Source organism: Oryza sativa, chromosome 9 (assembly GCF_034140825.1).
Source record: "Oryza sativa Japonica Group chromosome 9, ASM3414082v1".
In the NCBI taxonomy this organism is placed as follows: domain Eukaryota; kingdom Viridiplantae; phylum Streptophyta; class Magnoliopsida; order Poales; family Poaceae; genus Oryza; species Oryza sativa.
This window is the reverse complement of record NC_089043.1, coordinates 19,436,980-19,507,552: the sequence shown is the minus strand read 5'-3', so window position 1 is coordinate 19,507,552 and position 70,573 is coordinate 19,436,980. Positions and strand designations below refer to the sequence as shown.

General features: G+C 42.2%; 6 protein-coding genes and 3 long non-coding RNA genes across 11 annotated transcripts; 1 reads left to right on the top strand and 8 right to left on the bottom strand.

Annotated features, from left to right (window-relative positions):
* Positions 1–651: 651 nt before the first annotated feature.
* On the bottom strand, positions 652–3,238 carry LOC4347079 (uncharacterized). The gene is made up of 3 exons (XM_015755189.3): positions 2,888–3,238; positions 2,200–2,803; positions 652–919 (listed from the first exon to the last, which is right to left on the bottom strand). Exons 1-3 carry the CDS (start codon positions 3,156–3,158, stop codon positions 841–843), a joined length of 954 nt encoding a protein of 317 aa, XP_015610675.1. The 5' UTR covers positions 3,159–3,238; the 3' UTR covers positions 652–840.
* A 12,965-nt stretch (positions 3,239–16,203) lies between these two features.
* LOC4347078 (E3 ubiquitin-protein ligase RSL1) lies at positions 16,204–18,596 on the bottom strand. The gene is made up of 4 exons (XM_026020490.2): positions 18,149–18,596; positions 17,464–18,073; positions 16,913–17,042; positions 16,204–16,775 (listed from the first exon to the last, which is right to left on the bottom strand). Exons 1-3 carry the CDS (start codon positions 18,444–18,446, stop codon positions 16,964–16,966), a joined length of 987 nt encoding a protein of 328 aa, XP_025876275.1. The 5' UTR covers positions 18,447–18,596; the 3' UTR covers positions 16,204–16,775; positions 16,913–16,963.
* Positions 18,597–23,047: 4,451 nt separating this feature from the next.
* On the bottom strand, positions 23,048–27,299 carry LOC136351735 (uncharacterized). 2 transcript variants are annotated; one of them, XR_010734867.1, is made up of 2 exons: positions 27,179–27,299; positions 23,048–23,523 (listed from the first exon to the last, which is right to left on the bottom strand). It is a non-coding gene; the product is annotated as an uncharacterized lncRNA (long non-coding RNA). The 2 variants fall into 2 exon arrangements; XR_010734866.1 differs by having other exon boundaries at positions 23,048–23,511.
* A 4,153-nt stretch (positions 27,300–31,452) lies between these two features.
* On the bottom strand, positions 31,453–35,269 carry LOC4347077 (uncharacterized). Its single transcript, XM_066304023.1, has 5 exons — positions 34,343–35,269; positions 33,663–33,787; positions 32,744–33,039; positions 32,327–32,614; positions 31,453–32,047 (listed from the first exon to the last, which is right to left on the bottom strand). Exons 1-5 carry the CDS (start codon positions 35,164–35,166, stop codon positions 31,688–31,690), a joined length of 1,893 nt encoding a protein of 630 aa, XP_066160120.1. The 5' UTR covers positions 35,167–35,269; the 3' UTR covers positions 31,453–31,687.
* A 1,298-nt stretch (positions 35,270–36,567) lies between these two features.
* On the bottom strand, positions 36,568–38,858 carry LOC4347076 (E3 ubiquitin-protein ligase itt1). The gene is made up of 3 exons (XM_015755517.3): positions 38,542–38,858; positions 37,027–38,047; positions 36,568–36,913 (listed from the first exon to the last, which is right to left on the bottom strand). The coding sequence occupies exons 1-3, from the start codon at positions 38,630–38,632 to the stop codon at positions 36,829–36,831; spliced, it is 1,197 nt and encodes a 398-aa protein (XP_015611003.1). The 5' UTR covers positions 38,633–38,858; the 3' UTR covers positions 36,568–36,828.
* A 3,888-nt stretch (positions 38,859–42,746) lies between these two features.
* On the bottom strand, positions 42,747–44,395 carry LOC112936096 (protein ALP1-like). The gene is made up of 3 exons (XM_015755563.3): positions 43,673–44,395; positions 43,358–43,583; positions 42,747–43,282 (listed from the first exon to the last, which is right to left on the bottom strand). The coding sequence occupies exons 1-3, from the start codon at positions 44,186–44,188 to the stop codon at positions 42,834–42,836; spliced, it is 1,191 nt and encodes a 396-aa protein (XP_015611049.1). The 5' UTR covers positions 44,189–44,395; the 3' UTR covers positions 42,747–42,833.
* A 5,534-nt stretch (positions 44,396–49,929) lies between these two features.
* On the top strand, positions 49,930–53,288 carry LOC4347074 (cinnamoyl-CoA reductase 1). Of its 2 annotated transcripts, none has more exons than XM_015795766.3 (5): positions 49,930–50,425; positions 50,556–50,710; positions 50,821–51,003; positions 51,417–51,769; positions 52,928–53,288. In XM_015795766.3, exons 1-5 carry the CDS (start codon positions 50,239–50,241, stop codon positions 53,115–53,117), a joined length of 1,068 nt encoding a protein of 355 aa, XP_015651252.1. In that variant the 5' UTR covers positions 49,930–50,238; the 3' UTR covers positions 53,118–53,288. The 2 variants fall into 2 exon arrangements, with proteins under 2 accessions (XP_015651252.1, XP_015651251.1); XM_015795765.3 differs by having other exon boundaries at positions 50,815–51,003.
* LOC112936449 (uncharacterized) lies at positions 51,429–53,032 on the bottom strand. The gene is made up of 3 exons (XR_003238657.2): positions 52,883–53,032; positions 51,913–51,992; positions 51,429–51,815 (listed from the first exon to the last, which is right to left on the bottom strand). It is a non-coding gene; the product is annotated as an uncharacterized lncRNA (long non-coding RNA).
* Positions 53,289–57,472: 4,184 nt separating the features above from the next.
* On the bottom strand, positions 57,473–62,926 carry LOC4347073 (uncharacterized). Its single transcript, XR_001540094.3, has 4 exons — positions 58,936–62,926; positions 58,731–58,819; positions 57,900–58,623; positions 57,473–57,703 (listed from the first exon to the last, which is right to left on the bottom strand). It is a non-coding gene; the product is annotated as an uncharacterized lncRNA (long non-coding RNA).
* Positions 62,927–70,573: the final 7,647 nt, after the last annotated feature.

The following is a 70,573-nucleotide window of genomic DNA, read 5'->3' as shown; positions in this document are numbered from 1 at the left end:
CGGATCATTCCTTCCATGCAAGAACTGCTCTAGTCCATGAAGCAATCCAATCAAGGACGAATTAGATGCCTTCAAAAGGCTCCAAAGTTCTTCGTGCCGTTGTCCGTGAAATAATGCATTTTAAGTTGGCTCTCAGAGCTTAAATTATTACAATGTTAATCAGGAAAAAAAAAAGAGAAAAACCTACATCGCGAGAACATATTGCAACTGTGTAGGAATTTTAAGAAATAGAGACAGAGTTGTTTATCAGTTCGTACACATTGATAATTCCATTTTAGCCCTAGGCAATTGAAGGAAATTTAGCCAGTTAAATTTAAGAGAAAGCAACAATAAGTCAATAATATGTGACAGTGTAAAGCAAGCAAAATTTCCAGCCAAAATAGGATCTTCCTTTCCTTTTATTTCCCTTTAGTCCAAAAAAGGAGCGGCTCTTTAAATTGCCAATCAAGCCATACAAAGTATTGTTTGTATCATTTCAGGTTGCACATTAACAGTAAACATGAATCCCCAATGCAGCAACGCTTATCTGCTCAAAAAGACAAGTGAGAACCTCAACCATGCAACCATTACAGAATTGCTATTAGCTACATAGTGTGGATATTCCATCCAAAGTTCACGCAAAATTGATTAATAAAAAGATGACACTGAGACTTGGATCAGTGACCTGCTCTTCAGGTCATTAAGATCATTAACATTGTACAAAATGTATTTCCACTTCAAGGAGATGATACCATACTTATATTTATTACATGTTACCTATACCTATGTACAAAGTCTGTGTTTAGATAAGACCCTTCACTAACGATGGCAACTCTTACAGTGTTTAGATAAGACCCTTCACTAACGATGGCAACTCATACAGTAGTGACTATCTTTCTTCATTGGGGCAGCACAGTAGTAACAGAAATACTGTTTACACCTTCAAGACAAACATGAAAACGTGTTAGTGAAATGACGAAGACTGAAAATGCATAAATAACATTATACAGTACATCTTTAGAATTCAGTGTTTACGAGACAAATAAGGTAAAATATTTTTCCCTTAAGTTTTGTGACATATCTAAGAAACCAGAAATGGCAGGTAGACCAAATTTCCAGATTCATAGTGAAAAGAATGGTGCAGCAAACTGTGCAGCAGAAATCTACTGATAACCAAACCAAAACCACAAGCTTCTAGTTGGAACTATGAAAAAAACAAAATTTATGCACAACAAAAACAAAAACTGCTGGCTGTAGTCAACAGTTTCATGCCCATACAAGGGGGAAATTTAGGGCCGTTAGTTTGTTACTGAAATAAACTTTATCAAATTTAGGTAAGGTAACAAATTTTGGTAGGGTAACGAACCTAACAAACTCTTACCATCACAACCTTACATTGCCTAACTCTACCAAAATTTGGTGATTCTGGAATCTTCCATTCAGAAAACTAAGCCAAAATTTGATAAGGTCACAAACCAAACAATTCTACCATTTTAACCTTACCAAATTTTGGTAACACCAAAATTTGGCATTGTCAAAATTTGTAAGGTTGATTCAGCCAACAAACCAAACATGCGCTCAATCATTTCCCTATTTTGCTGTTGAATTGACAGCAGTTTTGAAGTGTCTGCATGGTTAAAACCTACAATGGCTGGGAGTATATCCCGGCATTGACCTATGAGAACAGCAATTATTAAGAAAAATCTTGAGCATAAGGTCAGTAACCAAAACTGCTACTAACCATACCAGTAAAATCCTGACCCAGTAGATAGCATTCACCAAAACACTACTAAACCTAAGCAAAGCTACAGACTTGCTATTTCCATTATAACACTCCAAAGGTACTATGTACTCTTCCAAATATGTAATGATGGTGCACTATGACTTACGTGAACTCTTTAAACATGTACTGCCAATTAGCTAACATCAACGTCACCAACAAAACTATCTAAAGATGGAGAAATGGAAGTTATTCACAAAATTTGATTTGACATGTGTAAAGTATAGCAAAGATTCTAATATATTCTGCAATCATTATGCTTGAGCCATTATTCTTTTTCTAACCACTATAATAGCGAAAAGATTGCCTCATCTCTTCAGTGTACATGAACAGAGGACACCAATTTGTAACTCTATTCAGCCTTTTTGTCCTGGTGTCATCCATTCTCTTAATTTTAGGAGGGACACAAACCAAAATATGGAGTTACATAAACAGATTACCTGCATTTTATCTGTAAACAACCATCAATCCTCGAGACAAACATCTTACAATTTGGGCACCTCTGCCATTTCTTCTTCCCAGCCAGCTTCTTGAACATCAGATCCTCCTCCCCCTTCTCATCATCGCCTAGCTTCCTGAACTCCTTACATTTGATCCCATCATGCCAAGGCACACGACACCTTGCACAAAACATCCGGTGGCAGTGGGGGCACTCCGTCTCCCTGATCTTCTTCTCCGCGCCGTCGTTGTCATTGATCAGCAACGCCGAGCAATCCTTGAACGGACAGTAGTACTTCTTCTCACCCAGTGCCAACTCGCACAGCGAGACGCTCCACCGATCAAACAACTCCGGCGGGATGATATCCCTGCAAGTGTCCATCTCGACGAAACCCTCCTCGCACCCGGGGTCAGGGCACCCGATCACGGCTACGTTCTCGGAGATCTTGGCGGCGACGTAGCGGCCAATGCAGCTGTTGCAGAACGCGTGGGCACAGAAGCTCACGGTGAACTGCTCCGAGACCTGTAGCTTCTCCATGCAGACGCTGCACTTGAATCGGCCGCGCTTCCGCCGCTTCTTCCTCGTGGATTCGATAGGGCCATCTTCTGCATTGCGACAGATCGGAACAAATTAGGCAAGGAGCAACCACAAATCGGCGCGCATCAAGGAGAATTGCAAATGGCGGGTACCTTCCGATGATAGCTTGCGCTTGCCCTTGCGGTCGGGAAGGGAGGAGGGTTCGTCGGAGGTGGAGGCGGCGCCGGAGGGGCGGGAGGAGGAGGCGGAGGAATGGGCGGCGTCCGCGTCGCTGGAGGGGTCGAGCGAGAGGAGGATGGCCTGCTGGATCTGGATCTCCTCGGCGCTGTAGGATTCGGCAAGGAGGACGCGTGTTTCGTCCTCCTCGTCGTCGGAGGATACGTAGATCAAGTGTGCGCCACCCGCGGCGGCGGAGGTCTCCATGGCCGGCGACGAGTGGTGCTCGGCGGCGGCGGCGGTTGGCTGGGCGTTGCTTCAGGATGGGGACGGCGTTGTTTGAGGATGGGGATGAGATCTGGGGACACGTGGATGGGTGAGATTCCGTGGTGCAAGTGGGAGAGTGAATGAGCTGGAGTATCTGTAAAACAAGGTCAAAATTTCAGTTTTGGCAGATTGAATTGTTTGGAAAGTTTTAAAATGGCCTAGACTGTGGGTGTGTTTAGTTCACGTCAAAATTGTAAGTTTGATTGAAATTTGAATGATGTGATGGAAAAGTTGGAAGTTTGTATGTATAGGAAAGCTTTGATGTGATGAAAAAGTTGTAAGTTTGAAGAAAAATTTGGAACTAAACTCGGCATGTGTGTTTACTTTCTTTCATCCAAATTACTGTGAGACGTGTATAAATAATAATGTTTATACATGTTTTCTACATGCGCATATAAACGATCTCATGTCATGAAATATATATAGATGATCTTATTTTTCATATGAGAATAATATGATACCCTAATTAATTCGAGAATATTTACACGTGCCTCCGTGGATTAGGGTCCATCGTCTATGTTTTCCTAAATTTCATATCATGCCTACTATGTTTTCGAGATTTATATAGTACCTCTTATATCTTTGTAAGTTCCTATTTGATCTCTTATTTCTCCGGCATTGCGGAAGAGTCGCGTATGATTAGACTTTCCATTCAAGGCAAAATATGCATAGTTATAAAAAAATGTGATATTGACTAATGCGTTCGTGTGCCATGGATGTACACAAGTTTGTGTGCTAGCATTTCCATTTTTTAAGACCATCTACAAAGTTATTGTAACCAAATAGAGAAGCAATATAAAATACTAATGCAAAAAACCTAATTCGCAAACGGACACGCACCTATAATTCACGCGAACGGATTCCAATCATGTCGTGATGTGACACCGAGCATACGGATTAGCGTCTAGGGTTGTGTTGGGAGGGAGGGAAATGCTGGGAGAGGCATGGGATTAGGATTCTAGGCTTAGAGGGATGGCTGGGGAAGGGACGGACCGGTGGTGTGTGACGACACGGGTGGGTGATTTAGCGTGCTAACGCTGAAGCCATAGAGACATGAGAGGATGGGGATGGTGGAGGAAAAGGTTGCCAATCAGTTAGGTTGGGTGGGGTAGAGGGTGGCGCCGCTGGCCACCGGAGGTGGGAGAGATGGTAGGGGCCAAGGAGGAGGCATAGCTTTTGTTGTGAGAATGAGCTCGTCGGGTGGAGAGCGAAAGGAGCTCGTTCGAGAGAGGGCAGATAGAACTCGTTGAAGGGAGGCTGTCATGCTTACATTCACTCGATTAGGTCAATGAAAAAAGAGGAACTCAATTTAGTCAACAAGAGAGGAACCAACAATGCGCTCAATTTGGCTGACAAGGGAAGAGGGAAAAAAAAAGAAAACATAGGTAAGGGCGGCTACGAAGGCACGTGGGCTTATCAAATTGCATTCACGATGGCTTAGTCATGTGATTATTCGCGCATTACGGCCCCCGTACTAATGTACAATATAAGATAGTTATGGGTAGACCTAGCATGCATTCCTTCAGCATTATCAATGCCTTTTTTTTAGAGGAATAACATCAAACAGTGTGATGTTTCATATTAATATAACAGGAAAAATTACAAAATTACAGACTTGAGAGGCTACAAACAAGAAAAGAAAACGGTAAAAAAAAACCCACCACACACTGAAAACGCTAACACCCACCCACGAAGTAGCACCGCACCGACCAACGCAATGCGAGGCCGAGCGCCATTATGGACCACCAACGAGAAGGGTCGTAAAGTGGGCGAGAGAGTAGAAGATCCACTCGTCCCTCATATAGAAAAGCCGCCATCCAGAGGCATCTTAAGGTGTTGAAGGCAGAAACAAAGTCTCTTTGGCAACATCTCCATGGACGACGTGATGCCAATGTGCCGCCATCACCTGTACAGGGAAAATGGACACGGTTTTCACCAGGTGTTCACCACTAGGGGAACAGCGAGGCGTCTAGGCAACACCCTCGAGAGGGATCACACACTCAAAAATGTCATCGTTGGCTACATAGCAAGCTACCCCGCGAAGCTTTCACCTGCCGCCTAGCCACCCCCGTTGCCCACCAACATCAAGCCCGCCACGAGTGTGTAGACTGGTGCCTATCCACTAACCTCCGCATGCAAGCATGGCAACCAAGTAGCTCTTCGCACGTTACCATCATGGATATGGGCCCGCCATTATCTCCACGAGACCATATCACCGCAAGGGCGAGCACCCTGCCCTCCCCTACACTGGTGGAGAAACCATCTTTCGTCGGTCGGCATAATTCCACAATAGTCTCGGATGCAATAAAAACCGGGGCTAAAGATGATCTTTAGTCCCGGTTAAAAAGGGTAACGGGCATATTTGATCTTTAGTCCCGGTTCAAATGCTGTCAGGGCCTGTCAGGCCCCCCGGAATCTTTAGTCCCGGTTGGTAAACTTTAGTCCCGGTTTGTAATACCAACCGGGACTAAAGATCTCGGGGATCTTACCAACCGGGACTAAAGTCCCACCCCTATATATATGTCTTCTTCCTCCTCCAGCTGCCCGAGCAAGCTTCAAAATTTCTTCAAAAAAGAGGGGAGGTTATGCCAAAATTTCTAGTGAATTTATTTTGGTGATTACATACAAATCGGAGGTGCCTAAAAGGTTTACAACTTCATCCTCCAATGTTTTTTTTGTCATATTACATTTGTAGCTATGTTTTGCACACTTTTTTGTCTCTAAAATTTAGTTGTAAGTTGATGAGGGAGAAAATTTGTGTGGGGAAGAAAGAATATATAGAAATTTAGTTGATTTGCTAAAGAAGGTTTTATAAAATAGTTGAGAAGGAAAACTATAGTGAAAGTTAATCTTGAATACTAGAAAACAAACTAAAATGAAAATTAAAAGAAGTAAAACACATTAAAATTAGTTTAAAACTTTAGAAATAGTAAATAAGAATTATTTGGTGTAATATTTTATGATTTTTGTATGAATAAAGATATGTCATTATTGTATGACTGTTGAAACAGTTTGTAATTATCTTATAATTATTGTATGACTATCATTTTGACTCATGTAGATGGATCAGCAATGGATGTACGCTGACCAGTGGTCCAAAGAGTTTATTGACGCCGTGCACTATTTTTTGAGAGTGGCCGAAGCTAACAGGCAAAGGGGTTTTATTTGTTGTCCATGCAATAAGTGTAAGAATCAGAAGGAGTATTCTGTATCTAAGACTATTCATTTCCACTTGTTTGAGTCGGGGTTCATGCCAAGCTATAATTGTTAGACATCCCACGGGGAGCAAGGTGTTGAAATGAAAGAAGATGAAGTGGAAGACGACAATATTCCGGACTTTGCTCAGTACGTTGGATTTGAAGGAAATCAAACGGGCGAGGAGGAAAGGGATGCTGATGGTAACGATGTTGCGGATGATCTTGGTCAGATGTTGCAGGACGCCAAGGAGGACTGCGAAAGTGAAAAGGGAGCCCATAAATTGGACAAGATGTTAGAGGACCACAGAACTTCGTTGTACCCAGGTTGCGAGCAGGGGCACAAAAAGTTGGATACCACTATGGAGTTCTTGCAATGGAAAGCAAAAAATGGGGTTAGTGACAAGGCATTTGGTGATTTATTGAAACTCGTCAAGAACATTCTTCCGGAGGGAAACAAATTGCCCGAGACAACGTACGAGGCTAAGAAGATAGTCTGCCCGCTAGGACTAGAAGTTCAGAAGATTCACGCATGTCCGAATGATTGTATCCTATATCGCGGTGAGGAGTATGAGAACCTAGAAGCATGCCCTGTTTGCAAAGCACTACGATACAAGATTAGACGAGACGATCCAGGAGAAGTTGACGGGCAGCTAACAAAGAAGAGAATTCCTGCTAAGGTGATGTGCTATTTCCCTATAATACCACGGATAAGGCGTTTGTTCAGGAACAAGGGGAATGCTAGAATGATGCGATGGCACGCTGAAGAGCGTCAACAGGACGGGATGCTGAGACACCCCGCCGATGGTTCGCAGTGGCGAAACATAGACAGAAAATTTAAAGAATTTGGAAAGGACACACGAAACATACGGTTTGGTTTGAGTACGGATGGCATGAATCCTTTTGGAGAGATGAGCAGCGGCCATAGCACTTGGCCCGTTATGATGTGTATCTACAACCTCCCCCCTGGCTATGCATGAAGAGGAAGTACATAATGATGCCGATTATTATTCAAGGCCCCAAGCAACCTGGTAATGACATCGATGTGTACCTAAGACCACTGGTCGAAGATCTTAAGCTGTTGTGGAAGAAGAAAGGTGTCCCCGTGTGGGACGAGGACAAACAGGAGGAGTTTAACATACGAGCGCTGCTGTTCGTAACCATCAACGATTGGCCTGCACTTAGCAACCTATTCGGACAGTCCAACAAGGGGTACAAGGCTTGCACTCACTGTATGGATGAAACAGAAAGTACGTATCTTAAGCACTGTAGGAAGGTTGTATACATGGGTCATCGTCGATTCCTTGCAGCAAACCACCCGGTACGGAAGAAAGGCAAGCACTTCGAACATAAGGCTGACCACCGTACGAAGCCTAAACATCGCAACGGGAAAACAGTGTTTGCTATGGTTAAAGATCTAAAAGTAGTGTTCGGAAAGGGGCTTGGAAGCCAGCCTATAGAGAGCGAAGATGGTCACGCGGCGATGTGGAAAAAGAACTCTATATTTTGGGAGTTACCCTATTGGGAATTCTTGGATGTACGCCACGCAATCGACGTGATGCACCTCACTAAGAACCTTTGCGTAAACCTTCTTGGCTTCCTAGGTGTATACGGAAAGTCGAAAGATACACTGGACGCACGTAATGATCTGAAGCATATGGAACAACGCGGCGACCTTCACCCGGAACCAAAGGAGAAAGGAAGCCATTACTTGAGTCCAGCCAGCTACACTCTTAGCAAGGCAGAGAAGGAAAGTATGTTTGAATGCTTGGAGAGCATAAAGGTACCGTCTGGATACTCCACGAATATCAAGCGAATAATAAGGACGAAGGAGAAGAAGTTCACAAACCTAAAGTCTCATGACTGTCACGTGTTGATGACACAACTGCTACCAGTTGTAATAAGGGGTATCCTTCCAGACAATGTCCGGGCAACAATAACAAAGCTATATGCATTCATGAACGCAATTTCGCAGAAGGTCATCGATCCGGATAGATTAGAAGTCCTTCAGAATGATGTGGTGCAATGTCTCGTCAGTTTTGAGTTGATATTTCCACCTTCATTTTTCAATATAATGACGCATCTACTTTGTCACCTTGTGAAAGAGATCAGTATTCTCGGGCCTGTGTACCTACACAACATGTTTCCTTTCGAGAGGTACATGGGCGTTCTGAAGAAGTATGTTCGTAACCGTGCTCGTCCAGAGGCAAGCATCGCTAAGGGTTATGGAACAGAGGAGGTCATCGAATTTTGCGTAGAATTTATCGAAGATCTTCGCCCAATCGGGGTACCTGAATCACGCCATGAAGGGAGACTACGGGGAAAGGGAACTCTCGGAAGGAAAGCAATAATGACGGTAGACAACAATTTATTCCGTAAAGCCCATTCCACGGTTCTGCAACAATCTTCATTGGTAGCTCCTTACATCGAGGAGCACTTGGCTCTAGTTCGCGCCAGGAACATCGGTAAGTCCGATGCATGGATTACACGGCATCACATTGATACTTTCCCCGCGTGGATACGACAACATCTCATGGGTAACGAGTCGATCAACCAACAACTTGCCTTCCTAGCGAGGGGACCGTCTGGGTCGATCGCGACATTCCAGGGATATGAGATCAATGGGTACACATTCTACACGAGAGCCCAAGACATGATGAGCACGAACCAAAACAGCGCTGTTCGTGTCGATGTCATGAGACACGATGGAACAACTGGCACATATTACGGTGCCATCGAGGACATATGGGAACTTGACTATGGTCCTCTCAAGGTCCCTCTGTTCCGGTGCCAATGGGTTAGGTTGACTAGTGGAGGCGTAATGATTGATGACAGTGGGATGACAACGGTTGACCTTAACAAGGTTGGATACTCGGACGAATCTTTTGTCCTTGCCAATGATGTAACGCAAGTCTTTTTCGTGAAGGACATGTCTAGCAAAGGAAAGATGGACAGAGGGCCTGACGAGCCTAAGCGTCATGTGGTTCTCCCAGGCAAAAGAAAAATCGTCGGAGTTGAGGACAAGACTGACGAGGATTACGATCAGTTGGATGGGCAACCCCCTTTCACGGTGACGATTGACCCTAGCATCCTCCTATCAAATGAAGACACCCCTTACTCACGTAGCGATCACAAGGAGGGAACAATAGTAAGGAGAAAGTATGTGCGGTCAACCGTCACCGCCGATGTATTGCCGTAATTATTGTGTACACGATGTAAACTATTTTGGAAGTATTGATTATCCATATAAATCAATTGATGTATAGCATATGTTAATTACGCACGATTATTAGAGGTTTTAACAAGTTTAAATCATGTATATGCTAGTTATATGCGATACTTACAATTTTTAAAAGTTTTAAATCACGCAGGTGGCAATTTCATATGTTAATTAGAGTTTTTAACATTTAATTTACTATCATTCATATGCTAATTATAATTGACTAGAGAATTTTTAAAAGTTTCAAATCATGCATGTGGCATTTACATATGTTAATTAGAGTTTTTCACAATTTAATTTACTATCATTCATATGCTAATTATATATGACTATTCGAATTTTTAAAATTTTTAAATCATGCATGTGGCATTTACATATGTAAATTAGAGTTTTTCACAATTTAATTTAATATAATTCCTATGCTAAGTATATATGATGATTACAATTTTTATTAATTTTAAATCATGCCGTATGTATATACATATGTTAATTAGAGTTTTTACCAATTTAATAATATCATTCATATGCTAAGTATATATGATTATTAGAATTTTTATTAATTTTAAATCATATACTTGCTTATTACGTTTTATCCACTTAATTTATTACAGACAACAATAATTTTTCGAAGTATTTGTCATTAATCTTTGTACTTTATATAATTGTAATGCATTATCTTCTATTTTAGAAACACATGTAATGGAAAATAATATTCAGTGCGCTTATCAGTAGTCCCGGTTCTTAACCCTAACCGGGTTTAAAAAGAATTTGGATATAGCGGGAAATTATCTTTAGTCCCGGTTGATGAGAACAACCGGGAGTAAAGATATCTTTACTCCCGGTTGTTGAGAACAACCGGGACTAAAGACTAAAGAAGTCCTGGTTGTTATCAACAACCGGGTCCCGGTTGTTCTCATTAACCGGGACTAAAGATCTAGGGCTATATATATTCCCGATGCGCGCCCTCGTCTTCTCCACCAACAGTTAGAAGTTTTTGCCCGATCGATCTTTCTCGGCTTCTCCTTCGCTGCCACTGCCTAGGGCATCCCCGCGCCGACGCCGCCGCCGTATCTCGCCGTCGTCTCGCACTCGTCGTCGTCGCCGCCGCCTCCTCCGCCGCCGCATCTCTGGGGTGAGAGCCGCCGCGCGCCACCTCCCTCTCGATCTCTCTCTCCGATCTCGATCTCTCTCTCTCTCCCTCTCGGTTGTCGCCGGCCGCCGAGTTTCAAACGCCGACGCCGACCTCGTCACGACACGACGCTGCGCCACGAGACGCCACGACGCCGCACGCCGATGCCGCGCGCGGCGCCACGCCACCGCCGCGCTGCCCCGCCGCCGCTCCGCTGCCGCCACACCGAGAACGTGAACGAGCGAACAAACGTGAATGAGAACGAGCGAACGAACGTGAACGAGAACAAGGTGAATGAACGTGAACGAGAACGAGAACGAGCGAACGAACGTGAACGAGCCAACGAACGTGAATGAGAACGAGAGAACGAACGTGAACGAGAACAAGGGGAATGAACGTGAACGAGAACGTTGTCGGACGAACGTGAACGAGCCAACGAATGTGAACGTGAAATGCAATTATAGGCAGGTTAATGAACGTGAACGAACAAACGTAGGTGAATGAAACGTGACCTTAACGAGAACGTGAACGTGAACGATATCGTGAACGAAACGTGAACGTCAAATGCAATATATGTTACTTCGCGTTTATCCTAATACATCTTTTTGTATATTGCAGAAAAGACGTTGTCGGAGTCGTCCCTCAAGCCGGAGTGGTAGAGCTAGCCCTCGAAGGAATTCGCCCAGGCAAGTGACGTAATTATATATATATATATGATTGTTATATTTGTAATGCAATTAAGATTATTAGATTTGTAATTAGACTTAATTAGCATATAAGATTGTGTAGTGTTCTAATATACGACAGTTACACTTAGAATACATGACTATTTGAGTTTTAGTATAAGATTATTGGAGTTTTAATATAAGATTATTATATTTGTAATTAGACTTAGTATATAATTATTGACTAGCTAGGGTCCTATAATATACGTCACCTAGACATAGCATATATATCACTATTTGAGTTTTAGTATAAGATTATTAGATTTGTAATTAGACTTAGCATGTAAGATTGTGTAGGGTTCTAATATACGACAGTTACACTTAGCATACATGGCTATTTTTGTCTTAGCATATAAGATTATTTGAGTTTTAATATAAGATTATTATATTTGTCATTAGACTTAGTATATAATTATTGACTAGCTAGGGTCCTATAATATACGTCACCTAGACTTAGCATATATCATCACTATTTGAGTTTTAGTATAAGATTATTAGATTTGTAATTAGACTTAGCATGTAAGATTGTGTAGGGTTCTAATATATGATAGTTACACTTAGCATACATGACTGTTCGTTTAGTCTTAGCATATAAGATTATTTGAGTTTTAATATAAGATTATTATATTTGTAATTAGACTTAGTATATAATTATTGACTAGCTAGGGTCCTATAATATACTTCACCTAGTCTTAGCATATATCATCACTATTTAAGTTTAGTATAAGATTATTAGATTTGTAATTAGACTTAGCTTCTAAGGTTGTGTAGGGTTCTAATATACGACAGTTACACTTAGCATACATGACTGTTCGTTTAGTCTTAGCATATAAGATTATTTGAGTTTTAATATAAGATTGTTAAAACATAAATGTCTCATGACTTAGCTGATGTTTCCTGTATGAACAGATGGCTGATCGCGATGAGGAACAGATATTATACGATACAATCGCAGAGGGAAGCAGCCAGTATTGGAACGAAGAAGAGGGGAACGAGGATCCAAACCAGTATTTGAACGAGGAAGGGAACGTGGAGAGGGATGCGGAGGGGAACCAGGAGGGGCACGTGGAAAGGGATGTGGAGGGGAACCAGGAGGAGGAGGCTAGTGGAAGTCAACCCTCCGTTGGACAGAAGAGGGCACGTGGGCAACGAGGTGCCGCGAAGAAGCTTGAGGGTTGGCACACCATAACGGAAGTGGAAGAAGATGGACGACCTAGTGCCCCGGCAGAAGCCGCCAAGAACTATGTACGTCACAGCGGTTGGGTTGTGCGGGATAACGTGCCTGTCAGTACGGTGTACTGGCGAAGAATAAGGGCACGCGGAGATCATGAGAGCTTTGTCCTAGATTCGGAGAAAGAGATGTTGTGGACCACAATGCTCGAGACATTCACCCTTCCCGCGGGTACAGAGGACAAAGTGAAAAGGTGGACTCTGAAGAAAATGGCAGAACAGTTTCAGAGCTTCAAGGGAGAGCTGTACAAGAAATATATCCTGAAGGAGCAGACACCGAACTTCGACACATTTCCAAAGCTAAGGGATCACTGGGACGAGTTCGTTGCATATAAGACAGGTGAACAAGGGCAGGCGATGATGGAAAGAAACAAAGAAAATGCCGCCAAGAAGAAGTACCATCACCACTTGGGGTCAGGTGGCTATAGCGTCGCGATGCCGAAGTGGGAGGAGATGGAGGCTAGCTTGCTTGAGAGGGGTATCGAACCGGCCACCGCTAGTTGGCCGGAATAATCGAAGTTCTGGTACTATGCTCACGGTGGAACGCTCAACCCAGCTGATGGCTCACTAGTCTTCGGCGATCAGATACGAGAGGCTGCGCGTCGACTAACAGACGCAGTGGAAGCCTCTTCTCAGGGCACGTTCCGACCGGATAGAGAGAGGGACGAGCTGTCACTCGCCCTGCAGACTCTAGAGCATCCAGGATGAACACGAGGGAAAGGGGTGATTCCTTGGAAGATTGGGTTCAAGGAGGACATCCACACGTACAGGAGTCGGATGAGGAGCAAGAGAGATACCGAGGTGAAGATTGCAGATCTTGAGTTCAGGGTATCGAGCTACGAGCGCAGCATGCAAGAGGAGGTGGCAAGGAAGGTTGATGAACGCATGGCCGCACATCGGTCCAATGATCCCCAGCCGACCATTCCTCCTGCAATGGTGAGCCCGTTAGGAAACCGTAGCAGCTGCGCCTCAACGGGGCAGGTAGGATCACAGAGCATGGACGCCATGCAAACCCAGTACGAATCCACCTGCCCCGTTGATGACATCACTCAGCGGACACCATGTGAGCTGCATATTCCTTTCAAGAACTTATCAATAAAGGTAAGCTCGTAGTTTATATATTTTAGATTTGCCCATTCCGCTAGTTGCTGCTTATATATGTTGATTACTAATAAATAACCTCTCACCACATGAAGGTGGCGTCGGGTATGGCCATCCCAACGGACCCTTCAGGTACTTACCACTGCAGGCCGATTCCAGCAGGATACTCCAAGGTCGAAGTTGAGTTGGTCGAAGGCACGTACGAGGACCTCGAGCTGGATTACCCTGGGGGAGACGGTGAGACGCATCTATGAGACACAAGCCATGCAATTATTCTATGGCGCAGGTGGTACATCATCCTCTCTGGGCGACAAGCGGCGTCTCGTGCACCATCTCCTCCGGCTCCGCCATCTCCTCCTCAGGATCCTGCACCGTCTCCTCCTCATGCTCCAGCACCGTCTCCACCTCAGGCTCCTGCACCGACTCCTCCTCGGGCTCCTACACCGACTCCTCCGCAAGCTCCTCTTCCGGCACCTTCAAAGTCAAGGGCCCCCCAAGCTCCACCGCCTGTCCACACAAGGGCTACGAAGAAGGCGAAAGTTGACGCCGCCAAGAACAAGGACCCGGGGTACGATTGCACGCAAGAGGAGCTTGACGCTTACGTGGCATCAGAAGTCAAGAGACAATTCAAGCCTCGAAGTCCAGAAAAGAAGATTCCTATAGACCCGAGTGTCATGAACTTCTTCAGGGGTATGTCTGCACCTGCCAAGGAGGCCATTAAGCTATCGGACTATGAGCGAACGCTGAAGAAAGCATCTTCTAGAAAGTCCAAACTAGTCCCTCAGCTTGGAGAGCAACCAAACCAGGAGATCGAGCCGTTGGTGACCGGTAAAGAAATGATGATAGAAGAATTTATTACTGACACCGGTCTAACTACGGATCAATTGCTAGGAGTCGCACCAATCGAAAAGGCGGAAGTGAAATACATGTACGAACTCGGTAAACCGCTTGTCAAGCCTGAGCTGCTGCAGTCCCTACCCACACAAATGTACAAGTTCCATCAGCTGTACATGGAGATGAGCGCCACCGGTAGAGATGATCGGAGCGAGGATCAAGGACACGGACTTCTTGCAAGGAGATGACATTCTCTGGATCAATTTCAAGGGAATCTACGAACTATACCAGCTAGACGCCCTCGACGTCTCTATTAGAGTTGCTGGATTTTGTAAGTATATCGTTCAGTTAGATTTCTTACTACGTCTCCTTTAATTAATTAGGTCCTTGTATATAAGTAGACTATAGAAAATAATATACTCCCGTTTATCGTTGTAGAATGGAGATTCAAAGGGACCGACGGCGGGGGGTTTTCGATACTGGATTCATTGACCCTCGGAAAGTAAACGTCGCAATGCTCGACCAATATCCGCAAGCCACAGAGGACAATCTCGTCCATCTCCTGAAGATGCAGCATTACAAGACATTCATACTGTTGCCGTACAACACAGAGTTAGTTTAATTTTACTGTCTTCCTATACCAAATTTCATTCCCGTACAAACTTGCTAAGTGTTTCATATGTAATGCATCCCACGCACATTGCAGATTCCACTGGGTGCTTTTACTCTTCGACCTGTCGGCCTGCACCGTCAACGTATATGACTCAATGGATAAAAAAGAGTCTACGTTTGACAAGGTTTTCGAACTTATAGACAGGTACCGTCATAAGTTCCTCTGTTAATTAAGAAAATCTTGTTATGTTAATTGCTACTACGAATCATAGCTTTAAACTCCATGTAGGGCTTGGTATCGGTTCCGTCATTTGGTCCGCGGCAAATGGAGAGAAAGACTTAGGCGGAAGTTCAAATTTCCTGTGAGTACACATGCTCTACATTTATATTTCTCCGATTCAAATACATACAAGTGTATATTAATTAGATCTATCGTTGTTTGTCATTTATTTGTAGTGCGCAAAACAAAAGAAGGGAACTAACTTGTGCGGCTATTACGTGTGCGAGTATTGCCACTGCCTTGCAGACCAAATCATCACCACAAGAGAGCTCAATGTACGTACAAATAAATTCAAAATTTTATTACGTATCGATTTCTTGTTTAATTACTAATCAATTTCATACATTCATATAGTTTATTCGCATGAGGGATAACCTGACCACGCACAAGGAATTTATCGCGGCGGTTCAAGAACAACTCATGGGATTCATCAACGAACAAATCCTTGATCCCAAGGGTGAATTCTACTACGACGGAAACACAATTCATAGGTCCTTAGCTTCTGAGCTAGCGACCACTACTACGTCGAAATCATAGCTAGCTAGGACATATAATGGATTGTAATTAATACATGACTACATATGTTTCTATATGCATGTGTACACATTTTCTATAATGTATATATATATATATATATATATATATATATATATATATATATGCATTTGCATAACATATATATGTATAAATACATATATATTATTATGCATGTACATATGTATTGAAACATATATAAATATAATATAATATATATATGCATATATGTACTGAAACATGGTTTATATATATATAAACCATGCAGCAATAGGGCCATGAAAAAAAAAAAAAGATCAGCTCGATCTTTAGTCCCGGTTGGGAGATCGATCTTTAGTCCCGGATTGGTAGTCCCGGTTTGGAAACCGGGACTAAAAGGGGGTTACGAACAGGGACTACAAAGGGTTTCTCCACCAGTGCTAGGTTGTACCTTGCTGCCATGATGCCATCGACCACCAAGTTGCCATGCTCCTCTGCAAGGGCCATCGCCACTCCACCAAGCCACCATACACCTCTCCATCGTCAGCCGGACACAATGCATGAGAGGGAGGGCAGCCACCACCGCAGCAAACAATCCCTCCGGTCCCGGTAGCACCTGCCAAACAAGTCACCGCCATCTCATCACCGATGGCCATGTATGAGAGGAGGGGAGAGTGCTGCCACCATCGCCGCCAGACCCGGCATAGATTCGGAGTCACCTATATATTTATAGAGAACTTCACATTCTAGTTTGATCCGGCACATAGATTTAGCACGACATCAGCATGAAAGCTTATATGTATTTTATTTTGTAAACAAGTTCTTAGATCTTTTCTATGCCTATAGTATTCCACACCTGATTTTACGACCTTGGACTGATGCGTACGTGCTCGTCAAATTCATGAATTCAACGGTTGCATTTCTTGCAGTAATGCACTAATTTGGTCATGGGAGCTGCGCAGTTGTAGCAGAAGAAAAATCCACACCTGCAAATCCAAATCAAACAGCGAAAATTAAGAACTTCACACAATCAAATTCATGTAAAGAAAAGCATCTTCACGGAGATTTAAACAAGAAATGGAACGGCAAGCATTTCATAAAGGAAGCAAGATTACTACTACTAATTTATAAGTCGGTTTTTAATTCCGTTCACTTTTGAAAATACAAAAGGAGTCGTATAAGAAATCTCTTTAAAAAATCACTTACCAATTTGAGACGAAAGAATTTCTATCTACAGCTCATGATTTTCTTAAAAAAATATATATTCAAGCGAATTTCCCCGGTGAATTCCACCTTAACTAAACAATATAACAATAATAAGATTATAAAAATATATAGCCGTCACCAGTTGTAACGCACGGACATTTTTTCTAGTATATATATAATATAATATTTATATTATTTTACCTGCACCTCATGAACGTGCATCCCGCTGATTTCTCCACGTACATCCTACACTGAGGACACCTCTGCCATTTCTTCTTCCCAGCCAGCTTCTTCAACATCAGATCCTCCTTACCCTTCTCGTCGTTGCCCAGCTTCCTGAACTCCTTGCAGTCGATCCCATCATGCCAAGGCACGCGGCAGCTCGCGCAGAACATCCGGTGGCAGTGGGGGCACTCCGTCTCCGCGATCTCCTCCGCGTCGCCGCCGTCGCCGTTGTCGTTGATCAGCATCGCCGAGCAATCCTTGAACGGGCAGTAGCACTTCGTCGTCTCCCCCATCGAGGACTCCCACAGCGAGACGCTCCACCGGCCGAACAGCTCCGGCGGGACGATGTCCCTGCACTGGCCGATCTCGACGGACCCCTCCTCGCACCCGGGGTCGGGGCACCCGATCGCGGCCACGTTGTCGGAGACCTTGGCGGCGACGTAGCCCCCGATGCAGCTCTTGCAGAAGGCGTGGGAGCAGACGTTGACGAGGAACTCCTCCGAGGCCTGGACCTTGTCCATGCAGATGATGCACGTGAAGCCGCGCTTCCGCCACCGCCTCGTCGTCGTCGATTCGCTCGGGCCATCTGCGTTGCAACCGACAGATTCTTAGCAAACTCAAATCAGCACCCACATCGCATCTACACAGGGATTAGGCATACCTTCCGATAATAGCTTGCTCTTGCCCTTACGGTCGGGGAGGGAGGAGGGTTCACCGAAGGTGGAGGCGGCGGCGGAGGGGCGAGAGGAGGAGGCGGAGGACTGGGCGGTGTCGGCGTCGGCGGCGGCGGCACGGGAGTAGTCGAGCGAGAGGAGGATGACCTCCTGTATTTGGATCTCCTCGGGACTGTAAGGATCGGCGGAGAGGATGCGGATTTCTTCGTCCTCATCGTCGGAGGAGATGTAGATCACGTCGGCACCACCCGCAGCGGCGGCGGCGTCGGCGGCGGAGTTCTCCATGGCGGCGTTCTGTCTGGTTCCAGGATGGAGATGCCGCCGTTTTAGGGATGGGGAGAGATTGATTTTGGGGACACGTGTATGGGTAGGATTCGGTGGTAGTGGGAGAGGTAACGGGCTGGATTCCGTCTGTCAACAAGTTTACTTTTCAATTATCTTTGCAGATTGAATTGTTTGGAAGGTTTCAGTTTTGAAATATGAGCGCGTGTCTCGCCTTTGCTGTGATAAAACGTATCCGTAGTTTAATTCCCTTTCCAAATTTAGTTAGTACTCTCTCCGTATTTTAATTTTAACTAGGAAGGTAGCCCGCGCATCAGCAGCGCGAGTATCTTATTTAGTGGTGTTTAAAATTTTGTTATGAATGTTTATGTATATATGATTTTTTTTAAAAAAAATTCTCTTCTAAATATGTGTATATCAATAATTTGTTTGGGAATGTTTTAAGTTAGTTTCGATCATTGGACGAACAAACGTGTGCTAAAAGGGTCATGTTTCTGGACATTTGTCTATACGCATGTTGGACCAACGGGGATGTCAAGTCCTTTAAGGGGGTGTCTGTGACATTTGTCTATACACATGTTGGACCGACGGGGACGTCAGGTCCTTTGAGGGGTGTCTGTGACATCCTAGTTCGATTAGGATATGGCCTATGTTTTATTGAAAGAATGTGATATGTGTTGTCTATAAGCGTTGTGTGCACTTCAGTAGTACCGTCTTGCTAGTTAAGCAAGAGTGCAACCAACTTGTAAGGCACTGCCCTTCTAACCATATCATTTTCGTGTTGACTATTTTACATGAAGCGAAAATGAAAGTGTAAGTGTGGGTGATATTTGTAAGTGGGCGTGCCGGTTGAATGGGCTGGGATGTGTTGTTCTGGAGAACGGGTTGTTACAAATTGTAAACTAAAATTACTTGAATCATGTCATCTTAAATTTATAACAAAAATGTCGCAACAATGGATCCGGTTCATATGAAGCTATCATTTATACTACATGTGTTTCTTTTTAAAAAAATTTTAGCATCTTAATTTAAACTTTTAAGTAATACTTTTTCTTTTATACTAAAGATGTATTAATAGATTTTAGGATATATTAAGTTAAGAAATTTCATATTAAAAAAAATGGTAATATGACTTCTTTATCTAATTAAAGACATAATTACATACTTCATTTTGCTTGTACTACCTCCATCCATAAATTGAAGGATTCAATTTTTATCCTAAGATATAAAGGATTTTAATACTACTCGTCCCATCCAACCATCCATTATTCAACTTTTATCCAACAGTACTCTAATTATCTTCTAACTCTGCACATAACTCATATTTAATGAGTCTTATTTAGAGAGGGGAATCTTAGTATATTTTTTTCATTCTTCCTTAATTCCTATAAAATTTTAGGATTCAATATAGGATGGACATAGTAATTAAAAAGAGCTTCATTCATATACGGATTTACAGATTTATTTGTACGTTTGTAGATTGATTTAGCTTTACATATTTGTATAGGTAAATAGACCTCGTATATATGTTGAGAGATGTAATTAAGTTAGTAGAAGTCGTTAGATGTCTAATACTATATAATAAAGTAATGAGTCCACCATTTTTATTAAAAGATTAAGGTGGATTTTTTTAGGGATAATTTTTAGGATTTTCTTTTATCCAGTGGTTAATTTAATTGCCATAAGGGAAAAAAAGGAGGTGAGAGCCGGTGGGTTCGTCTCATCTGTGAGGAGGGAAGTGGATATGTGCATTGTACATACGGATTTTAACGGCCTGGTCGATCGATAAGTTTTATTTTTAACATATAGATCTAACATTTTAAAATAAGGTCCACTGGTTTGGGTAAGATGATTTCTTTTTCTCAAAAATTTTTATATTAAGATATATTAGAGCGTCATATAGTGATTTAGGAATGTTTATAGGAAGCTACATGGTAGCTTAAGAGAATTTGTAGGACATATAATAGACTTTTAATATATAATAATAGATAATTCATGTCCTATTAATTAATATATCAATCAATAATTAAATAATTTATGTGTGCAGTGTCCTGATAATCTTTTTATGGGTTCACCACTGAAAACAAAGGGTATATATCCAAGTGATGTCTTGATAATTTTATTTTTGAGTTCGCCCCTGAAAATTAAGGGTATATACATCCAAGTTACGTATTATAATTTCTATATAAAAATATATGTACCAAGAGATTATTTAGCTATCTAATTAATTTTTATACATTTGGTTGTTAGCCAGAAAATTGGAAAGATGGAAGGGGAGGGTTAGACGGGGAGAGAGGGAGTACGTACATACATGTGCGCATTTTTTTTTCGTTTTAAAACGTATTATGTGAACTTGTGTTCAGAGAGGGGGAACGTACAGATTTTTTTTGGAAGATAAAATTTAATGGTGAAAATTAATAATCTAATAATTTAAAATATTGGGTCTACCGATTTAAAGGAAAGTGTCACGTGACGGTATAGAAGCATTTGTACGAGTGCCATGTGGTGGCTTAGGGGTATTTGTATGAAGTTTAATGGACTTTTAGTGAAAAAACACTTTGTTCCGATCACATATAAATTCTCCATTTATCGTAACAACTCATTATCACTATTATAAAAGTTGATTACCTATTAATAGATGAAATTGCATATGTGCAAATAAAATAAGGCTAATATATCATTAATGCACTACTTAGCTAAGTCTTCATGTCTCACTTATTTCCAAATCCACATATAAATATTATAAAGTATCACTTTCTACCGACTAATAGGATAACAACCTTTAAGTTAAACATGAATGCCTCACTAATGGGTGATCTATTACCTTGAAAGTTGGGTACCTTATCGATGTAGCTGTGTCCTCTCAAGATCAGCATGAAGCACAATTTTAATGTATAATTTACTATAACATCCTCATAGAGTACTATAACATACTTGGGCCACCTCAACTTAGCCATTTGTATGCTACGTGATCCACCAATTTAAATAAAAATTGGCAGTGAGATTATATAGTGCCACATGATGACCTAAGAGCATTTGTAGGAGCACCTCATAGCAACTTAGAATTTTTTTAGGTAGTTTAGTAGACTATTAGTATATAATATTTTTTTTCTTGCTGCGGACAGTACTACTGAAACTTTATTTTCTTTTCAATCCTACTGTTTTTTTAACAGTTACTATGTATACATCTAATCTAATGGTCTAAACAGGTGCACCAATTTAAATGAAAATCGAGAGTGAGACTATATAGTACCACGTGGCGGCCTAGGAGCATTTGTAAGAGCTCCATATGGCGACTTAGAAGTGTTTGTAGAATCACAAATTACATATATAATTTTAAAATAATTTTAAAAGATGAACATTTATAGATGGTTGATTTGATATTTGATACTTATATTATAGATCTAGTTTAACACTACATGCAATATATTTCATCTTTATATTGTAGATAGTTCTATTTTAAAGGCCATCGATTTTTTCAGATGGTACTAAGTAGTTATGTTTTACTTTGGCTCTATCTTTATAGTAAGTACGTGCATTTTTTTTCTTCTGGCAAATATTATGTACATGAGAAAGTGTTGACGTAAAACACGAGGCCTGGGAGATCTGCTTAACTCCAGTGCAGGTCCAAAGCTCGCCTTCGGGTGTGTTAGCATGCCAGTTGATTTGATCCTGCAATCAACAAGAAATAGAAACAAAGAGATCGCGGTTAAATCTATAAATGATAGCCGATCGGCTAAGTGCCGATGACATATCATTTATCTTTGAGCCGATGTCATATATGAATCGATCGGCGACTATAAATAGATAATAAAGAACTAAACCTACTCGATCGGCTGTAGAAATTACCAATATATAGTTCTTATATCGATATATATTTAAATCAAGTGATTGGGATAGATCGGTCGTCATGCCGAGACAGTATAAATCACTTGGATCGAAATATATATTAATAACAAGACTATATATGTTTATAGCATAGCCGATCATATAGATCTAGCATGTATCGTCTAATACTCCGATACTACTCTATATGAGGATATTAAAACAAGTATAATATATCAAACAAAAGCTTAATATACTTAAATGTAATAAGATCTTGACATAAAGGGCAGATTTAACATGTCACTGAAGCATATAGAGCGAATATGGTTAAATCAGATAAGATCGGTTGAAACTCCGATACTACCCTAATCGGCAACCAGAAGGCAGGCTAGAGATTGATATTCTAAGCACGACTTAATAGATCAAACTCAACTGATGCAACATTAAGTATGAAGAGAAGAACAATATCTAGACAATCAAGCCGCTGGAAGTTTCATAGAGTGGTAGATATCTTATATAATCTAAATCAACATCAAAATCTAACCTAATCGGCTGCTCTCTACTAACAGATGTTAGCCGATTGTAGGTTAGATAGTGATATTGCCAGAGAATATGCACGATACATGATAACTCGATGAATTACGTAAACAAGATTAGAGTATCATAAAGATGGAAGCACTAATCCCGAGAACACAAGCCATCATAACAAGTTTTACCTCTTGTTGAAGATCGAAACCGATGCAGCTCAACCCGAAAGCAAGAACTTGTCGAAATAAAACTAAAGCAAAAAGGTGGCGATGCGCCGAAATTGTATTGAACGTGTGTGTTTAATTACATAGGGCTCGGGGTCTATTCATACCCGAGAATTACAAGATATGTCCATACCAGACATGACTATTATCTCTAACAAAATCTAAGATACCACAAGTCTTTACGGCAGACTTTTGCCCAAGCATATCTCTAAGAAAATTACATAAAATGTCTTAATTAATAGATACAATTGCCTTCCCAGAACTCTATCCATGCATGGCAATCATCTTGAAGCACCTCAACCCAACCCGATGTCGTACACCAAGTCGTATTGTTGGAATCGGCTGCATCACCTAACCAAGTCTGACTCCAACTCAGCCGATCCAATCGTAGTCGATCCGGACTTCAGCCGATTCTTACTCTGTTTCCGCGACAATCTTCATCTTCGATTGTAGACCCCCGATTTTGGAAATCGGAAATCTTCTGTGTTTATCTGTACCAATCCCTAGATCAATAGTTGGTACACACATACATAGTTGGATCACAACATATCACGAATGAATTCAGGTTAAAAGAGTTAAATACTTACATTAGGGCCAGGTAGGCCAACAACTACCAGAGAACAGCAGCGGAAGACAAAATAATATAAGGGCCCGGTTAACATGCCACAGGCAGTCGACTGGGGGACGAGACCTAGAACAAGACCGCACTCTGATCATCTTGTTGGATACGCAAGCGTACCGACAAGGGCTTCTCTTCAACACTCTCCTAAAAGATATATAAACAGCAAGGGTGAGTACCAATCGTACTCAGCAAGCCACCACAGCAACGATGCATATGATAGAGGGTATTTCAAGGAATGGCTTTAGATTCCTTTGCGCAAAGCAAGTTTTCCAAATCTTTTCACAAGCCTAAGACCTAGCATAGACTGATCAAGTTTAAATACCAGTGTTCACATTAAACAACGACGGTTCTGTCCACCATCCATTGTGATCCCAAGGATAGCTTCTCGCCATTGAGTCGTCATGGTTTTCTGAGGACGTCCACCTTCCCTCCTCTCAGGAAGTGGCTCCAACAGCATAAAAATCATCATGCAATATCCCATCCCACACAAGTTAAGAATTTAGAGTCTAGCCAAGTGTAATACACGTCCCGGTGCTCAATAACTGCTAGCACGGCTATTCAAATAGATTTGGTTTACTCACACTGCAGTGGATATACACTTTATCCGCACTCCGCGACTGCCCAACACATGAGCCTCGTCCCAACACATGGGACGCGTCACGGCAAAGCTTTTTGATAACCTCGCATTGGCAGTACCCGCTCCATGAACTTAAATCCTCATGCACTCTAGGCGTCCATGTTTCTAGCAGTGAGAGGAGTTCTGGCGCTCCAGGGAAAGAGAAGTCTCACATACATATTAAATTATGGTTCAAGTTAAGTTCTCTCTCACACACACTCATGGCAGTCCTACCAATGGCGACACCGATGTAGGGCACGCCTCTCGGCCCTACCTCAACGGCTGTCCCACCATAGCGCACCTGCCTCACTCAGGGGTGAACCATCTATGCAGGGATACTGCCTCCGCTCGGCTATCTAATCCGCTAGGTCTATACCCATACGAGAAGTGCGGTTGTACGGGGGTCGTTTCATGCTTAAATCATGGCTCGGTCCTTAATTGACCGGGGACGGTACTAGCCTTTTCCAGATACCACCCAAATCCTCCGTCCGCCCCAGTCGAAAACAGTTGTTTTCACTTTATTTTTCTTTCACAAATCATGTCATCAATTTCATGGCAATGTGGCGCTCATGTCTCCACATGCCGCATCTCAATTACCTTCCCCAAAGGTAATTGCCCAAGCATATAGCATTTGATAAATATGAGTATGCATGATTCTAGAATAGCATTTCTAAGCAATTGTCATAATTGACTAGGGACTCATACGTAATCATGGTTACGAAGGAATAAGGGGTAAACAATAATCAAGGCATGGCATAATCACAAGTAGGATGTTCATCATTGCATGCAATTTTATTTGTAAACAAAACAATTTCGCAATTGGGATCAACATGTTCAAAGAATAGTGATGAATTGCCTGCTCAGAATCGTCCTTATTATTGATATAATCTTGATCAACCTTCACCTCCTGGAAGCTGCATACGTTGCCTCACGACTAACCGATACACAAATTCTATAATACGCGAGAAAAACCAATATTCAACAACAAGCAAATATGCACAACCAAAATACAAATGTCGGGGTCGAACCTAGGGTTGCTCATACTATTCGTGTCTGCTAATGGATTCCAATCACGTTAGGGGCTAAGGTTTCTTAATCTTTCTATTGTCAATGTGGTTTATTTAGGAGTTAACCAATAGTGTATAAATAAGATATACATCGGGCTAATATGTGGTTTAGTCTAGCTAATGGCTATGGAAGGATTATGGCTACACATGCATTTATCTAAATAGGTCGGTTATATATTAGAGGTTCTGTTGTTAGATGGATTTAGGGTCAATCAAATAATGAATCATTTGTATTATTATTTAATTGATGGAGGCTTTACTTTAATTATGAACATATTTTACTTGTCACAATAAATAAAAAAAAGGTTAATAATTATCCATGCTTTGTATGTTAGAGTTGTTTAGGTTAATCATATTATGGTTACAGATTACCCCATCACATAATTTTACAATGAATAATCCTAATTTACAATTGAACTATAGTTATACGAGGCCAAGATTTATAATTAGTATTTATCCACTCTACATGTTTGTCATATATCCTCCTTAATTTTAATATATGCAATCAAGCGATTTAATACTACAACGTATAGTTATAATGGACTGTACAGTATATGTGAGTGCACAATATCTTAATATTGAATCATTTATTTGAATAGCTGCTATTTACTTTAAGCTATATAGTACATGTGATTTTAAGTGGATTTATGAGTGAGTTACTGCCTATACAACTTAAGGGTCGATTTCCAACCTAAACATATACTACTGTATAGGAAATGTCGTTAATTAATTTCACATTGGTTATTTAATCATACAAGCTCTGCTATTATTTCTCATAAACAAGTTAAAGACTCATCAACGTGTGTTTATATTTTATTCACAAAATATGAGGCTAAACATTATTTATATAGTTTGGACGTTATGGGTATAATTATATATGGACATATACTAATAAATGGCACTAGCATTTCCTATGCTTTAATTAATTTGAAACAATGATTATAATTAATTTATGTGGTTGCTACAGTGACAAAACATATTAAAGATAATTATGCTACTGTACAATATCCATTTTTATTTATTGGCACACTATTTAGGTTAACTATTATCTAATCATTTGATATTAATTAATTTATAATTATAAATATATTTTATTAAATAGTGAATTATATACCATTGGAAAGCTTATGAATTTAGATGAATTTAGGTTCAAGTTTCACTCAAATCCGAGTTAAAATGAATAAGTTATGCTAGTGTAAAGATTCAAATTTGAATTAATCCGAGAAATTGTAAAAAGGTACTGTTCCTAATTAATTATTTTTTATTCCTAAACTTTATCCAAAACTCCAAGTGACTGACATGTGGGGTTTAGGATTGTATTTGCTTTCCTACCGGATTATTTTTCTAAAGCAAATCCTATGAACCATTGACAGGTGGGCCCGGCTGCTCTCTCTCTCGTTCTTTCTTTTCCCGTCGTCTTCTTCCTCGCGCCGGCCATCGAGCGGAGCAGAGGCGCGGCGCGTGCGGCCCAGCCCAGGCGAGGGCATCCCGGCGGCGACCAGAGGAGGCTCGGAGGAACTCCAGCGACCACCCGCAGGCGGCCATGGCGCATGGCGGCGTGTGGACAGGCGGCTAAACTCGGCCACGCCATGGCCGAGCTCGGGCAACATGGGGCTAGGGCGATAGCAATAATTTCTGACCGAATTGATGGGTGTGGGAGCATCTACGGGGTATGGGGATTCCGTTTTACTATCTAGGTGGGAAGGAGAGCGCTTGAGGTGATCTACCCACAGCGAGCTCCATGAGTAGAGCTTCGGAGCTCGGGCTTGGCATGGTTATGGCCCTAATTGATGAAATTGACGGGGAAAATAAATACTAGGGAACTGTAAGATGTCACAGGAGCGAGGAATTACCGAGAGACGGCAGAATGACGAAGATCGGCTGCGGTGGTGGAGCGGAGAAGAAGGTGCAGCACGCCCACAAGGTGTTCGACGAAATGTTTTTGAGGGAGTAGAAAAGGCTCAGAGGGGAGGACGAGCTCGGGGCTCTTGGGGGCCTTTTATAGGTGAGGCGGAGAGGATAAGCTCGCCAGCTGGGCTAGGGCTTAGGCACGGCGGGGCTAAGGCGAGGTCGAGATGGCGACGGGACGCTAGCGCGGCGCGATGGCGTTGGCGGCACGACAGCCGCGGCGACGTGATGTTCGCGCGGCGCACGCGCGCGACTCGGTGTGGGGGCGCGGGGCTCGGAGCGGCGACGCGACGGGCGATGGCAACGGCGCGGCGCGACGCGGCGAGGGTGACGGTGACGGGCGGCAGCGATGCGCGCGGCGCGGCAGGGGCGCGGGGCGCGAGGCGGCATGGCACGGGGCGCGACGCGGGGGCGACGGCGACAGCGCGCGCGGAGGGGAGGGGCTTGAGGCGACGCGACGCAATGATGGCGACGACGATGTGGGCGGCGACGTGACGGCAATGGGACAGCACGCGGCAGCACGGGGCTCGGGGGCGCGGCGGCACGCGCGGTGGTGATGGCGACGGTGCACGATGCAGCAGCGGCGACAGGACGGCGACGGCGACGTCGGCGCGGGGCTCGGGGTGGCTAGGGGCGCGCGGCAGAAGAGGGGCAGGGCTATGGAACCACATCGAGCACCTAGGCCATAATGAACAGTGACTTTTTCCTATTTATCCAATTTTGGGGCCTATTTCCTATTAAAACTTGTCCCATAAATCACACAAATGGAGTTTACCCAATATATGTTTTAATTTAGATGAAATTTTACCAAATTTTAATATTACCCATATTTTATATTTTTTTATATATTTTTTTCTATTGCATTATTTAAATGAGGTCTAATTATAAAATTAACCTAGAAAATTTTGGAGGCTTTGAGGGTTCTAAAATTAATTAAAATATCCTAATGTGGCCTTTATTATTACAATAGCACATTGAATGAACTTATTTGTATAACAATGCATTTTACGTGGGTCTATTCATTCTATAAATATAAATTGAGACTCAGTACAATATTAATCTAATTGTTTAATTAAACACTCACATATTCTTACTTATATATAAAGCTTAATTTATTTATATGACCATTATTTTATATGAGTGATTTTCATGTTATGAGGAACTCGGTGAAATGTTCTAAGTATCAATCTATATATTCTGGTGAATTACTTATTTATAAACACGATCATTATAGTGGTGATCATCATTTCATGTGTTCTTATATTTCATGTGAGATTGGATTCAAATGAATTAGATTTGATTTTACTATTTCTTTTAGCTAATCATGGCATCAAGCCATCAGCATGGTGCAAATATTTAATATTTGATCTGTGATTTAATAGAAATTAATATTTGACTTATACTTGATTTGGCTCGCTTTCTTGTGCACTAATATTTGTAGGGTTAATAATAAATAACATATTCTCGTAAATTATATCTATTGCTTAAATGTAGATATTTTCTTTACTTTCTTTGTGATTATTTACGGTTTGGCAAGCAATAGCAATCATAACAACCAGCATGATGCAAAAGTTTTAAAAAGTTCGAAATTTTAGTGATTTTTATTGTTGGGAATTTTCATGATGTTACATCGATCCCGCTTCAATCTAATCTTCATCTCTGATACTGATATTACTAAATTTGGTCGTTAACAAAAATCTGTTACATATTTAATAGTATAAAATAACAGGTCCACTAATTTGAAAATCAATAACACATATAGATAAAATAATGAATCCATAAGTGAAAATCAACATTAAAATTAGTTCAACTGCATGTGTATATTTGTGGGCCAATATATTTCAACTTTATATTGTAGATATTTGCTTTTTGATAGTACTAATCATATATGTTTTATTTTGGTTGTCGTATGTACGTACGTACGTTCTATTCCTTCGGCAAACAGTACGGAGAAAGGTAATATATATATATAGATCTAATATGTTGGTATAAAATAGCGGGTCCACTAATTTAAACGAAAATCGACGTCATGTATAAATCTAATTTAACGGTATAAAATAACGGGTCCACCAATTTAAATGAAAATCGACGGTGAGATTAGACTATGCCACATGGCGACCTAGGAGCGTTTGTAGGAGTGCCATGTGGCAGCTTGGGAGTGTTTATAGAAAGATTAATGGACTTTTAGTATATAATATATATGTATGACGCCGTTGACTTTTCAACCAACGTTTGACCATTTGTTTTATTCAAAATTTTTGTACACGTATGAAAATATTTATGTCATACTTAAAGAACATTTAATGATGGATCAAGTCATAATAAAATAAATGATAATTATATAAATTTTTTGAATAAGACGAATGGTCAAACGTTGGACAAAAAGTCAAGGGCGTCATACATTAAAATATGGAGGTAGTATTGGAATACGATCATTCTGCATCAAAAGAAAGAAGAATATGATCATTTATTTATGCTCGTTCTATATCAAGCTCTCTATGACTCAATCAAAAAGAGAGCGGAACTAGCAAAATACACGTGCTTCACTATAGTGTATTAAAACTAAAAATATTTGTTTTTAACCAAAATTATTTTCACACTACTTTAGTACTTTTGCTCGCTAGAAAAAGTCTCAAATAATAGAGAGAAATATAGTTCCGAAGAAAAGGAGAGAAAAAAAAAGACAAAAGCCGGTTTGATTTCCACCTTTACACGGTGCGAGTCAACATGGACTCTAAAGATATGGGTAGATCTACCGGGTGGCTCAGCAGCACGGTTGACCAGCGAATCAGCGAGCAACCTCAGACTAATCAACGACCGTAGCACGGTAGGTAGCAGCCGCGTCTGACCGTCCGCTTACCTTCCAAGACAGCGGTGACCATGACTCTACACTATTATTATTTCAATGTTTATTATTTTTAATTATGGCCTTCGTCCGTCTTGTGACGAACGAAAAGTTACAAATCTTTTAATTGGTTAAGATTAAGATATAAATTAAACTTCTTTTCTTCGGCTGAGGGACCTAGAACAGACTTTTTCCCGGCCTGGCTGGTTCTTTTCTTCGGCCGAGGACCTAGAACAGACTTTTCCCCGGCCTGGCCGGTCGGCCCGCGTCCTCTTATGCGCACGTGCAGGCGCTCCCCCCTCCCCGGGCCACAATCTGGGCCTAGGCTGGGGAAGCCGCCCTGCACGCGCCTCCACTTGGGCCGGTTTCGTTCCATCCAATACCAGCCGTCCGATATTAGGTTTTCGATCAGATAGCCGGGCGTCGATGTCGGAGGGACAAAAGCCCATCCCTCCCGGCCGTTGGCGAAAACCCTAGCCTCTCGCCGGAGCCGGAACGGACGGCGAAAAGCAGCGGCGCCGGCGCATGCCCCCCATTGTCTACCATTGTTGGGCCCGATGTGTGACGGGGGAGATTGTTGGGTTTAGTCCCACATCGGTAATTGATGATGGGGGAGCACGACTTAAAAGGTGGGGGCGGTCCTCACCCACCAGTGGCTCCGGTTGGGACTGTGGTGGAGCAGGCCCAATATGACCTGGGTGGCCCACGGTTGGTGGGCCGGGCTGCGCACTCTAACAAGTGGTATCAGAGCTGAAGGTTTCAGTATTGGATCAAGAAGACATGTGGAGGACGAAACATGAGGTGGGGATCGCAGGTTTCAGTATTGGATCAAGAAGACATGTGGAGGACGAAACATGAGGTGGGGATCGCACATCGACAGGAGATCAATGGCGACGATCTCGCTCGCGATCAGATCGGCGATGGCGGAACGTGACCGCGGGCGTGGCCGAAGGCGACCGGAGAGATCGAAGGGGTAACACCATGGATGGCGTGCCAGACGCACGCAGCGATCGCGGATCCGCGGTGACAAGGAGGCTAGTGACGGAAGGGCGAAGTCGACGAGCGTGGCGTGGCGCGGCGGACGTGCAGGGCCGATGACGACGGGGCTGTGGACGGTGAACACGAGGGCTGTGACTGTGGTGCGTGCGAGGGCACGGACAACATGTATGGACGTGCTACACGCGTACAGTATGCACGGAAGTGAGCAAGTCATACAAGCCATGCACACGCACGGGCATATATGCAGTTCGATTAATTTCAGGTTTGCCTATAGAATTAACTAATTGCATGATGATGAATGGTGGGCGTGAGATGCATGCACATGTGACAGAAAGGAGTCATGCAGAAGGCCTGTTGGCTGGTTTGAGCAGGAGGTGCAGCGGATTGAGGAGGCACTATGAAGGAGAAAACGCCGGGTCACAGAGTCCGACTCTAACTCAACCCCCTAACATCTATTACAACTCCAAGTCCAACTGTAATTAAATAGGACTAGCATATTCGACACCTATTCTAACAAACTCTACCTTGACGAATATACGCCACCTAGAAGTAGTAGAATCACCATGCCGATCCACCTGTCCTCCAGACTTGGGTTGTCATCTTTGCAGCTTCACCGCAAGCCGCCCGACGAGTATGCGCCAGACCCGCCGCCACCGAAAACAATTGCTATCCTAGCAACCGCTCCCTCTTGGACTCCACCTGCAACAGTGCACCCTCGTAGCTTGTAAAGATGCGACTCCACCTTCTCTCCCGTCATCACAGTCGTCTTGTCCTTCATGATCTCCATGGTCTTCCTATTCCGATTACCGCGGAATATTAACCCTTCTTCATGCAAGGTTTCAAGCGAAATCAGATTCCTCTTTAGCCCTGGTACATGCCTGACTCCCTGAAGAACATGTTCACCTCCATCTTCTAGCTTGATATTGACTTCACGTACTCCCACGGCCGGATAACTTGTGTCATCGCCTAACTAGACAAAACCAAACTCACCAGACTTGTATGAAGAGAACCACTCCTTCCTTGGCGTCACATGAAACGAGCTAGCTGAATCCAATATCCACGCTTCTGCATCCTTAGACTATGCACTTGACATCGTGAGAAGATCACAACCATCGCTTTCCAAGTCATTTGAAGAAGTCACTGTATTAGCCTTTGCTTTTCCCTTCAGCGTTGGATACTCCCTGCTTATATGCCCCCACTCATCACATCTGAAGCACTACACCATCTTCTTCTTTTTGTTCTTCTTTACCTTATGCCCAACATGATCTTCTTTTACTAGCAAACCCTCCGCTTGAGATGTTTCACCCTCTTTGTTCTTTCTCATCTGATCACGAGCCAGCAACGCAGAAGTGATATCTTTAGTTTTGATGGTCTTCTTGCCGTACGTCAAAGTAGTCACCACATGCTCATACGATTCAGGTAACGAACACAAAAGAACTATGGCCTTGTCTTCATCGTCAACTTCCACATCCATCTTCATAAAATCTGTGACTAGTTGATTGAAAACGTTCACATGTGCTGTCAGATCTGCCCCTTCCTGCATCTTTAGCCCATACAACTTCTACTTCAGATACAGTTTACTGGTCAGAGTCTTGGACATAAATTGAGCTTCCAACATTTCCCAAATTATCTTTGGTGAGGTCTCCTCCATCGCATGGTACATGACCTGATCTGAAAGACATAGCCTTATTGTCGCAGCCGCCTGCAACTGCATCTCCTTCCAATCGTCATCCTCCATCTTGGCCGGTTTTTCACCCTTCAAAGCCTTTGAAACTCCTTGTTGAGCTAACAAATCTTTGACCTTGGTTTGCCACAAGCCAAAATTTCCGGAGCCGTCAAACTTCACCAAATCAAATTTCATACCTGTCGGCGCCATCTTTCCAACCCGCGACCTAACTGGTCTGTCGCCACCAGAATACTCGCCCTTCTCGATATAGTCTGTATTCGTCTTCACAAACTCGTCTTGTGATCCGATCTCAGACATCAACTAATGAACCCACACTCACTTCAAAGATTGATCCTTATGGTTATGTGCTGTTGGCCCAACCAGAAAAAAAAACCAAATCACTTTTTCTTTTTTTTTCTGGCCCACCACCTGAGCCCAACCAATCTGGACCAAACTAGACCACCATTGCCAATGTGTGACGGGAGAGATTGTTGGGCCCGATGTGTGACGGGGGAGATTGTTGGGTTTAGTCCCACATCGGTAATTGATGATGGGGAACACGACTTAAAAGGTGGGGGAGGTCCTCATCCATCAGACTAGTCTTTTGGGTTGTGTAGACCCAAAATCTAAAGTTGTGGCTCCAGTTGGGATTGTGGTGGAGCAGACCCAATATGACCTGGGTGGCCCACGGTTGGTGGGTCAGGTTGCGCACTCTAACAACCATTCCACAAATCCTAGATCACCGGTGGCCAGATCCACGTGAAATGCTTGGGCGGACTTTACCGGCACCGGCCATGCCAACTCCTCCAATGCCCCCCCCCCCCCCACCACAAACTCCAAGCCCACCTCTGCCTCCCCAGTGACTCTGAGAAGCTCGCCGATGAGGATCTGAGCCGCCGCCACTGCCACACCATCTTACTCCGCGGGTAGCTTGAGCTCGAGCTCCAACAACCTCGGCATCTTCCCCAAGCCTTCAGCGGTACCAACCTCTTGGCATCCAAGTCGACGTTGGCGCTCATGTCCGGTGGTCCCTCCCCTGCGGCCCTGCAGACGGCAGCACGTCAATGCGTGAAGGAACAACGGCGGTGGCGGAGGGGGAAAAGGAGGAAGAGTAGTCATCGTCATCGACCCCCCCCCCCAACCCCCCCACGCCACCCCACCCCTATGCACGTCGGAACCGGCCTCCTGAAGCTTGCCGATGGGGAGGAGAAGAAAAGCAAAGGAGGAGGAAATAAAAGGGTATGTGACGGAAACTGGGGAAAAAAAGATAGAAAACGTAATGGTGAAAGCATGGTTCCATATATCACTCATATATGCGTTCATCAAATTGAACGAAAAAAAAAACCTAGCCAACGATATCAGCGCTTGCATCTCTTGCAGTAATGGAGCTCCTTTGACATTGGGGATGCGCAAGCGTAGCAGAAGCAATATCCACATCTACAAACACAAATCAAACCACTAGAACTAAGACCTTCACAAGATCAAAATATCAAAATCATGACTAGAAACCGAAATTTTCCATAGAGAAATATCGAGAAATGGAACGGAAAGCACTTCACAAATAAAGGAAGCAAAGATTATGACGCATTTTTCTCATACCTGCACTTCATGAACATGCATCCCTCGGATTTCTCCACGTACATCCTGCACTGGGGGCACCGCTGCCACCGCTCCCTGCCGGCGAGCCGCCGCACCATCACGTCCTCCCGGCCGCGCTCGTCCTCCCCGAGCTCCTGGAACTCCTCGCACCCGACGCCGTCGTGCCACGGCACCATACACCGCGCGCAGAACAGCCGGTGGCAGCTCGGGCACTCGGCCTCCGCCACGCCGCCGCCCTCGCCGTCGGCGTCGGCGAGGAGCGGCTCTGAGCAGTCCCGGAACGGGCAGTGCAGCCTCCTCGCGACGATCGCCGCCTCGCACAGCAGGAGGCCCCACCTGTCGAGCACCTCCGAGGGGACGACGCCGCGGCAGCTCTCCGGCTCGACGCCGCCGCCGCAGCCGGGGTCAGGGCACCTGACGTCGGCGGTGTTCTCGCCGATCTTGGCCGCGACGTACTGGCCGATGCAGCACACGCAGAAGGCGTGGAGGCATGGGCTGACGCTGAACTTGAGAGCGCCGGGCACCGTCTCCATGCAGATGGAACAGTAGAACTCGCCGGCGCCGCCGCCGCCGGTAGTCGTCGTCATCGTCAACGGCGACGGCGAAGAGGACTCGCCATGATCGGCAACGGAAAAGGGTTTCTTGGATTCTTGCCCCTGATCTTGGCCGATCAGAATCAGATTGCCGATGGAGTCGTCGTCGTCGGTGTCCTGGATGATCATTTCTTGGAAGGCAGAGAAGAGGATGGCTTCCTGCAATTGCAATTCCTCCGCCAACGCGTCGTCAATGTTCATGGCGTCAACGTCAACGCGTTTATTCTCCATTCCTTATCAATTGTTCTAAGATGGAAGAACTACTAATCGAGTTGCAGCTACAAGCCAAGCCAGAGTGTGTATCTGATCATGGCATGATCATGCTTATAAAGGAAAGGAGATCGGAAGAAGAGTTAATTTCCTAGAAAAATGAAGGCATCTACAAGTTGTTTTCTAGGTGGAAATGGATTCGCATGTTTGCTAGTCTTATTTTTCTTTTTTGTTCTTTTTAGTTATCTTGTCGAACTAGTACAAGTTACTCCTATTGCTTTTTGCAGCTAGCGAGCTATCAACGAAATTTCCACGTTATGGCACGATCGGTCGGTTACTTTAATTTTTCCTAGTCAGAAGAACAGTCAGCTGTGAGCATGGTTTTAATTCTCCCGCTCCGCTATAGCTGTTTGAGAAGGGTTCTAGCTATTTGCTCTCATGTACAATTTAATCGCTATAGCTCCATTTAGCCCGCTATTTAAAACATTGGCTGTGAGCATGTGAGCTCAGTCCAACCGTTCAAGTAGGCGGAGATGAATTCTAATTACTGGCATAGATGTCTACCCATACATGTCAACTCAATACTATGAATTTGTTAAAAAAATGAGAAGATAATTTAATATGAAATATATCACTCCACAAATATACAAGTCAAAATTAACTTCTATAAATTTGTAATAAAAATAACAAATTTAACTGTGAATATATTGTATAATGATAGAGTTTAATATATTGTATAATGATAGAGTTTAGTTTGTTATTTTTGTTATAACTTGTATAAGTCGAATTTAAATTTCTATATTGATGAAGTGACATATCACATATTAATTTATCTTGTTAATTTTTTCATAACTATTTAGTTGAAACATGCAACAAATGTGTGGATGTTGACATAAGTGATTAAAAGTTTAAAAGTGTTTTCCCCAAGTAGCACCATATTTAATTTTAGCATAACATAGAATAGGATTCTAATCACTCAGGGATTCTTCTACAAGCTTCCCCTTATCAAATGGAACGCAAATATGTGTTCTAATTAAATCTGTGTTCTCAGCTTCATCCAGTCAGCTTTGAGCTTTCTGCTTATGTAGTTATGTTTGTCCACAACCTTTCAATACATTTTTCACAAGGTAGAGAATCCTCTACCATGCTTTCTCCTCATATATTATAGTATTGATTAATCCTCGATTTGATTACCTTTGAACCATTCACATCGTAGGACCACATCACAACTTAAACTGTAAACATATGTTTGGTGTCCATGTCATATGCAAGAAGCTACAAACTGATTGCAGGTTACCAGGTGCTAACTTACCAGGCAAGACCGTACTTGTGTTGACCGAAAGATACATAAAACTAGAAGATAGACAAGACCGTACTTGTGTTTCCCCATGGAATTTCCTTTTGGTCATATGCACGGTGTGCTTTGCTTGCCCAAGAAACCCGTCAGCTTCTTCATTTCTTGACATAATAGACATTGCAACGAGCTGATATTTATATTGGAGTAATACTACTGATATTGATTGACAAATGACATCAGAGTGGTAATATACGAGCTAATTAATGCTAAGTACGGCACGGGCTAATAAGTAGAAACTAGGTTAATGATAGTAATTGACCATTTTTAACAGTACGAAACTTAAGTAACTTCTTCGACTCAATCAGAGTTCTGCAGCTTCAGATCATTCACCACGTTCGCTTGCACTTCTTGCAATGGTGGTTGTCCCTCGACATTGGCGATGCACAGAGGTAGCAGAAGCAGTGGCCACACCTGCAGATCAGTTGGCAAAAGTCATTTTGCGCTGTTGCGCTCAGTGATCGATCGATCGAACAGTTCAGCTGATTAGCAAGAATTGCAGTAGGCAGAAAGGTAGCTGTATGTACCTGCAGATGATGAACACGCAGCCTTCGACTCTCTCCACGTACATCTTGCACTTGGGGCACCTCTGCCACTTGCTGTCCTTCGCCACCTTCCTCAGCAGCAGGTCGTCCCGGCCGCGCTCGTCCTTGCCGAGCTTCTGGAACTCGGCGCAGGTGGCACCGCCGTGCCACGGCACCTTGCACTGGGCGCAGAACATCCGGCTGCAGTGCGGGCACTCGGCGTCCGTGATCGCCTCCTCGCCGTCGCCTGGGTCGTCCACCAGCAGCGCCGAGCAGTCGCTGAAGGGGCAGTAGAACTTGAGCGACGACAGCGCCGAGTCGCAGAGCGCGTCGCCCCACCTCTGAAACAGCTGCGGCGGGATCACGTCACGGCACGCCTCCGGGTGCAGCGCGCCGCCGCCGCTGTCCTTACACCCCGGGTCGGGGCAGCCGATGGACAGCACGTTCTCCTCCACCTTGGCGGCGATGTACTGGCGCACGCAGCTGGCGCAGAAGGCGTGCGTGCACCCGGGGATGGCGAACCGCTCTATGGCGTCCACCGTCTCCATGCAGATGGTGCAGTAGAACTCACTGCTGGCACTGCTGCTAGCCGTGGCTGCCGCGCCACGGGAGCATTCGCCGTGCTCCTCAAGCACGACATATGTCGCCAGCTCCTTCCCTTTGCCGCCACCCGTCTCTTCATTCGAGACACTGATGATGTCCGGCGAGGATTGGCAAGATGCCAGTGGGCACTTGGGCAGCTCGTCGGCGTGAGAATCAGAGGCGAGTTGGCCAAAGCAGGTGATGCACATGACATGGTCGCAGTTGTCAGGCTTCCATGAGGCATCCACCGACGGGGTCGCCTGCCCGCACACCGCGCAGTTCGGTCCAGCTGAGTGAGCTGAGAACCGGATGACCTCTTCCAGCTGCAGATCTTCAGCGAACATCAGATCATCAGCTACCCTGGAAACCTCATCCATCTTTGCCACCATAGAGCTGTTCCCGGCCATGACCTGACTCATCAAGGCAGGCTTGGCAACGGCCTCTGATGCAAAGAAACACAAGAGGAGAGTAAGCCATGTCTCACTTCAAATCATGTTTACAAGACCAAATCAGCCATCGTTAATCGTTACCCATGATCTCTGTCTAATCCATATGAATATTGAATAAGCGTCAAAATTACAAGAAAACAAGGCGGAACCAAGTTCTTGTCGCTGCTACTCCACTACGGAATCAACTGGCACTGATAGCTAACACAACTCCTTGCAAGCATTTCATCGAACATGGTGCGTACAGCGGTGCAGGCGCCGAGATCAACGTCGCACGTTTCGTACAGTCCCTAGCACCTACCGTTCTACCCACATTGGTCGCATTGCAACGAGGATGTTTCGCTGGGAGGGAGAGCTGTTTAAGGGATGCGAATTTAGAGATTAAAACAATCATCAGTACTACAACACTGATCAACTGGGTACCTAGGGTTTGAACTCTGAACAGTAGTTCGTTCGTGCCGGGGATCGAGCGAAGCAGCGGCACACGTACCTTGAGGGAGCTCGTCCGCGATAGCCAAGGCTAGCCCTCCTCCGCGCGCGCTCCCATCCGCAGTCGCCGGCCGCGACATGGGCGATCCCATCGTGCGCGCGCGCAAGCTGGGAGAGCCTCGTGGGGGGAAGAAGTAGTCGGAGGGGGAGACGGAGAGGAGGAGGAGGAGGAGAACGAGGCGTCGTCGTCGGCGTCGTCGTCCCGGTCGCCGAAGCGTCGTGGGGCTTAGTAGGCCATCGGGATACCTGCTGCCGGTTTCGTCGGAGTTGATGCGCCGGTGGTGGCTTTTGGTAGATTTTTGGGTTACGCTACGCGTCGAAGGAAACGGGGAAAGGACGCCGCAATTTCGAGGGGAATGCAAGGTGGCCCGTGCCACATGACGGGCAGCGAAATTGGGCTGGTCCGTCATCAGGTTAGACATGGGCCAAAAGTTTCGTACTTATTTCGGCGAGGGGATAAGTCCATCTTAGCCCTCATCAAATAATCCAAAAGAGAGAACAACAAAATAGGAGTGGTTTTCGCGTACATTGATGCTAACGTGGCAGTCCAGTGAACCAAAAAGTAAAAAAAAATTGGGTAAAATCATTGAACCCACATGTTAATTAATGTGCCGCTTGTTTACGGTTCTCCCTTCTCTTTATCTTCACTCACTCACTCATCAAGATCGAACTAGCCACCTGTCGATTGCTGCTGATAGCTCGATCTTGGTGAGTAAGGTCAACACCACTACCTCCAATTCGCGAGCATTGTGCCCCACCTCCTCCATCAGCTCGTTGCCAGTGCCTCAAGCCGCCATCACGATATCACTCTCTAGAGTTGCACAATATAAATGCGTCACCTTGAGCTCCAAATTCACGTCCTTCCATCATCATCGGTTATGCTGTCCAGAGCGTCAAGTTCGTTGCATATGACGAGGTATGTCTCCGTGCAATATCTCCTCCTAGAGCTCCACCTTCGCCACCATCTTATCGAGCTTTGCCTCTATTGTCATCTCCTCAAGCCCCACCGCCTACTCCACCACCATGTGCTCGGCAAAGGAAAAATATGCCACCCTAAGCGAGCTTGAGCTCGACCTCAAGCTCTACCTCAACGCGGCTGCCACCTCCTCCTTGAGTTCCATCTCCACCGACATTTGCCTCAAGCTCGAGATCGAGGAGCTCGCAAAAATCTCTCTCACACACTTCTGGTGATGGCCGCACCACTAAGATCGAGTAGAATTCCCCATCTTCCCTTGCTCACCTCATCTCTTGTCACCATCTCTCCCTTCCCAAATCCCTTCACTCACACCACAAGCATCCTTCTACTCTCCCTTCCTAGATCCGAGAGGTGCGGCAGTAGAGGATAGGTGCGCTGGGAAGCGATGGTGCTTCGGGAGGACACACACCACAAATGCAGATCTTGCGGCTACCCGACAGAGGTGGAGGCGGAGCTCATCAGGCCTAGCCCTAGGAGATGTAGGCAGCAGGACGGCCGCACTAGCCCTGGAAAAGTAGAGGCCCTACCTACCCCTTGGATTAGTGATGCGATCAGGCAAAAACGTACTCCCTCTGTCCCAAAAAAAAGACAAACCCTGGTTTCCGTGCCCAACATTTATCCGTCCGTCTTATTTGAAAAAATTATGAAAAAAAATTAAAAAGACAAGTCACGCATAAAATATTAATCATGTTTTACCATCTAACAACAATAAAAATACGAATTATAAAAAAAATTCATATAAGACGGACAGTCAAAGTTGGACATGGAAATCCAGGGTTTGCCTTTTTTTGGGACGGAGGGAGTAGTTGGTACTACTACTGTCACCGCATGCATCACGAGACGAGTAGGTAGTAGAGTAGCAACCAAGGTGGTCTCAGCTAAGCTAACGTGAATCAATTTCCCACCATGCATTTGCTCATCTGCTACTACCGCAATCAACAAAATGGTAAGATTAGATTGTTTGAATTAATTTGGTACCTTTTTAGCTGGTAACATATACAAGTTCGACCACTAGCATGTTAAATTTTCAATTATCAGCCCATTCTTAATAAAATGTCATTGAGAAAGTAAATGGTTAAATGGTTTGGTCACTTAGGATGTGTTTGGATGGTGGTCAAGGGTGGATGGGATTGGGCCATCCAGTTTTTTTAGGGATATGGCCATCCAGTTTTTTGTTTGGTTGGATAGATGGGATGAGCCAAGTTTTTGTTTGGTTGGATGGATAAAAGGTGGATATGGTGAGCCAATTTTTTGTTTGGTAGGATGGATGAGTGTTGTCATCACCTTTTGGATGGAAATGGTGAGAATACCTCCTACCTGGTATACTTTGGAAAATTGGATGGTTGCATGTACAAATAATCAAATGCATAACGTATTTGTTGTCTACCTTGAGAACAGAAAATTAAAATTAAACAAGATGCTCATGAGCGTTCATGTTACTTATATGCATATTTGTCCATGGATCATGAGCCCAAGACAATTTTTTTCAGAAATTTTTAACATGCATATGTGTTACCAGTTAGCACACATAACAGGAGGGGAGCACACACATACAACACGCCATATGTTCCCATAAATGAAATATGCAAAAATATATCAATTAACCATCATCCAATGGAACCACCACATCTGAATTTTACCATCAACCATACATCCAATACAAGTGACTGGTTTAGGGACAAAAGTAGGCTAACACAAGCCTATTTACCATCTACCAAATGCCATCACACTTAATACTCATAGTTTAATGTCTGAGTATGCAAAATAAGGTTGAATGCAGGCCTATTACCATCTAACATATACCATCACACAATACTCATAGTTCATTGTTTGAGTATGCAAAAGAAGGTTGAACACAGGGCAACTACCAACAGCATCACACAACCATCACAACACAGTTCACCCATTAAAAGTGGTGGCAATATATCTTGCAACCCAAGTGACCTTGTGAGCAAATGCAAGGGTAACAAACACCCTTGCAGTTGGAGGATTGTCAACTAGATGTGCATGATAATGAGTAAGATGTGCATCTTCAAACCCTAGAATGCTATGCACACTCTCATACAGGTTATCGGGCAGCTCATTATTAGATTTTGCAGCCTCTTTTCCAGCTTCAACTATTGCTCCAGCAAGCTTGTCACCAACAGATTTAAATGCGCCTATCAGCCCTTTCTCTTCAATTGCAGCAGCAGTCTTTGCTTTCTTGGGTTTGGGTGCTGAAGATGATGCACCATTCTCCTCATTAAGGGCATGAACTCTACTAGCTGATCCAGTTGCTGCAGCACTTCCAATACCAATTTACTCTTCTTCTTCATCATCATCAATGGGAATAGATTCAGTGGCTAGAGGATCACCTGATCCTTTTGCATATTTCCCTGTAGCCAAGCTATTGCCAAATATGACAAGCATTTTGCTATAATTGTGAATAGGTTTGTTCAGATATTCAGCATCAGCCTTGTGATCCTACAACATGGTTTAATAATAAAACTAGTTTCAGCAACTAATAAAAATTTCAGCAACCAATACAAGTTTCAGCAACCATTATAAATTTCAGCAACCACTATAAGTTTCAGCAACCACTACAAATTTTAGCAACCAATACAAATTTCAACTACCACTATAAATTTCAGCAACCACTACAGGTAACAATAAAATGGTGTAAGTGTGGTTGTGGCATACCTTGATGTGGTCTGCATAATGTTTATGATCAAGTGATATGATAAAATTGTCATCATCCGAAAGAGCAGCACTCAACTTCCTCAGATCAGCTATCTTAGAATATTTCCTTTTCCAAGTCCTAATGTGATTAGTAATCTGATCTGAAGTCAAATTAATATTGAAGTGATCATTCAAAGCTTTAGCACAAGCCTTCAAGTGGACTTGCTTAAACCCCGAGGAAGTTTTGTTCCCACTAGCAACAATATCCTCGAGGTATTCAAGCATGTAGGTAGACATTGAAGATGTCCATGTAACATGTCCACCCTTATCACTTTGTCCACTTCCCTCCATTGCCTAGCATGCATAAAGAAATTGATTTCAGCAAACATATAAATTTCAGCTTGCATATAAATTTCAGCAACCAATACAAATTTCAGCAAGCATATATATTTCAACAACCACTACAAATTTCAGCAAACATATAAATTTCAGCTTGCATATAAATTTCAGCAACCACTAAAAATATCAGCAAGCATACAAATTTCAGCAAACAATAAATTTCAGCAAGCAAATACATGTAAGCAAATACATAAGTCTTAAAAAGGAGTACATAAGTCCTAGAGTTCCATACAAATACATAGACTACAAATCTAAAATGTTCAATTTCCATGGTGAGCTTGACGATCTTCCCATATTTGGTCTGCGGTATCCTGCCTGAACTGAACCATATATGCATGCTCACTAGCTTGCCCACTTCTTGATGTTGCATAATTGTAGTTGGCTATCCATTCTTCCTCTGATATGATAAAATCATCACCACCATCTTCTATAATCCAATTCTGAATAATACAACAAGCTACCACAATATCCACTTGAGTTGGATAGAGAAAAAATGGAGTAGCATCATCTAAAATTTTCCACCTCCTCTTGAGAGACCCAAATGCACGCTCAACGGTCACCCGAAGAGATGAGTGCCTCAAATTAAATAGCTCCTTCTCATTCTGTACAGGATTAGTCCCCCACTCATTCAAGTGATACCTCACACCACGAAAAGGGGGTAAAAATCTAGGTTTTGCTCCATATCCCGCATCAACTAGGTAGAATTTTCCTAACATATAAGGACAAGTTGGTGAAATGTGTTGTTATCAATAATTTTTCTATGCACAAGTTGGACTTACATTACCTTGTGGGACACGAAGGCCATCTGTACGCTCTATAGCATCACGTAAAACTACAGCATCTTGTGCTGTCCCCTCCCAACCAGCCAACACATACGTGAACTTAAGGTCAAAATCTATAGCTGCCATTACATTTTGAGTAGCATGATCCTTCCTACCACGAAAGGAAGGCTCCATATCTTTGGTAACAGAGACTCGTACATGTGTGCCATCAATAGCTCCAATACAATCCTATTTGGTGAACACAAAAAGGTAAAAAATTTAAAAGGGCATAATTTTACGTCTACAAATAATGGTGTACAACTAGTTGTGGATCATACCTTAAAATAAGGATCCCACCTTGGGTTCCCTAATATTTTTGAAGGAGTCGTTATTGAGGGTGGCCTTATTAATTCCTTTCTCAGCTCACCAACAGCATGAAGGACTAGGTTGAAATATCGGCTTACAGTTTCACTGGACCTATAAAAATTAGTGGCAACTACCCTATTTCTATCATTGTGCCCAATTGTATGTAAAAACATAGCCACTTGCTCTTCAACAGGCATATGTATAGTATCCACAAGCATGCCACGATCCCTAAAAAGTTTACAAAAACAGAAAAAAGGTGCTCTTTTAAGCCTTAGCATGTTCACACAGATGGTATCGTTTTTCCAAATCTTGTCATTGAGATAATCAAATCTTTTCCTATCTCTCTCATCTATTGGCCCATAGGTAATTCCTTCTCTCCTTGCAACCCTTTTCCTTTTCTTATTTCTAGACTCGATAACCATAGCCATCATTGACAACAACATATATGATGCAGCCGCATAAATCAGAAACCGTGTTCTGCTGTCCATCTACAATGCCAAAGTTTGACCAAATCGGGTCTACCACATTCATGCACACATATATTGAGTCATACAACATATAGCACTCAGATCTGAACAAAATATCACAAAATAGCAACTATAGCACTCTATAATCATTCATGCCCATGCTTAGAAACTACTATAGCACTCGGATCTGAACAAATCAATCCCCAAAAAACAAGAACAATGCTCAGATTTGTAGTATACCTTCAAACGAGGAGGAATGCAAAGAGAGTGATATTGTTTCTACTCGCCGCCGCAGCTGCCGCGTGGACTCGCCGCCGTGCCGCCTGCAGTCGCCGCCGCGTTGCCTGGAGTCGCCGCCGCGCCACCTGTAGTCATCGCCCGCGCTGCCTGTTCCCTCCGCCCGCGCCGCTAGAGGGCGAGCACCCGCGCCGCCGGTTCCCTCCGCCCGCGCCGCTAGAGAGCGAGAACCCGCGCCGCCGACACCTGCCGCCCGCCCCGCTTGCCGCTCGTCCCCGGCGCGGCCACCCGCTCCGCCGAACCACCCCGCCTGATGCGCCGCCGAATGAGGGAGGAGAGCTAGGGTTTGCCACTGTGAACCGGTGAGAACAGAGGAGAAAAAAGAGAGAAAAGGATGGGAGGAGGTGAGGGCACGCGACCACTTCAGGTGCACGAGTCGCGCGCGGTCCTGGGCCGCCCCGTTCGGCCGAATCGGCCGGATGCACACAACTGGCATCTAGAGGGAATATTCCCTAGGGGGTGGCCATATCCCAGTACCGCCCACCATCCAAACACCTCCAAAATTTGGGCGGCCATATCCTATCCCAGCCAATCCCTCCATCCAAACACATCCTTAATGCATTGAGATGTAATTGCTAGATGAGATTGATATTGATACAATAGCCAATGATTTCGCATATATAAATGTCCAAAGAAACTTTTTAAGGTAATATGCATGGCGTGCTTCATATAAATATTGCTTTTGGATGCACTTTAAATGTTTGTTGGTAGCATTTCATATATGTATATATATTGATTTTTTATTTAGATATTACATTAAGGACCTTGTTATTAGTTTCACCCTAGGCCACCAATCTCAGAGGGGGGGGGGGGTCTTGGAGCTCATTGAGGGGAGGCGGACACTTTTCCACTACTCGAGCTGCTAACGGTGGTGGAGGTGGTAGAGATAGAGGAAGTATGTGTACTCATAGGATAAATGATGTGAGCATATTTTTTCTTTCTACCTATTAATGATCTGACCCATGCTTTAGCATTGTTGAGTTTTTTTTCTAAGTTGCTTAGCGCGTTAGGGGGAGGAGGGGATGGGGAGGAGGGGGTGTTCTCAATAGGGTTGGTTTTTAGGCCTTTCACCATTTTTTGTGACAAAATGGTTTTGCATGGTAGATGAGGGACAAGCATGTGGATGGATGAAACTCTCTTGGGCATACTCTTTTAGGGGAGAGGATTCTAATAACTCGAGTGGACGTCCACCCGTTTATTGCATGTCAACTAGATGGTTACGAAAAATTTTCAAAAAAATTGACAAGATAGATCAATATGTAATATCACTCCATAAATATACAAGTTCAAATTCAACTTCTACAAATTGTAACAAAAATAATAAATTTAATTCTAAATATACATACAGTAATTTGAGTTTTGTTTGTTATTTTTATTACAATTTGTAGAAGTTAAATTTTAACTTGCATGTTTGTGGATTGATATATTACATATTGATCTATCTTATTCATATTTTTTTAATTTTTTCCATAACTATTTAGATGATATACAATAAACGGGTGGACGTCCACTCAAGTTACTTTAACAGTTTCCCACTCTTTCAGACCTATTTTAATGGTCTGAAACTATGCTTTAATATTATTGAGTTTTTTCCTAGACTGTTTAGGGCATTTTTTTTAGAAAAAAATAATTAAGGGTATGTTCAGATTATAGCTAAAATAAACCTTACCAAATTTTGGTAAAGCCAAAATTTTGGCAAGTTAACAATACTGTGTATTTACTAAAATTTGGTAACAAACTAAACATGGACACAATTTTGGCAACTATACTAAAAATAATTGTTTTTGGTAATCCATCGTTTTTTTTTTCAACGAGGTGGTTTTGTATGGTAAGGGAGATAAACAGATGACGTAAACAAAATTACTCATATCGGTGCATGTGTAATCCATATGAGAGGTTGGCGGATGGACGAAACTCCCTAAGAGCATGTTCAGTAAAGCTCCTAAACACAGACCTTAAACAACTTTGAGAGGTTGAGACTAAAAAATAAAGTCTAACAGGCCCCTACTTAATGCCCCAAAGTAGGAAGCCTCCCAAATTCCCACCTATAGCCCCTAGGCCTGGGGGCTCTATCCCCAGCCCCTATCCAGTATTCTTTGGCGCGGGGGAATGCTTCCACGACGCGTGCTCCTTCCCGCGCGATTGCTTGCACGCCGCCGGCCGTCTTGTTGCGGGTGATTCTGCTCTAATCCGGCCATCGCCCTGCTATAGTATTGGTCACCTGCATGGATGCACGTATGCATGGATTTTTCCGCATATCGATGAGACGTGGTTTGGTTCCTGTTAAGTGTGAACAACCATCTGCCGCCAGTGGCCAACTGAGATTTGATGCTGATCTAGAAGGAGCTACTACTATATCTCCTTGCATATATTCATGCAGTTTCGTGTATGCACTGGATATAATATATCTTAATATTGACCAGCTCATATATGATTATATGCATCCATATATGCATGTATATCATTGGATATTGAGTGTAGGATGGATGAACTGCTACTGCTACTAGCCGCAACAGATGGACTGATCGAGCATTCTAGTGAGTCATCCATGCACTCACACTAGTGTACGTATATGCACATATCAGTGTGATATTATAAAAAAAATCAAATTTCAATTTAATTGTGTTGTTTGAAATTATTAATTTAAATTTGATTAAATTCTATGCGTTGGAAATATTAATATTTACATTATTGTGATATTAAACTAAACATAAAAGATGGATTATAAGATAAAATAGAGGAGAAAAAGAAATAGGGGCTAAGAAATAGACGTTGTTGCTGGAGTTAGAACCATTCTTAGAGTCCTGAGGAAATGGGGGCAGCCCCCATTTAACCTTTAGGGACTCTAAAATAGGAGCTATTGCTGGAGATGCTCTAATAGATAAGGAAGCAAATAGGGCCAGAGTTTTCCATGGCTCATGTAGCTTTGTGTGATGCTTACGAGTTGCAGTACGACCGAGATCTGTCATGTCGATCAGTGTCGTCTAACCTGCTCACCTACTCGACGGGTAAAATCATAGGGTCGAAATTTAAGTCGGATCAGTTAGCCTTTCATCTCCTTACCAGAAAATCAAACAGAAACCATCGGCTCCTGTCGTGCAGAAGTGGACTGGGTCAATCGATCGGGCTTCTAATTAAACCGACAGCCACCTGACATGTGTAGTGGTGTCCAGATCGATCGAATGTTCGATGTACTATGGCTGTGATTAGATCCAAAGTTTGAATCTAAACTTCAGTTCTTTTCTATCACATCAACCTATCATATACACACAACTTTTTAGTTACATTATTTCCAATTTCAACCAAAATCTAAACTTTGGATCCAACTAAACACAGCCTACCTATGGCTGAAAATCAAGCCTGCAGGGTTCCTGAAAATCAAGCCTGTAGGGTTCCATGGACCTAGCACTGCCATTCGGCAGGACAAGATCATCGAATTACATTAGCCGTAGGTTACATATTTCGATTCGACGTTGGTTGGTTCGACGTCTCTCTCTCGTTCTTTTTCCATATGTCCCACAGCGCAAAGCGGGAAACTGTTTTAAACACTCGGGTGGATGTCCACCCCTTTCTTGCATGTCATCTAAATAGTTATAAAAAATTTTCAAAAAATTTAACATGACATATTACAACTTGCAGAAGTCGAATTTCAACTTGCATGTTTGTGAGATGATATATTACATATTAACCTATCTTATAAACTTTTTTAGAATTTTTTCATAATTATTTAGATGGCATATAAAAAATGGGTGGACGTCCCCGAGAGATTAGAATCCATCCCCGCGCAAAGCTCCTCAATTGCGCCTGCAGTATGCCCGGGTCGGCCGGGGCCGGCCGCGCGCGCGACGGGACGAGACCGTGCAAGGCAAAGCGCGGGGAGAGGACCCGGCCCACGTACGCCGGCGCGCCGGTCGTCGCACGCACGAAACGGCGACGCCGACGTGCAACAACCCCCGCGCACCACACACCAGTGGAGGAGGAGGCATGCAGCTGCTAGCGGCGGATCAGAGATCGAGCCGGGGAGGAGAGGGGCAGACGCGTCGCGTCGCGCACTTGGCGTAGTGGCGTCGGTGGGGTGGGTGGAGAGGACGACTGGACTAGCTAGCTAGCTAGGGAACAGGATTATCTGAGCGAAGTGGAGAGGGTAATTACTTTGTTGTGCGCGATCGCACGGCTCAATGGATGGATGCGGATATGTACGCGCCATAGATACACGGCTCAGGTTGTTGCCGGGGAACTTAAGCTAGCGTGCCGTCTCGTCGATCAGTCGTCACGACGTACTTACTGATCAGCATATTGAGCGAGCTTAGCTAGCTTCTCAAGTACGGAGGCCTTGTTCAAGCTTCAAAGCATGAAAGCATATGGATCCAATGTTTAGTTGATGCACGGGGAAGCAGTACGTAGTATCCCTTAGATATGGGAAAGTGAAATCATCCCTCAAGGGGATATCTCCACGTTTCGTACATGTCACCTAAATAGTCATAAAAATTTTTGAAAAAAAATAGTAAGATAGATTAATATGAAATATATTACTTCACAAACATGCAAGTCAAAATTCAACTTCTACAAATTGTAACAAAAATAACAAATATATACGCGAATGCACGATAACTATTTTCAGTTTAATTTGTTATTTTGTTGCAACTTGTAGAAATCGAATTTGATCTTGCATGTTTGTAGAGTGATATATTTCATATTAATCTATGTTGTCAATTTTTTTTCAAATTTTTTAATAACTATTTAGATGACATGCAAACAACGAGGTGATATCCCCTCGAGGGATGAAAATCCACATACCTTAGATATCACACAAACGTCCTTACTCGTCGGTGCTAAATTGAAATTCGGTACAAGTTATCGATTTGCCGCTCACTTCCATCCCTATGAGCATGCAGTGTGCATATGGGTATTCGTACGTCTTACATATAATCGAATAAAGTGTAGCCTTGGTACAACGTCGGAATATGAGTATTTTAGGGTACTGATATACTCCCTCCGTTATTACATATAAGTATTTTAAGGTGTTTAACAAAAAAATAGGTTAAAGAAAAATGATCAAATTTTGAATTGTTTGAAATTGACTCCTAAACACATTGACTAAAAATGTTTTTATTCCCGTGCATAGAATTAATATCTTAGAAATACTTATGTTTACAAAATTTAAATCCTAGAAAAGCTTATATCTAAAAACGGAGGGAGTATGTACTACTAGCATATTTGCACTCAATGTTTATAGAAAGAACTTACCAGTTACCAAACACTCCCATGTACAAGTCTCTTGCTAATATCCTCACTCATGATACACGTGTAGCCCCTACACACCATGTTTGTGGTTCCCTTGTATCTCGTAATCACGAAAGTATGAGTGCAAGCCGGTGGCCAAGAAAAAGAGTAAATCTCTCTTTAATTAGCTAGATTGATGTATGTGGTTACTTACAGGCAAACCACGTACGGGCTGATTAAACAAACATTCATCATATACCATTCATGCATTGTGATCGATCATATCAGAGCAGAAAAGGCTAATAAAAAAGATACCACTGTTTGAGCCGTTTTGATTCCAACGATATAAGGACGCGACGAACAATATTGGTAGTGCTACCGCCTTACCTAACTCCAGGTCGCCGTCGCCCGCTAGCTAGTGGACGCCGCGCACGGCCGGCCGACCTCATCAGCAACTACTACGACTACTTCTGCATCAGAGCTCCGCTTATAAATTTAGTAGCAATCGACGTCTTCCCATCCAACAAATTGCCTAACACTAACAAGCAACGATGACCGTCGTCGTCGTTGCCGATGACGCCGCCGCCGCCGCAGCGGCGGCGCAGCAGCAGGAGGAGCTGCCGCCGGGGCACGGCCAAACGGTGTGTGTCACCGGCGCCGCCGGGTACATCGCGTCGTGGCTCGTCAAGCTGCTGCTGGAGAGGGGCTACACCGTGAAGGGCACAGTGAGAAACCCAGGCACGCACGCACGCACAAATTCGCTGGACATCCATGCAAATAATTTTTGATCAATGATAAAAATGTCCGTACCTGTGTGGCTGTGTGCTTGACTTGGCGTCGACCGTCGACGTGATGCGTTTCTGTGTAGATGACCCGAAGAACGCCCACCTGAAGGCGCTGGACGGCGCCGACGAGAGGCTGGTCCTCTGCAAGGCCGACCTCCTCGACTACGACTCCATCCGCGCCGCCGTCGACGGCTGCCACGGCGTGTTCCACACCGCCTCCCCCGTCACCGATGACCCTGTGCGTTCTCTCTGTACACGTTTTCTTGCGTAGCTGCATCTTGCATACTACTGCCTAGTGATATATGCTAACACACGAATCATATCCATGGCACGATGATGCAGGAGCAGATGGTGGAGCCGGCGGTGCGGGGGACGGAGTACGTGATAAAGGCGGCGGCGGAGGCCGGCACGGTGCGCCGGGTGGTGTTCACGTCGTCCATCGGCGCCGTCACCATGGACCCCAACCGCGGCCCCGACGTGGTCGTCGACGAGTCCTGCTGGAGCGACCTCGAGTTCTGCAAGAAAACCAAGGTCAGCAATAAACCTCTCCATGAAAACTGCATACGTACGTAGCTTGGTTCAGTGTAACAAAACCACGTGGATACTAGATTACCAGCTTACCTAAACTGCAAGGGCAATTTGCCAGCTTATTCACAGTAGCAAAAGATATTGATTACACAGTTCCTATCACCACCAACCCTTTATTTTCAGACCATTTTTTGTGAGAAGAATTAATTTTTATCTTATGGTCACGACATCACGCGACGCGCATAATTATTACTCCCTCCGTTTCATATTGTAAGGCTTTCTAGTGTTGTCCACATTCATATATATGAATGGTAATGCTAGAAAGTCTTACATTGTGAAACGGAGGAAGTAATTACATAAACATGAGCTGACCTGACGTTAACGACGAGTGGTCGACTGTCTTTTCTGCTCATCAGAACTGGTACTGCTACGGTAAGGCGGTGGCAGAGCAGGAGGCGTGCAAGGCGGCCGAAGAGCGCGGCGTCGACCTCGTCGTCGTCAGCCCCGTGCTGGTGGTCGGCCCGCTGCTGCAGCCGACGGTGAACGCCAGCGCCGTGCACATCCTCAAGTACCTCGACGGCTCGGCCAAGAAGTACGCCAATGCCGTGCAGGCGTACGTGGACGTGCGCGACGTCGCGGCTGCGCACGTCCGCGTCTTCGAGGCGCCGGAGGCCTCCGGCCGGCACCTCTGCGCCGAGCGCGTCCTGCACCGTGAGGACGTCGTCCACATCCTCGGCAAGCTCTTCCCCGAGTATCCTGTGCCCACAAGGTGAGTTTCTGTATGTGTGCTAGTGATCTGTAATCCATCTCTTGATCTGCCCATGCCCTTGCATGTTAATCAGTTGTGTAGATACTAGTAGATATATAGATAGCTTAGCTTCAAAAAAGATAGTACTAGATTATGCCGCTTACATGCTTAGGACATTTTCATTGCTTTAGTTAAGCATTTAGCACTTGTATGCTCCTGCCCCCGGCACCTATAACTTCCACCTCTGTCGATTAATGCATCAAACACAAACACATGTTACAAGTGATATTCCTATTTTTTTTTCCTAGATGCTAGGTGTAGTCCTATAAATGTCTTACTAAGGATATGGTTTTTCATCCCTTAAAGCAATATCCCTTGTTTTCTAATGTCATTTTCATATATTCATGAAACAATTTGACAACATAAATTAATTTGAGATATATTATTCCACAAATATACAAGCTAATTTGACTAAAAAAACAAATATACATGTGAATAGGTGCAATATTTATTTTTTGTTTTCAAGTTATGGATCGAATTTAAACTTACATATTTGTTAAATGATATACCACATATTAATATATCTTCTTCTTTTTTAGAAAAAAACCATGACTATTTCGATGGCAATAAAAACAAGGGGCACTCCATTTTCTCTTATGAAATTTGTACGTAGAACTATAGTGTGTCCAGCAAAACTAAAATATAAAATTACTGAACCGAACCACAATGATTATTTGGCAAACTTTTATTTACTACTACCTCTGGTACTACTCCATAAGAATTAGTTTGCTTATAACTTGTCGAGTGTACTTGGTAGGGTGGATCCCACCTTTGGTTGGTGAGTAAGATAAGGGTACTAGTAAAGCATAAGAAATAAGGTGCAGGTGAACCAAACACACACGAGTGACGGCAGGCAATACACTTTCTTAAGCTTACTGGAGAAGATTTTAGAATGTAAAGATTTTATACCATCATGGGTAATATTGAAGCTATTTATCAGTCCACTCCTCTCAACACGACAAAAGGTGGAAAAATGAACACATAACCTACACTAACTGCAGTTTCATATACGAGTATATGTTAGCAAGTAGTAACTACAAATGCATCTAGGCAAAGTTGGAAACAACAACTCACCACAGTATGATGCACCATTGCTGAAGCTTGCCATGGTTGTTCCAGGTGCTCTGACGAGGTGAACCCACGGAAGCAGCCGTACAAGATGTCCAACAAGAAGCTGCAGGATCTTGGCCTCCACTTCATACCTGTGAGCGACTCGCTCTACGAGACGGTGAAGAGCCTCCAGGAGAAGGGGCACCTTCCAGTTCTGAGCAAAGAGATCCCAGAAGAGTTGAATGGTGTGCCAGCATGATACTGTTGAAGAAACAGAGCATTTAACGTTCTCCTGTAACAGTGTTAGGCATCTGTTGTTATGTATGTAAACTAAGTGGATAACGAAAAAACATGGAGACTATCATTGAATATAAACAGACGTGAATTCTGCCCCTTCAGAAATTATATATTTATGTGATTTCACGAGTAATTTCTTCATTGGCATTAGTATATCTAACACAATTGATTTCCTTAACCATCTGTACCAAATTATCACCAACCCACATCTGAAGAAAGATGTAATAACAAATGGAAAAGTATACTCAAGCAATATCAGATGCCGCCAATTGAATTCTATCAAAGATGATTCGTCTCCCTGACGAGAATTTTAACACCGGTCAAACAACCTAAAAAGGGTAATAACGACCTTCTAGATTCCAGATAGGGCTATAGTAATTTTTGGGAAAAAAAAATACTAGCAACTTTACGCAATGATTCAAATATCAAAAATTCAAAATCAATTTTTAACAGCCTGTTTGTAAGCAGTGAAATATTATACTGCTCCTATTTTCTTAGGATAAATGTTTCTCATGAAAGTCGTGAACATTTAAGTAGATAATAACCCTTAAGGTTAGAAAACGTTCCATGACTGAGAGCGTTCAATCTAGAGAAAGATAGAGAAGTGAAATATCATGAAGGTCTGCAAACGTTATGGCCTTATGTATTTATAACATTTCCATTTCTCTCTTGCAGCTATGATCCAATAATGAGCAAATCTGACAAGTTCCCTGGTATCAATACAAACTATCGGACAGAAAAAATAATGTTCAGCAAGTGGAGTTACGAGCTTCATCCACAAAGGCAGAATCTTTGTGGTGGCAATTTTATATTTGTCGTCCAAGCTTTGAACAAAAAATTGCCATATGAAACAAGATCTTATCACTAGTCAGATTCATAGAAAATGAAAAAGATCTTACATCAGAGGTAATAAAGTTTTAAACTGCACCTCAAAAGGAAAGAACAGTACAAAGAACAACTAGTAAGTTGGTGATTCTTTAGCATAAGAGTTGTTGAGGGGGGAAAGGAGTATATATCAAGATTGCCCAGGACTACCAAGTTACTACCAACTCCATCTTCAGCTTTTTTGCATGTATATGTGCTTCTAAATAAAGTGAATAGGAGCAAGGAATCTACAACAGAGAATCTGGTCAAGTATGATACAGCATAAAGGATCAATATGTTTCTGTTATCTACATAACACACCAGAACCAACAGAAAACAACACAACCTAACACAACATATGCTTTGAATTGGGCTGACATCAGATCCATTCATGATCACAAAACACATTCAGGAAACTCAATGGAAAAAAGAACAGACCTATTAACTTTGTATGTAGAAAACCTGAACCATAATTGTCTTCTGCATCATGTTTGAATATTTTTTTATCACACTGTACCCAAAGCAGGAGTAAGAGTGCACTACGCAATTCAGAACAAACAAAGGCTGCAATAGGCAAATGATCATCACACAGCAAGAGCAAGATGGACAGAAAAAAATCAACTGCAAAAGCAAGCACTGGGAAGTCGACTGCAGTTCTGGTCTCAAAATAGGAACAAAGAAGTAGAAGCTACTACATAAGTTTAGCTGATAGCCTGATATTGAATGAATTGTTAGATTGAGAGGGATAATTATCCATTTCAACACAGTGTTTCCTCTTCCTTCAAGATCATATTATCAGTTATTGCTACTGATCCTCCCCTGTCCCCAACCCCTTTTCAACATCTGACACAAGAGCCGCTTCCATATTTATCCAACAAGATCATGTTGCAAAGATTGACACATACCAAATTTGGCTTTCCACAAGTTAATTATATTCATCTCCTCTCCCACACATATTTATCAAGTGGCTTTGAAGTCATTCGTGCGCACGCTCTTTCCTTAGTCATGCCACCAGCAAAGTAGGTAAGGATTCACTCATTACCAAGTGACAGAGTGCCATTCAGTATAGTTTCTCTTGCAGCTGATTCAAAGGTAAGGAGTTAGGATCTCCTATTGATATTGATATTTTTTCAATTTAATATATAGTTCATCTCCATCATTTTTGATATTGATGTAAACAATCGAATTTTATGTTTTAGAAAATAAAGTGAAGTTCAAATGCTAGACTTTCCTGTAACCAGAAATTGGCCATCTACCCAGAGAATTTAATACCAGGAAGTTTAACATGTACAGGTTCCAAGGATGCTTTGTATAGCAAAGAAAAAAAAAACAGCCGTTTTACTATTTAACTGTAGTATACTCCAATAAATAGAATAGTTGTTAAATATAAGACTGTGTTCAGGCAATAATTGTAAAATAAGATTGTAGAGAAAACAAAACATATACAGAAGTGAGTTAGTCAAAGTGGTCAGTGACAGCGCAAATGGACAATGATGGTACGATTAAAAGTTGTGATGTATCTCCTGCCTTGTCTCCACACGAAATTCTATACCTTCTAGCTTCCAATGTAAAACGAATAAAGGAGCATAGATGCGATGCTGTATACCACACAACAAGAATAGGCATAAAGAGGACAATCGTGAATATGACTGAGCTGTTCTAATTTTAACATTCATTCTCCTATTCCAGTAGAAAACCAAACCTTCAGTGGGCCTCGTAAATAGACTAGGAAATCAATCGGCGGCATCAGAATAACCTCCACAGATGCCACAGATTTGTGGAATTGTAATCGTATCGTACCGACCAAAACTGATGGAACTACATTCCAGATCATCTTTTCATCAGCAAAGCTAGACAAAAACCATGGGAGAATCTCTCTTCGTGTGGCACCCAACCCAACGGGAACGAATCGAGGGACGGAGTGATCGAGATACCCACCAGCCGCGATTCTTCCTCTCCTGACTCCTCACCCCCCCCCCCCCCCCCAAAAAAAAAAAAAAAAACTCGCCCGTGCACTGGTACTACGCAATGTCCACCTCGCTTTCACCCTAGCTCTAGCAAAGCGAAAGCCACGCCGGCCGCGGCCGCGACAGGAGAACAAATGCGCCTCCACCGGCCACCCTCTCGCGGGTAGAGACAAGCGCGGGCGGCTAGCGGCGCGTCCAGAGGAAAGAGGAGAAGGCAGAAGAGGGCCATCACCTCGCGTCGCGTCGTCGGCCGGCGAGAGCTGGCCGTCGCCGTCGCCGCCGCGCGCCGGGGTCTCTCTCTCTCTCCCTCGGCTGTTTGGGTCCCCGACTCCCAACACCTGAATCCCAGCGGCCCAAATCGATTTCTAAGTTTGGGCCGAGAAGGCAGCTGCAACTGCAAGCCTGTAATTGGGCCTCAATAATGGGCCCAACGTTGGCAATGGAGACCCTGCAACTGGGCCTCAATAGTGGGCCTAAAGTTAGTTGCAGGCCTCAACAATGGGCCCAAAGTTGGTAATGGGTGGCGTGGGTGTGTTTTCTCTATCTTCTTCCAGCTTCTACCCTTTTGGTTTTATAATTTTTTGCAAAAAAAAAAGTGCAAGAAATATTTTTTAAAAAATCATATCAATATTTAAAATAAATTATTTTAGCTAATTTTTATTTAATTATGCGCTAGAGAATCACCTTGTTTAATAGGAGATCTCAACTCACTAAGGGAGAAGTCATTCTCTCTCCTGATTCACAACCCCCTTTACTCCCGGGTAGCGAACTGGAACTAAAGATTAAGAAAATTTTAACCGGGACTAAAAACAATGTTTAATCCCGGTTCTTATTAGAACCGGGACTATTGTGAAAATCAACCGACCCAGTAAAGATCACTTCTTCAGTAGTGACTCAAGCCGCAAAGTGAGTATAGCTCAACTAGGTGTTTGCATTTACGGTTAATTATTTTCTCAAGTAGTAGACGACAGTACTCATCGATAGTGAGGTGTCTACGGCGACTTCATCGATATCAACATATGCTGGCTCAATTTTCAAAGGTGCTCATGAGATAGGATGGACATGTGTGAATTCATATTGGTAAGTGTTCGTATGTGGACACCTGCGTTATACTGTGTTTGAAAAAAAAATTTCCAACTCAGGCCGTGGGTGGCCATGGCGCTCGGATGTGGCCGTGAGCACAACTTCACACTAACATCAGCAGTGCTCCCTCCGTCCCATAATATAAAAGATTTTCAGCTTTTTGCTTACAATGTTTGATCACTCGTCTTATTTAAAAAATTTGTACAATATAAAAAACGAAAAGTTATACTTAAAGTACTTTAGATAATAAAGTAAGTCACGAAGAAAATAAATAATAATTCTATTTTTTTTAAATAATAAGAACGGTCAAACAATGCAAGCAAAAATTCAAAATCACTTATATTATGGGACGGAAGGATTATACTATAGGACGGAGGGAGTAGTAGACAGGCACAGCCGTACAGATCACAAATCATCAGGTTGTATTAAGTGATTCACAAGGTGAAAGATAAATACAGCCATGTCCAAAATTTACATGGTGATGATTCCACAGTGTAAAATTAACAGAGTACAGACTGGAGAATGAATTGTCGTAATAAAACTGGCAATGATTTCTGGGCAGCCCAGAGAAGAATTCTTAATTTGTTGGCATTTATGGTACGTATACCAACGTGTCAAAATTCTTCAAGAGAAACTGCATGAGAGTTCAAGCAGGGAATGAGGCACCGAGGCAAGAACTAAAAGTATAATCCTCGAAAATAAAAGAACGAAAAGCATAAACATAAGCAAACAACCCTACATCAGATAGACATCACCAGGGTATATAAGTGAGCACAAAATATGAAGCTACATATTCAGACATGACAGAAGAAACAATGGATGATGCTTACCAAACATAAAGTCATAAATACCAGGTTATTTTACTTGCCAGATTCACCATCGACACATCAAGAGATGATGTAGTAAGACATGTACAACAAAGTGGATCATGTTATTCAGAATTCCATTCAATAACAGATACGTACAACAGTAATAAACAAGATATATGTATCTTTCTTTTTGGGACAAATGAAGTAATTAAAACATTCAGTCATGCATTTCATGACGCCATCACCACACCAATGGTGCTTCCTCCACACGACATACATTAGTAATTGGCTTCAAACTAATATGTGTGATTAACAAGCATGTTTCACTAGTTCTGTTTAATTTAGGGCACTAGCTACCAGAAGTCTATAATACAACAATTTTTGAGAAAATGAGCAGTCGTTCTAAGTTTAAGCTAGGCACGTAACATGTCCCTTTTCTTTGTATATGATGCTTAATGTTCAGTGCACATTTTTTCCTAGGCATGGAAACAAGTTCCTACTAATAAACTTAGCTTTGCTGGCGCGCGTTTTCTATGTGGTTAATTATTTTTTTTCCATTTTACATCTCAGATTAAATTATACAGATAGGTAGCTAATATCTTTTGGCGGCCACTAATGGTCTACCATCCTAAAATTGAACTTGAAAACAATTGATGCAGAAGTAGGAATGCTGAATGACACACAACATGAGTTGCAGGCACCACACAGGATCATAGCACTCTTACAGTCGCACCTTTCCGTAATCCTGTTCCAAAAACGCCGTTTCTTTCAATAATGTGTTGCAAAATTAAGTACCTAATAGACAGATATTGACATCATAAATGATGAAATAATCCAAGCAGTTGTTCATACCTAACATATACAACAAGCAATGCGCAGAGAGCTTTCTTTGTCTTCCAGCCACTATACAATCGCTACTGACGATATAGAACACCTGTCACCTGATCAAATTATGCATGAATGGAGGACATTGAAAACTTAAACATTATTGAAGGAAGTCCATTTTGCAGAATATGACAAATACACACATTTGATTTTGCAAACCATCCTTAATTACCTTGACCCAAACGCGCGACTGTTGTTTCAGTTGAGATGGAGACGTTTTGCAAATGACGCCCCATTCAGCTATAACTAAAAAAATAGAAAGGGAGAAATAATGAAAATAGTGTAACCCAAGAAATGAGCAGTCTTTTTTCTTACTTGGAAGATAGCAAGAATATATCACACATATTTCCTGGTAGGGTTAAATTTGATTTACAGAGGATAAACAGTATCCTTATAGACGCCATGCCTTGTCAAAAACCTCCAGTAATTATTTGTCTCAGGGGTTAATTATTAATTACATGGCTGTGTTCAAGAGAATTTTATGGTACATTTGTTCATACAGAATTAATTGGACCACGCTTAACAGTTTTAGAACTATCTTTTGATCCCCATCTATCAAAATTTTCCTCTTCAGCTCCTTCCTATCCTCCTCTCCTCACCTATATTCCAACGCCCATGATTCACCCCCGCCACATTTACGTGAACATCACCATATATATTTTAGGTACATGTGGTTTTTGGAATTATTCTATAAATATGCCATCATAAAGTATACTATAACCCGTATCTGCTTCTCCTTCCCAAAGGCATGATCACTTTTCCGATCCAGTTTGAACATATGAGAACTACAGACTAAATTACAATTTTGAGTTTTTACATTATTTGGCTTGTAGAAAACTAATGAAATGATAGATGCCAACTTAAATTCTTCTTGCAAGGTTTCAAAAGCAATAAAAAGATTTATAGGACCTCAAAATAGCACATCAAAGTTAATTTCCTGGGTAGTCTTGGTTGTTTGGTGTCAATTTTCTTTTTCATTTTCTTGCTGTATCCATGTTCCAAACTAGTCCTTTGTCCTCTGCTGATCTGCTCCAAATTACTCCCTCCTTTCTCATATAAAAAATGACATCCTAGAATGGTGCAATCAAACCTCAATATCATACAACATTAATTGATGCAAAAGTATTAGGATTTGATATATGAAAATGGAAACGGTATTAGTAGACCATGAAAAACACATTCATATAGTTATATTTTTAGCAATTTCTATAATTATATATATAGTTAGAACAAGTAATGATGAAACAATACCTTTTTATCTTTGGAGATTGTGACGATGTCCAAAACATTAAGTAAAATGCAATGGAAACAATACCCCTTTTTTCTAATCTTTGGCACATCTGGTTTCGAGCTACAAAAACATCTACTATGCGACCCATCGTTTCGCTTATTCGGGGAATAAGCGAAACGGCATATTTGCAAACGAAAAATAATTTGTGAATAAAACTTTTATATACGTGTTCTAAGCGATCTAAAAACAAAAGCTGAAAAATAAACTTCGATGAAAAAACCCCAAAATTAACTCCAAATTTAAGGTCGAAAATTCAAATTTTGGTTGATAAGCATAAGCATAAGTGAAAAGATGAGACCCATATAATACACTATCACAAAAACCGTCAACTATAGCAGTTTTACATGACATGACCACATCATGATAACCACCAAATAATACCAACACATAAAATCAGAAAGTTCATGAATCAAAGATGATTCAGGACCATCTATGTTTAGCCTTGTGTGGAAATGTTTCTGCCCTCCAATGAATAGCTAACACCAAATTTTTCGCCCACCATTTAATTGCAAGACAATATAATATTATTAATCATTATTTCTTTAGAAAAAGAACTATATATATCGATTGGATTTTTTTATGGTTCTCCAAGATTGTCTAGGCGATTGATTCCAAATTGATCTAATGCCTAATATCCCTCTTACTTGTAATGATCTAAAAGAAGGAACAGAAGATATTTTTTTCACTTGCATATGGTTGTATGTAAGGCAAGCAATGAATGAATCAATTTCTTTTGTCATATTTGAAATTTTTTGGGAATATTGTCATATTTGAAATTGAAAATACAACGTTCAAATGTAAATTTCATTTTTAAAGACATCATTTTTTTATTTCATTTGGTAAATACTAGACTATTCATTTTAAGTCTACCCATCCAATTAAGATGAAATTGCATTATAAATTTAGGCTGTGTTCGGAACTCATTGTTCCCAACTCTCCTTTTCGTTTTCCGCACGCACCCTTTTCAAGCTGCTAAACGGTGTATTTTTCGTAAAAAGTTTCTATCTGGAAGTTGCTTTAAAAAATCATATTTATCCATTTTTGAAAAAAAAAATAGCAAAAAACTTAATTAATCATACGCTAATGGATCGCTCCGTTTTCCGTGCACACAACTTGTGTTGGGAACACATGATTCCAAACGCAGCCTTAATACTACTCCCTCCATCCCATAGTGATCATCACCTAAACAGAGAGACCAAGGATAATAAAACATTCATCATTCTATAATTGATTCTCATCGGTTAAGGTGCTACGTCGCTTCGTATTCCGTGGATTGCATCAAGTTTTAAATATTGCATGTAATTGGATCAATAGAAATTAATCTTGGTTGGTTGCATGCAGTGCATTCAATGATATTCATTTACTCTTCGCACAAATAAACAAATATGCACTTGTTAGAGGATGATCATTTTGGGAAGGCCTTAAAAACCTTGCGATGATCAAACTAGGATAGAGGGAGTAACCAACTGAGTAAGAATAAGTCCTTGTAGAAAAAAAATAGTAGGGTAAGTATTTGTGGGGAAAATGTAGACCTTTTACTTTGCATCGGTCGGCATATAGTAGGGATAAGTATTTGTGGGGAAAATGTAGACCGTCTACTTTGAATAGGTTGGTTATTAAGGACACATATACACATAGCATAAGTGTTACATGTGCAACAAATTTATTTACATGTGTGCAGCAAGCTGCACAACTTTGTGCTGAGTTCATGAAATGCTTAATCAATAATTATATATAACCACTGCAATTGTATACTACATCCAAGAATTTTTCTTAAAAGGTTAATTAGCAAGATCCACCAATTGAATTTTCATATGGTTAAAGCCTACAAAGGTACAGTAGGGAACTAGGGATATGTAGTGTATCTCCTCCATTCAAGAAGAACATATGCACTACAATTACCTGCCATCAATGGACCTTTTTGTTTTGTATTGAGAGATATAAATACTCCATAATTAATATAAAACAAAATATGCTCACTCTTGCAAAATCATGCCGTCATATTAACACATCCTAGCAAAAAGATTATATATATTAATTACAGCATAGAGGAGAATGCAACCATTTCCAAAGGCATTGCAAAACCATTAATAACAGATAGAGAACAAATAATCATAATCACCTTCAATAACAGATAGAGAACAAATAATCATAATCACCTTCCAATCAAATCCTATCTAAGTCAGCTGACTAGCTATGCACATGTCGAATAAAAAAAATTATATCATCACTTCTAATTGAAATTTAGTCGAGGCAGAGATCCATTAACTGTCTCTAGCTCTAAAAAAAACTGCATGCTCCATACATGCATCTCGAAGCACATATAAATATGCATAGGATAGATGCCACTGGAAGTGGGGGATTAATGAATATGCAGAAAAGATAATAAAATAGTCCAGCACTGCAAAAACAGCTAATTCATGCTTTTCAATTTAGAAATAATATTGCATATCTTGCAGATGTGGGGATCGAGCACACTTGCAACACTATGTACTATATATGTAAAAAAAAACAACGGTTATCTGAATTTCAATCGATTTGTTTTTTTTGACGGAAATTTCAATCGATTTGTGGTAACTTCCTCAAACGCAAAGACAAAAAATACGATTGGGGAGGTAAAGAAACTGTGAAGAAGCACAACAACTCGTACACGTAAAGATCTCCAATAAGGTAAAACTCAGTTCATGGGTTAACGCAAAGCTATATTCTGCATACAATAAAACGACCTTTGGTTACACTTTGCTAGCTATTCCCAATTTTTCGCATGGGGGATTATACAGAAAACAAAAGGAAAACTCAGCCATTAGAGAGTTAGCAAAACGATTACATATGCTTAAACCGATGCAAACAACTGAGCCCCCTATATGTTGTTATCTCCTAGACTTGTAACTACTACAAACAACCCAGATTAAGAAAAAGATCAACATGCAAGAGAGTAACTCAAGCTGAAAACAAAAACAATTGGACAAATTAACCAAAGACACCACAAGTTAATTACTCCTTAGTTCAACTGGCACATCAAAGACATTGATGAGCCCCGTATATGTTAATTTTCTCCTAGATTTTTAACTATGAAACCACATGCAACAGACTAAACCAAGCAGCTGAAGAGGAAAACAATTGCAGAAACGAATGAACCAACCAACCACAAGTTACATGTTACTCCGAGCTCAACAGGCAAATCCACGAGATGTGCAACTAATCACCATTATATTAGAGCCAAAAACCGTGAGGAATCTTGAAAAGAAATTAAGAAGAAACCACGGACACGCGGAACTGACAGTATAATACCACAAGTAGACCTTGTACGAGGGAGGCATGCATGGAAGCTCTAGCACAAGGTAGGTATCGAGCATGCATGAGCTTACCGGAGATGGAGGTTTTCCAGATCTTGAAAGGCGAGATAGCTATGGCGGTAGGTGCAGATCTGCTTCCCTCTGCAGCAGCCATGGCGCCACTCTCCTCCTCCCAAATTAACCCACCACAATCACCATCACCAAGAGATCGATCGATCGATGAGGAGGAGGAAAGCAAGAAGCGAAAGGAAAAGAAGAAAACAGCTCAAAATTTGCGAGATTTTCGGCTTGGTTTACATCCTGTAAAGAAAAGGGAAAAGAGAACGAAGAGGGAAGCTAGCTGGAGAGCAAGTGAGAGAGAGAGAGAGGAATGGAAGATGAAAGAGGAAGGGGAGGAGCTAGCAAAGCATGAAAGGACTAGTCAAAACAGTGGTTTCCGTTAACCACACCTGGGGCGGCGAGCAAAGATCCGTATTAATCAAAACCAAACAACCACGCGTCGTCTTCCCCAAGAGCATACTACTACTCCCCACTAAATAATCCTTGGAAGGCACAAACATGGCAACGAGAAGCTCACCAAGAAAAGCAAGCGGCGCAAAAGATAAATCTATGCGTGTCAGCAGCTGTAGGAGGAGCAGTAGTAGCCGCCTGTTCCAGAGAAGATAAGGCTCTGATTGGGAACCGAGCCATGCCGTCCTCGCTGCTGCACCTGCACACACGCGACGGAAACAGCGGCAGGGGAGATGGATGGACGGATGGACGGACATGGACGGACAGCCATGGCGGACCAAGTCCCGAGAGAGAGAGAGAGAGAGCTGACAGAGAGAGAAGTGAGCACGCAACGGCAAGCTGCGTCCGTCGTCTTCTTCGTCGCAACAGGTAATTCAGATGCAGTCTGCCCGCTGTGTGCTCACTCTCTTCTGTCAGCCAGCCGCGGCCACCGCCATCGGTTCTCGTCGCCCCCACATCCGTCCATCCATCCACGACACACCATCCCGTCGTCGACCACCGCGATCCAATCGCGGATCAACACGGTGACCAAGCATCAGAGAGAGAGAGAGAGAGAGAGAGGAAAAGACGACCACCCTGTCAAACAAGTACGACTATGGCGGAAGGAGCCAAGAAGAGGCCAGATCTGGGGAGGTCTCGTCTTCTTCTTCCTCAAACCGTTCCGGTGGAGCCGGCCTTAAATAGAGAGGATTAGGGGTGACTGTACATGCCTGCGCAATACCGTATGCCTATGGTGGCTAGGGTTGGGGGAGGAATGTGGCTAGTGAGGATGAGATTCTGCTCATCTTTCGCGATAGGAGTTGCGGCTAAGAATATCCTCTCCTATGTGTAGTTGATGGCAATTGTACAAACGGTTGGCCGACGAATAGTCATTTGTTTTATTTATGTTCTAAAAATATAAATTTCACCTATTATAAATATCTGTTTATTTCTAATTATACGATTTGTCGCGCGTTTATTATTGTGATATATTTATCTTGTAAATTATTATCCCTCCTATTATAAAAGTTAAAATGTTTTATCAGTATTTTAGTACATCATCCGTATATGAATCGGTTTTTTAAGTTCGTTCGTTCTTGAAAATACAAATCCGTACTAGAGTTGATTTTTAAATTCGTTCGCTTTAGGAAACACAAAAAGAATTGTATAAAAAATCTCTTTAAAAAAATCCGCATGCTAACTTGAGACGATCAGACTTCTAATTGCGGTTCATGATTTTCTAACAAAATATATCCAAGCGAAATTAGCACAGTGAATTTCACCTTAAATAAACCATATAACAATAATAAGATTAAAATATCGTTCACCAGTTACAACGCACTGGCATTTTTTCTAGTGATATATTTTGTATGTTTTGTGCTTCTATTTATATTGTAGTATTAATTCTCTATAATTATTACTGCCTTATTTGTATGCACCAAATATGAGTGTTTTTTTATGCTTGAGTTCCCACAGCATTTACTACGAAGTGTATGTTTGTTCATCAATCGTATTATTCAATGATCGATCAACACATATTGCTCCAACCTGTTGGTTCTGCAATAGTATAATTCCTTTCCTACGCTAACTTTTTATTTGAACTAATGTTTGAGTACTACTGTTTCATTTTTTGTGTTTATTAATGCAAACAAGCACAACCATTTTTTTCCTTTAAAAAAATGGTTGTGCTTGCCATAGATTCAAGGCAATTATGACACAGAGGCATTTTGGCAAATATACAGTGTTTGCACACAAATAGACAATCTTTTTTTCAGATGGCCGTGGTGTACCATAAGGGTGTGTTTGAGGAGGAGGGGATTGAGTAAATTGGGAAGATACGCAAAACGAGGTGAGCCATTAGCTTGTGATTAATTGATTATTAACTATTTTAAATTTCAAAAATGGATTAATGTGATTTTTTAAAAGAACTTTCCTATATAAAATTTTTACAAAAAACGCACCGTTTAGTAGTTTAGGAAGCGTGCACGCGGAAAACGATGTGCTTTCTTCCTCAAACTCACTGGAACGAACGCTGCCTAAGAGGCTCCACGATTATGTAGAAAAATTATCATTATATTTATCATTTATATAATTTATTCATTGGCAAAACGATGTCGTAAAATACGCAAGTATTAAAGACAATTTGGTGACAGGGATGGTTGGGGCGGAAGAGTGCTTAGGATAATATGAAAAAAAAGATCAAATTAGAGGTAATTGATAGAGCAAGTAGTATATTGGAATATTTATATATGTGGACACATTTCAAATGCTTGAAATGCTTATATGGATAGACAAAGGTAAAATTAATGTAATTAATGTATCATATTTAGAGAGGTTTTAGGTGTTGTTGGCCATCTGCCATAAGGACAAAAATATTTTATATTGACTTCAAAAATTTCTTCAAAAGATCATCACTTTTTTGAATTTTTTTTGGCAAAAATAATTTTATATTATAAACCTTGCTGAAGATGTAGTCTTTGAGTTAATATCTCCAAGATAAAAATCCAGAATTGACTTTAAACCGGTCCGGATGACATCTAGGGTAAATAGTTCCTGACTTCCTTCTCAAGGTGTTGTTACGGAAAATGCATCATAGGCTTTGTTTTTCCGACATTAATTGTGCATATGGGTACTCCATTTTTTTTCCTTTTTATATTATGATTCTGTGCATCCCTAGTTGAAGAGATCAAATATTTTTACTAAGCCCAATAATTCATGATCTACAAAAGCTATATATGCAAGCAATAAATAACTGCCACGTATATCGTGCTCCCTTAACTTACTACCTCTGTCTGAAGATGAACGTAGGCCTTATTTGGTTTGAAGCTAATTTTCTCTGTAATAAAGCTTAATTTGGCAACATTAATAGTATCTCATGGGGATTTGATTTGCTAAAAATTTTTCACACACATTCAAATTCCATGCTACTAAGGCCAAAATTTAACTAAAATTTAGGTACTACCCAATTTAATAGGGATAAAAATTAATTTTAAACCAAACAAGCGCATAGTTCTGGCTATACAACTTTTCTTTAAACTTCTAACTTTTCTATCACATCAAAACTTTCCTACACAAACAAACTTTCAACTTTTCTATCACATCCTTTCAATTTCAACCAAACTTCAAATTTTGGTGTGAAGTAAACAAAGCTTGGACCAAACGTTACATGGTATTATCTGCTCTCCATTCGTCAGTGTCAGACCTGTCCATTTGTGCGACAATTTTGTGCACCTTTAACAGTTTTGTTTTATTCGGTTAGTCGTAACTCGTAACTTGATCACTCCGTAGTTAAATATAAGTATATTTAAGTTATTTTTATAGATTATTATGGAAAAACTATGATGTCACTTACTCCCTAACATATGGTTAGTGGAAGATTAGGCAAAAAATAAGTAACATATGATCGGTGGACTTATATTTATATTTATTATCTTAAAAACTTATATTTATATTTATAGATAAGTTTTAAACTTTAGACGTGCTTATATATTTTTGAACAGAACGGTATATAGATTGACCAATAAATTACCTAACGATGATTATTTTTCTCCAACACGGGAACCGATGGTTATGACTTACTCCCTCCGGTTCCATTTTAATTGACGTTTTGGACAATGATACGGTCTACAAGATACATCTTTAATCTTATTTTTCTATTATAATATATATAATAAATAAATGCATGTTTACTTTTATTATGGTACTTTAAAAAATAAATCTATATATGATGTTCTAGTTCCTTTTAAACTAAATATTTTTAAAGTTATTAATGGTCAAAGTTATAAAAGTTTGATCTTATTCTTGTCCAAAACGTCAATTAATATGGAACCGGAGGGAGCATGAGGCCATTCTCAACATAATGGCTAGGATATTGTTCATATCATTAAATAAGCAGCCACCTAGGATAAAAAATAATGTGGCAAGTGAATAAATGAGGAAAGAGAAGGAAACCATGTCTTGCATGAGACATGGTTTCTACACAACATCCAAGACATCACGTGAGATAAGTAGCATTAAATTTAAGTATGGAATAGTGGTGTTTGCATTGAAAGAGTAGTGTCTAGTACTAGTTTTTTCGATGATGTGAAGTTTATGGAAACTATGTCGAGTGTCTTGGGTTGGGAATGGCCTGAGCTCTTCGTGTTTCACATGTTTAGGGCTCAAGCGGGATTGATAAAACAAAAATAATAAGAAAACACAGGATTTCAAAAGAAATGCAAGTACAAAGAATTGGGATCATGATCACCTATATAGTTTGAATATATAGCAACTATAAGTTAAGGGACTGCACAGACATCTATCCATTTTCTTAATGAACGGACTAAATCGTTAGCTATAGTACTCAACAATTATTATTGCCATAGTTCTAAAAAAAAATATTGCCATAGTGATATACAGTGATGCACAACAGTTTCAGATCTAAGAGCTAGCAATGGACTGCATTAGTTGTAAACTTACAATCACACTACCGAGTGCACCATATCCAAATCCAAGTGCAAAATAGATGACTGTAAAACATAGAAAAAAAAGTAAAGGAATGATCATTTGATTTGACCGTAGAAAAAATATAGGAATCGATATAGGCTGTGTTTGCAACTCTCTTTTCCCAACCCCTCTCCCTCGTTTTCCGCGCGCACGTTTTTCAAACTGCTAAACAGTGTGTTTTTTTTTTAAAGTTTCTATACGAAAGTTGCTTAAAAAAATCAAATTAATCCATTTTTGAAAAAAAAATTAGCTTATACTTAATTAATCACACGCTAATGAATCGCTCCGTTTTCCGTGCGGAGGGAATATGTTCCCATCCACCTCATGCGAACACAGCCATAAAAGACTTAAAAGAAATGTTTCAAGAGGTTAAACTTTAGCTAACTTTCCTTACGAATTCTCAGTTTAAAAGCAGTACAATTCAATCATTCGCTTTAAAAGCTTTTATATGATTTTTTTCTGTAATATTAAAATCCTTCAAGTTTCCTTTTTTTCCTTCTACTACAAATTAAAGGGAGCCTTACGTACTATGCCAGTCTGTTGAACCCAAATTTCCAGTAGAGAAAAAGAAAGCAATGCAAACAGTACAGTAAAGATAAGGGAGGTTCAGAGGAGTGTACTGGTGATTCATCCATTCGCTTTCAGTCACTAGTGCTCGACGTCACCTCCCCTCTGCCCCCAAACCTTCATGTCGAGGAGAAACCCCAGACAGTGTTCGTCTCTTCCTGGACAGGAGCAGAGGGGATGAGGACACACTGTGGTACGAGTACCTCGCGACACGTTTCGCCCTCTCGTACGTGCCGGCGTTCATGTTGGCCACAGAAGATCTGGAGTAGCAGCGACGGACGACGCCATCAGCAAACCCCAGCCAATAGGGAGGCAACACGTTAACGTATGGCAACCTGAAGCTCGTTGTCCAGATCTGCTTGCTTCCGTCCTATCGCATCGGATATTATATAGGGTCTTGATGTAAAGTTTAGACGTATCACATCGGATATTATATAGGGGTGTTGTATGGGTGTTTAGATACTATAAAAAACTAATTATAGAATTCGTCAGTAAACCACTAGATGAATTTATTAAACATAATTAATCCGTCATTAGCAAATATTTACTATAGCACCACATTGTCAAGTCATGGAGCAACTAGGCTTAAAATATTCGTCTCTCAAATTAGTCATAACCTATGCAATTAGTTATTTTTTAGTATATATTTAATACTTCATGCATGTGTCCAAACTAGGGGTAGATATCGGCTCGGCTCGGCTCGTTATCCTAACGAGCTGAAAACCTAGCTCAGCTCAGCTCGTCGGCAAGCTCGAGCTAGCTCGTTTAGCTCGCGAGCCAAGGGAAAAAGAGAGAAGGAAACTCGTTTTGTCAGCGATCACAGGAGGAGCTCGACGGGACGACGGCGGAGGAAAGGACCCGCGGCATAGCCACACAGTCGGCAGTGGGCGGCGATGGGCACAGCGGCACTTGGACCACACGGAGGAGCTCAACGGCGGAGGAGACAAGCTCGGGCTCACTGATCACCACGGGGAGGAGATCGACGGTGGAGGAGCAAGCTCGAGCTCGCCGGCGACCACGAAGAGGAGCTCGACGGTGGAGGGGACAAGCTAGCAGTTGGACCACAGGGAGGAGACGAGCTCGAGCTCCATGAAACTAGCACCACAGGAGAGGAGCTCGCTATCAGGCGGTACCACAAGCAGGTGGCAGCGCAGACGGGTGGCGACACCAAACGCTATGGGTGACCGACATCGGGCGCTGGGGATAGGTGGCATCGGGTTTTGGGGACATGCGGCGTCGGGTTCTGGGGACATGCGGCGTCGGGTGCAGGCGGACTACGCCGAGAGCGCTAGGTGGCGGGCGGCCATGCGAGTGGACTCGTATGCGGCATTGCGGCGTGGGCAGGGAGCAGCGTTGGCGGCGTGGGCGTGAGAGGCGTGAGGCGTGAGGAGAGGATTGAGGGGCGGTGAGTAGATCAGTAGAGCTAGGGTTTTTATGGGCCTTCTAAACAAATGGGCCACAAGCTAGGAGAAAAGACAGGGCTATGGGCTGTGGCCCCAAGCTCGTTTAGGCTCGCGAGCAGCTTTATAATTGTTAAATATAGTTAAATATTTAGGGAAATTTTGATACAGGACACTGCCATTGTGTGGTTTTAGCCCTAGAACACTGCAAAAACTAACTTTTGGGGGAGAACACTCTATAATTGTGGTATTTTGCCAGTGGACACCATGCCGACTAAAATA

Bases quoted from the DNA above. Each gene is read 5' to 3' on its own strand.
- LOC4347079 (XM_015755189.3), bottom strand. From the start codon at position 3,158: ATGGAGACCTCCGCCGCCGCGGGTGGCGCACACTTGATCTACGTATCC. The intron at 2,804-2,887 runs GTACCCGCCATT...GTCGCAATGCAG, and splicing joins GCGCAAGCTATCATCGGAAG to AAGATGGCCCTATCGAATCC. The intron at 920-2,199 runs GTAATCTGTTTA...TTTGTCTTGAAG, and splicing joins TGTTTACAGATAAAATGCAG to GTGTAAACAGTATTTCTGTT.
- LOC4347078 (XM_026020490.2), bottom strand. From the start codon at position 18,446: ATGGAGAACTCCGCCGCCGACGCCGCCGCCGCTGCGGGTGGTGCCGAC. The intron at 18,074-18,148 runs GTATGCCTAATC...GTTGCAACGCAG, and splicing joins GAGCAAGCTATTATCGGAAG to ATGGCCCGAGCGAATCGACG. The intron at 17,043-17,463 runs GTAAAATAATAT...TTGGATTTGCAG, and splicing joins TGCACGTTCATGAGGTGCAG to GTGTGGATTTTTCTTCTGCT.
- LOC4347077 (XM_066304023.1), bottom strand. From the start codon at position 35,166: ATGGAGAATAAACGCGTTGACGTTGACGCCATGAACATTGACGACGCG. The intron at 33,040-33,662 runs GTAAGATGGTGT...TCGGATCACAAG, and splicing joins GAGCTCAAGCTACCCGCGGA to ACGAGTTTGTGAAGACGAAT. The intron at 32,048-32,326 runs GTAAAGAAGAAC...GGTTTTGTCTAG, and splicing joins AAGATCATGTTGGGCATAAG to TTAGGCGATGACACAAGTTA.
- LOC4347076 (XM_015755517.3), bottom strand. From the start codon at position 38,632: ATGGGATCGCCCATGTCGCGGCCGGCGACTGCGGATGGGAGCGCGCGC. The intron at 38,048-38,541 runs GTACGTGTGCCG...TCTTTGCATCAG, and splicing joins CGCGGACGAGCTCCCTCAAG to AGGCCGTTGCCAAGCCTGCC. The intron at 36,914-37,026 runs GTACATACAGCT...ACTGATCTGCAG, and splicing joins TGCGTGTTCATCATCTGCAG to GTGTGGCCACTGCTTCTGCT.
- LOC112936096 (XM_015755563.3), bottom strand. From the start codon at position 44,188: ATGGACAGCAGAACACGGTTTCTGATTTATGCGGCTGCATCATATATG. The intron at 43,584-43,672 runs GTATGATCCACA...TTCACCAAATAG, and splicing joins GGTGGGATCCTTATTTTAAG to GATTGTATTGGAGCTATTGA. The intron at 43,283-43,357 runs GTAATGTAAGTC...CTTATATGTTAG, and splicing joins TGGCCTTCGTGTCCCACAAG to GAAAATTCTACCTAGTTGAT.
- LOC4347074 (XM_015795765.3), top strand. From the start codon at position 50,239: ATGACCGTCGTCGTCGTTGCCGATGACGCCGCCGCCGCCGCAGCGGCG. The intron at 50,426-50,555 runs GCACGCACGCAC...GTTTCTGTGTAG, and splicing joins GGGCACAGTGAGAAACCCAG to ATGACCCGAAGAACGCCCAC. The intron at 51,004-51,416 runs GTCAGCAATAAA...TCTGCTCATCAG, and splicing joins AGTTCTGCAAGAAAACCAAG to AACTGGTACTGCTACGGTAA.